The sequence below is a fragment of the Pinus tabuliformis genome, chromosome 3_1, assembly GCF_031772625.1.
Source record: "Pinus tabuliformis cultivar Carrire ecotype Pingquan chromosome 3_1, CPIR1, whole genome shotgun sequence".
Lineage (NCBI taxonomy): Eukaryota > Viridiplantae > Streptophyta > Pinopsida > Pinales > Pinaceae > Pinus > Pinus tabuliformis.
In genome coordinates, this window is record NC_142301.1 from 569,200,685 (window position 1) to 569,272,773 (window position 72,089).

The window sequence follows — 72,089 nt, forward strand, 5'->3', positions numbered from 1 at the left end:
ATTTTGGGAGGAACCTAAAAAATTCCCCAGGAGCCTAGATTTGACCATGATAGAAAGGGGTCATGTTTATACTCAAATTTCATGATTTTTCACTCTGATGGTGCAGAGGGTTTTTTGATCTGAGCAACCCATTTTTAGGCCATCCCAATATTTGGAGGTATAAGGTGTATTTTTTCCATGTATTCATTTGATTTTTCCTCTGATAAATGAAGAGGCCTCCCCACCTTGAGTAAGGACCGGGGACATATTCCACATTAGATAAACTTTGTTATCAAGTTTTGCATGTTCCTTGTCTTTATGGTTGCCTTTGATATTCCTCTTCTTTAAATTGTATGCACATGTTATTTTCATTCTCTTTTTACATGCAAATTTGAATACATCGATGAAGTAAAAGATCCTGGATCGATTTTGGAATCAGAACATGTCTTTTCTTGATGTTAATTGCAAGTGTGAATGATAATGAGAAAGAAGCTCCAAAAGGGTGAAGCTAAACTTAATTCCTTTGATCAAGAAGTGGGGCATGCAACACAAAGAAGGAAAATGGCAGATCGTGATGTTCATATGGAGGAAGAGCATGCTTTTCACAAATATTTTTATACCAAGCTTGACAAAGTGGACAAATTTCTTAGAGAACACAAGAAGACAATAGTAGAGCAGGAGAAGAAGAAAGAACCAGCGTAAGAACATGCTTCAGTAAATCAAGGGAATGGAGAAGAACCTCTCGAATCTCCATCTCCCTCTGCCAGTGATTTCTCCACCTCCTATTCATCTTCCCATAATCCTAACAGTAGAAAAGATAAAAGAAAAGCCTTTTCTCAAGTTGGATGTAAAGTTTTATTTTCTCGTGTTTAACTAAGAGACCAATGCAGAAAAGTCGAATAATTGTATCAAATAGATTGATGTGTACTATCGGATTCAGTAGATTGAAGAAGATATTCTAAGATCTAGTTAGCATCTCTTCAACTAAGAGGCACCACTCTCTCATGGTGGGAGAAAAAACTTTAGAAAGTAAGTAACCATGTGTGTAAACTCATTTCTTCCTACTCTAAATTTGTTTCTACCCTAGAAGGACAATTTTATCTATTAGCATATTGGTAGAAATTCATAATATAATGGAAACATTTAAAACAAGGCAAAGCTCAACATGTTCAAAGCTTCACAGAAGGATTTAGAAAAAAAATATTTAACATTAGGCATTCCTTTAGATTCACCTGATACTTTCATGAAGTATATTGGTTCTTTACATGATTATCTTCAATGTTATTTATTATTGTTTGAACCCACTAGTCTTGACTCGCTAAGTGTGAAAACCTTTCACCTTGAAAGTGGGGGAAAGTATGAACAGGGAAACTATGCAAAGAAGGCATGGACAACAAGGAAAAGGGAGGAAAACCCTTCTTGTACTCATTATGAGAAAGAATGGAATGATGAGGAGAATTCTTGGAAACGACATGATTACCTCCTCTTGGTTCATGATTTATGGGAGGTTTCTGGAGTCTTTCTTTTCATGGAGGTTTTGGCCTAAGTCTCTCACACATTTGATTCCACATTCATAAGTTCTTCAAGTAAATCTATATCATTCTCTTGATTTGTAAGTGCCAAATACTTTTTCCAGTCAAATTTGAGGTTTCTTCCATTTGAGCGGATAGGTTTTTAGGGATTCTCTTTCTAGTTGTAACTTTTTGAAGACCCTCAGAATTAACAAATTGAGTTTCCTTTTTCATTTATTCTAGATAAATCAGGAAAACAATAAATAAAAAGCCATACTAGTAGCATCTTGGGCACCTGAAAGGAACATGTTCATAGTCCAGAAGTTGACAAAAAAACTTCGTCTTTGTAAGAGGTTTCTATAGACTCTGTCAAAGGCTGGGAGATATTTATGTATACACATGTTTTGGGATATGAGGTGTACCTCCTCTTTCTAGCGGCGTCATAGATATTGATAAAAGATCCAATCAATATTCTGATTCCTTCAAGAATCTTTGGCTCCCAAAATTCCTTGAGCAAAGAAAAAAGTTTCACCCACACCAATGCTGCTAAAAAATGTTCTTTTTCAGGGTGATAGGATTCCTCCCAAAATCTCATCAATAGATCTGCATTAATGTAAAAATAAGGACCATTTTTAAATACTTAGGTCGTGTCTCCTAAGATGGTTAAGATTACTTTAAAGAAGCCTTTTGCCCCTAGTTCCAAATAAATTTGGCCTCTTAGCTGTTATTTATTATAGATCCATTTTACCAAGTCCTCTTATGAAGGCCATATCCCAATAAACTTATAGATGAGGGAAAAATCTTTCATATATTGTCTATACACTTCCAGTTTATTGGGCCAAGCCTCGTATTTGGGGCTTTTTGTTGCTTTGGGTAGGCATCTTCTTTTGAATTAGGACTTCCATTTCTCCAATAATCTTAATGTCCTATGTTTCTCCTCCCTGTGAAGCTCTAGATCCTCCCTCACCATGCTAGTTTTCCAACCTCATAGTGTTTTTGTAGGAGTGTTACAAGTCAATTTGGGCACATCAACCCCATCTTCCAAATCCATATTATTAGGGTCTATCAATCCCTAATTCAGTTGTTTTCATTTCCTAATGAGGTAAAACTACATCATGCTTGCCTCCCAAGAGTTTCCATGTCACCATTCATCCAAAAAATTCCCCTAAGGAGATCAACGTAGGTGGCCCCTTATCATGCTGCATTGCAATGCAAGAATTGCACTATCTGGATGCATTGTAGCACAGTTGGCCTTTGTTTCACCTGCGCTGAGCGAGATTCATCAAATTTTTTAAATGAATCCATTGGATTCCTCATCCAATGCATGCTTCTGGAAGTTTCTAGATGGACTGAGCTCTCTTTTGGATGAGGAAGATGATGAATGAACCTTAATCCATTATCCCTTCCTCCATGGAACCATTTCCCAATTTTGGCAGAGCATTCATGAGGGCCATTAATGGAGTAACCTCCTCCATTCAGCTATAAATTGACCAAGCATTCAAGGGCTGGTCTACGTTGGAATTTCTTGAGCTAAGGAAATGTTGTTTGAATGAGATTAGTAAGAGTATTGTAATGATGTCGAATTGTTGCTTCATGAGGAGAGAAGGGTTTGAAACTGGAAGGAAGACAATGAATCGAGCATGACTATTCATGGGTTGTAATCTTTCCTTTTATCAATAAAGAATTCTAATCCTTTTCCATTCATGTGTTTATATGATGTATATCATATTCTGGATTCTATGGTATGTTTAGTTAACAGATCGTTATTGTATGCTCTAATGGGTTTCTACCTCGGCTTGTGTGCAAGTACTTTCCAAGCGAGTTAAGTACAGAAAGGAGGGTGAAATCGGTCAAAGGAGAGAGGGATCGAGCGAAATTCACATGTTGGTTCCTTTTCTTCCTTCTCTTATCTGTTAATTATAGGAAAAGCAACGAATTACTTTGTCTATTGTTTCTAGACTAGCTACTAGGTCTAGAGGGTTAGGCGTTTGAAGAAACACTAAATTTTCCCAAAACAAAATGGCGACTCCACTGGGGAACAATCCTATCCCTTGTAGTAGCTTATCAATCTCTTAAAACACTTTGACATATTGTACCTTCTGTCATTTATTGAATTCAAGTCCAATTCACTGAAAATTGAGTCAATTTTGAGCATAAAATTGTCTTACTGTAATCAGTGCACCTCTATGACTAATACAGTGCACCTTCTACATAGACTCAGTGCGATTCAGTGCACTGTCTCTAACTGTGGCCTGTGCTGATCCCTTTAGGGTCAGTTTTCCCATCTAGGAACTGAAAACTTTTGTCAATTTTCAGCAGTTTGAATTGCTTGTTGGATGTAAATGAGGTCTTGTCTCTGAAAACAGTCTTTGTTTCCTTATTTCGACCCGATTTAGACTGGATTGTTGAATTTTTTTATGTATTTGTTTTATCATTTGCAGTCCATTGTCGAAAAGTAGTTTTGATCGATTGTTTTGTCAAAAACGAAGTGTCGTAAAGTCTTCCTTCATAAATAATCGATTGATCTATTTGTGCATTTGATTCATATTTTCATTTAAAGTGTCGAAAATCTTCATTTCTTTAAAGTTGAAAGTGTCATTTAGTCTTCCTTTCCCTTTAAGAGAAATTGTCATAAATTGACATTTTTTTGTGAAAAGAGTTTCTGAATCATTTGTGCATTAGTTTTTCTTATTGCATCATTCACATTAAGAGAAACTGAAAAGAAAAAGAAATACATGCAATTGCATTTTAGAGTTTGAGTTTGTGTGTTCAAAAGTAATGGTTTAGGGAATTGCATTAGTTGGTGCTCTTTATTGTTTGTTCAAAAAGTACTTGTATGCTTAATCCCTCATAGTTAAGATTTTCATTGTTGAAAACAAATGGACAGAGTGCTTCTCATTCTAGTTGCATTCTTAGGAATTTCGAAAAACATCTCGTGGTGAACCCTAAAAGGAAAATTTTAAGCAAGATCAACCTAAAATTTACATAAATTAACCTAATAATGCATTGGAACTTAACGCAAACATCTAGAGGTCTAGGCTAGAGACGTGTTACAACGTCTTAAAACCTAGTGGCTATCGTTTTCATTGAGGTTGGGTGATTCCTCCTCTCTGATTCGATAAGTGCTAGTACCGACTTGTGCTCCCTGTACCGTCGAGTATATAGTGGGAGAATCCAATAGGTTGAAATCATTTATCCTTAGGAAGCCGAGTCTGCCGCCTTACTAATCACAATGCACCAAACACAGCATTCGGGAAGACTGACTACCATACAGTAAATCCTTGGTATTTTCTCTTTCATTTACCACCAAGGTGTATATTGTAGTTTTGTGATTAGTTTGGTAAACCCTCTTGTCTAGAATCTCCAAAGCAGTCACTTTCGTTCCTTTTCGACTCCTTAAAAGAAAAATTTCATCCGAGCATTTGTCCTTTCAGGCTCATTAAACATCGAAAGAGACTAGAGTCATCTTTTGTTTTTTCTCGACTCTTTAAAAATGAAAAAGAAAAGTTATGTTCTAGTGTCATAAAATTTAATTGACCGTGAATAACATCCTTATTCCTTAGTTGAGTTTAGGTTGATAAGAACAATCAACAATTCTAGAGGAAGATCAACCTCCACTCCGTCGTTCGAGGAGAGTTAGGAGCAAACTGCCCTTGCCATCGGAAGCGACTCCCATCCGTTCAAGGCGGACTCTTCAAACTAAATCTGCTACTTTAAGAGTTTCTGGTACTTCATCTGAATTACCAGAGCCGCCTATCACGGCGAGTACTGAGCCTCTAGTTACTCCAACTATTTCTGGTACATCTATTAGACAAGAAGAAGTTACTCAACTACCTTAGGCCACTGTAACGGAAACAAGTGAAAAAGTAACTGAAGTTGGTCCACAACTTGAAGTTAATCAACCATAAATTACTTCAGAACTTGAACCAGTTCAATTGGAATTTGATCCAGAACCTATAGTAGTTGAAATCGAAGACATTTCTGAACCTGAAGTTGTTCACAAACCTTCCCTTGAAGCTGAAGTTTTTTTACCAGAACATCTGGACTTTGACCTTGAACATTCCGAAGTCGTTACCAAAATACCTCAGTCATCTGTAGTTCCTGAAACTTCATCTTTAACACCAAAAGTATTTTTCGGACCTGACGGTGAAATCCTTCCACCTGGATTAATTGTTGTAGAGGAAGAAGTTGAGGAAGATTCTACCCCCGAGACTCCACATCATTTTGGACTTGGTTTGTATCTTTATTCTCAATCTCTTCCTCATTCTGCTGCTGCCTCTGAGATACCACTTGATTCATTAGGTCAAATTTTGGGTCAATTAACCATGGCAGAACAACCACAAACATCCTAGACTGCTTCATCTGATGCAGCTGCAGCAGAATCCTTTGTTGCTACTTCTTCGATGTTTACTACCACACCTGAGTCACATTTATATGGACAGTCGTTCATCCCAGCTGGTTACCATCCTATGTCTAAAACCCACTCAGGGGTTTCCTCTTTGCCATGGTCATCACCCATGTCGTCATCGGGAATTTTACCTAGTTCTTCTTATCAAGGACAATAGTTTGATCCAGCTTACCAGTATCAAACTGGGCAATTCAGTGAACAAAGACCCGTATATCCTCTTAACATTGGACTGCCACCATATGGTTAGCAATATGCCTATTCACCGCATCCTCCCTATCAAGGAGGACAACCCTATGGTTATGTCCCACCATATTCAGGTCAACCTGAAATGAGAGTCTGTCAGTGGCAGCCAACTATGCCACCACAACCAAGGCTTGTGTATCCAACACAACCTATGCAAACTAAGCTGGTTATATCGACCCAACCTGTCGTAACTGTGGAACCACAGATACAAGCTCAACCTTTTGTATCTCAACCTGTGCAAGTTAGTTCCACTACCTCGCAACTACAAGTTTTAAGTCAGCAAATCCAAACTTCACAAGCTGTTATGCAACAACCACTTGTTTTTGGGGTACAATTACCTCAAGTTAGTGTGCCATTATCTGGAGTGACTCAAGTTGCTACAGGTTTATTTTATCCTCAGCTTGGTCAAATTGGTGTTGGGGGGAAATATCAAACTTCACAACCGATACCCCAACAACCTTGGCATCCACAGTATCCACAACCTCCTTTTTAGAATGTCCAACCTCAGTATGGGCCTGCTTCCGAGCTCAACCTGGGCAAGGACAATATCAAGTGTATCAGGGTCCTGTGTATCAAGCCCAACCCGGTTACGGACAAATGCAAGGTCAACCTGATTTTAATTCATATACCAAATATGTCCCACCGCCTTATCAAGTGTATCCGCCTTATGCGGGTATGCAAAGGCCTATGGCATAGGAAATTCCATCTTATCCTAGATATGCTCAACCTGATTTGAATCGGTAGTTTCCATTTGTGGCAACTTTAGAATTACTAGATTTAAACCGGCTTACCAATGCTCCAATTTTGTATGCACCTTGGTGGCTGGTAATTCTTCATAATTTGCCTTCCGATATTCCAAAGTTTAATGGAAATCCTGGAGAAGACCCATCAAATCATGTTATGACTTATCATTTATGGCATTCTTCAAACTCCTTGAATGATGATTTAGTAAGACTCCATCTTTTCCAAAGAACGCTCACTGGTTTGGCTGCTAAGTGGTATATCGAATTGTCGAGAACTTATTTTAATAATTTCACCCATTTAGCCACTACCTTTTTGACCCACTTCCAGTTACCCATCAGATATGAAACTGGAACGGAAATTTTGACCAACTTTAAACAAACGACTTCTACTCACATATTAGATCATATTCATGAGTGGCATCTTCGTCATCGAATGGTTAAAACCTATGTTCCTGATCAACCTTTAGCTGAGTGGTTCATTAAGTCCTTATTGCCATCTATCACCGAGGATGTGGTTAAAGCTAGAGTTGTTACATAAGAGCAAGTGATTGCTCGTGCCCAATACCTGGATTTAATTTACACACAATCTGGTATGCTCTATGACAAAATTCCACATGCACCACGCCTAAATCAATCCATTCCACCTCCATCATCGAATAGGGACTCTCATGCTAGAGACGGTGTGATTGGTTCCTTGAGCACGCAAATGGCAAGTAAACCATCTGGTCAATCACTTGCCATAAATCAAACTATAAATGCATCTGAGGTTCCTGCTTCTAAGGTTAATGCCGTGTCATGTCACAAAGGTAAGAATCAAAAGCAACCAAGGAGCAAGAAGAAAGGGAAAAATAAGAAGAAAACTGAAAACCCTCCTCAAGAGAAATCATTTGATTCCTCTAATCCGGGAAAGAAACCTCGTTATCCATGTCTGATATGTAATGATGAGCACTTTACAAGAGATTGTCCTCACCGCTCAGAAGTTTCTAAGTTGTTAAAAACTTCTACCACATCCGCAATGTTGACAGATCCGTTTCCAAACCCGGATACCAATATGGTTGCAACTGAAAATGCTTCCACATCCCAGGTATTAATGTTATCCATCGCAAAACCTAAAGATGAGATTTTGGTTCAAACACGTAGTAAATATTATGGTAATCCGCCATCGTCATCAAATAATCAGGCCACTGATCAACCTGGTTCTTCGACTTCGACCACATCGGAAAATATTCCACTACCCATTGCACCAGAGTTAACAATAAAGCCACCTAAGGGAGTTGTGCATAAATCAATGTTTAACCCTCGAGCTCGAGCTGCTCAAAATTATAACATAGTAGAAGATCTCGCTAAGTCTTCTTCTTCTATATCGACTTTTGAGGTATGACAAAATTGCCCCTCTCAGAAGCAGGCTTTACTATCAGCTATAGGTGGAGTGGATCTACTGGATTCTAATCTTGTGGTTTTTAATCACTCAGGATATATACCACAGTTACTAGCACAATTAGCTTTTCTAATTCAAGTTAAAGCTCTCAACAAAAATATTCATCGAACTATCATAGATGAGGGAGCTTCTACCTGTATTATGTCAATGAGTTGCTGGAAAACACTGGGGTCGCCTATGTTTTCAAGATCACCAACCACATTGAAGGCTTTTGATGGAAGAACTTATACTTCATGTGGGATTTTGAATAATTTTCAAGTAGAACTAGGGGGAAAAACAGTAATTGTTGAGATTGAGGTGGTTGACGGACCCCTTGACTACAACATTTTACTTGGACGACCATGGGTTTATGCTATGGCTACTGTTGTTTCCACGTACTTTCATACGATTGCATTTCCTCATAAAGGTGGAATAATAGTTATTGACCAAACCTCATTTTTTGCCTCTAGTTCTCAAGTTATGGGAAGCATTCCATTTGTTAATGGACCCCCACTTTCACTTCAATCTGTTGGTGTAGGTATTTTCAAAGATCCCTCCTTAATGGGTACTTTCACACTTCCTCCACCATCTGGAACTTTGGAAGTTGCGAGAGTCGAGACATGTAATATGTTATCCTATACTTCATCTGATTTAAAGAGGATCACCAATAGTATTGAAGATGAGAGTTTTACTGAGGTTATGCCGCTAAGTCCCATCGAGCTTGCGTAGCAATAAATTTTTATTGCTTGTGCGACATTTCCAGATCCACCTTTGCCAATTGTATGGGTAGATCGTTCACTTGAATATGGTACTTATTCCGATCCTTTTGCTTGTAAATATTCTAAAATGAGGAAATCATCCAATCAATGATGATAGGAGAAGAACCATGGGAATATTATCATCATCTTTCCCATCTTCCAGATTCCAGTGAAGATTATTTAGATGAGCTATGACACCCTTCAATAGTAGATTTCTTTTCAAATTCTGTTGGACTAGATTCAATAGATTCTGAGCGTAATTTGTCTAACATAGAAGAAACCATTTCTATAGACATTTTGACCAAGCCTAACGTTGTAGAAAACATTCACGTCGGCAAATATTGTTCTCCATTGGAACTCGATATTTACTGTGCTCTATTTCGTGAATTTAGAGATATATTTGCATGGTCTTATGAGGAGATGTCAGGCATTGATTCAAGCATTGTTGAACAAGAAATCAAAATGTACCCAGATGTCAAACCAGTACGACAGTGGCTTCGACTTGTACATCCAAAGAAAGCTGTTGCCATTAAAACAGAGGTTGAAAAAAATTTGCATGCTGGCTTCATTTACCTTGTACCTCTTACCGATTGGGTATCAAATATTGTTCCCGTGATGAAAAAACAAGGAACAATCCAAGTGTGTGTTGATTACCGAGATGTAAATAAAGCATGTCCAAAAGACAATTATCCTACACCCTTCATCGACCAGATTATTGACGAATGTGCCGGATGTGAAATCTTTTCATTCATGGATGGATTTTCCAGCTACAATCAAATCAATATCCGCCCAGAGGATCAGTCAAAAACTACATTTATTTGTCCCTGGGGCACATTCGCGTATAGAAAGTTACCTTTTGGTTTGAAGAATGCAGGGGCTACATTTCATAGGGCAATGAACTATGCCTTCCATGACATTAAGAACATTTTACAACCATATCTTGACGATTTGCCTGCTCATTCACGAAAGCGGACTGATCACCCACAACATCTTAGAGCAATATTCTTACGGTGCCGACACTACAAAATAAGACTCAATCCGCACAAGTGTGTGTTTTGTGTTGGCTCTGGTCGATTGCTTGGATTCGTGGTCTCAAAATATGGAATTCGACTCGATCCAACTAAGGTTTAGGCAATACTTGACTTGCCTCCACCTTCGAATTTATTAGAGTTATAGAAACTTCTAGGGAAGGCAAACTTTCTGAGTTGGTTCATTCCAAACTATGCTGAAATGGCCAAAGATTTTACTCATATGTTGAAGAAAGAGGTACCCTTCCATTTCAATCAGGTTGTGCAAGCTTCCTTTAGTGCTCTTAAAGATTCCCTGATTAGAGCATCATTAATGTATGCCCCAAACTATCAACAAGACTATTACCCATATCTTGCTGCTGCAAATACAACCATCGGAATGGTTTTAGTCCAAGAAGAGGATGGAATAGAACATCCTATAAATTATTTGAGCCATAATCTCAATGAAACATAAAGAAAATATTCTTATGTTGAAAATTTAGCTTTGGCAGCCGTTTAAGCTATGCAGAGGTTTCATCACTATATTCTCCTCCGTAAAACAACAATTATCTCTGATTGCAACCTTATGAAATACATTTTGTCACGTCAATTGCTGGGGGGAAAATATTCGAAGTGGATAGTTATATTGTAGGAATTTGATTTGGAATTCATTAAGTCTAAGTCAAAGAAATCTCTTGTATTTGTCGAACTACTTTCCGATCTTCCCTCATCCTCCAATGATTCAACATCAGAAACATCAATCGTGGATGAGTCTCTGTTTCTCATTTTGTCAAGTGATCCATGGTATGGAGATATACTGATCTATCTCCAAACCCAAGCTTTCCGGCCCGATACCTCTCGCTCTCAACAACGATGTATCCGATACCAAGCCAAAAATTATCTAATCATTGGTGACACGCTTTATCGCTGTGGTATCGATACGATTTTACGTAGGTGCCTCACTCATGAGGAGGCCAAGAAAGCTTTGAATGAATGTCATTCAGGTGCTTGTGGTGGACATTTGTCCGGATATGCAACAACACAGAGAATTCTCCATGCTGGTTACTTTTGGCCAACAATATTCAAAGATTGCATAATTGTCGTCAGAAGTTGTCATGCATGTCAAATATTCGATCGGAAAGCTAGACTACCACCTGCACCTTTGCATCCAGTAGTTGTTGTTGGACCATTCGCAAAATGGGGCATTGATTTCATGACATGTAACCCCACCTCGACTAGGGGGCATGGGTATATTATAGTCGTTGTTGACTATTTTACCAAATGGGCTGAGGCAATGCCTACATTAAACAACAATGGCGAAACAGCTGCATTATTTTTCTTCAACCACGTGGTTGCTAGGTTTGGTGTACCACAGACCATAGTTATAGATCATGGGTTGCATTTTCGCAATCACATGACGGCTGAGTTTGCTGCCAAATTAGGATTGTCACATGATAGTTCTACTCCATATTATCCGAAAGCTAATGGACAAGTTGAGGCTATCGACAAGGTCCTTAAGCGCATGTTACAATGAATGATTGGAGTTCACAAAATAAATTGGAATTTAATCTTGTACTCATCTTTGTGGGCATATCAGACCTCGGTGAGAAATGCTACCAGATTCACACCCTTTCAGTGGGTGTATGGTTTGGAAGCAATGTTTTCGATTCAATGTGAAATTTCATCACTCAAACTCGCAATTGACTTGCTACCTGACACTTCTGAGGAAGAAGCACGTTTCTTGGAATTAATCCATCTGGATGAAACCCGTCGTGATGCCGCATTGGCTAACAAAGCACATAGGAAACACGTAAAGGCGCAATATGATCAAAATATCAAGCCTCGTGTCTTCTCATAAGGTGACCTAGCCTTGCTTTACGATCAGGAGTCGGATAAAATTGGTGCAAGAAAATTCAAACCACTTTGGATGGGCCCTGATATTGTTAAGCGTGTTTTGATGAAAGGTGCCTATGAGTTAGTAGATTATGACAAAATTCCATTGTCTAAGCCCAGAAATGGGTTTTATTTAAAACATCACTATGCTTAATTAAGTATGGTAAAACTCAGGTAAATATGCTTGGATTTCATGTGTGAGTGTGTTTCTTTTATGGTTTTTATTTGGTTAAGTAATCCACTTCGCATTTGTTGCAGATGTCGAAATTTTCAGAACCATTTGTTGGTTATGCCAATGGTGCTAGTCATAGTACACATAACCTATCTTCTGAAACATGGGCCATTTTCACTCCAAGCGGCGAGTTAGTAAGTTTTAGAGGGATTTGTATTGGTCGATCGACAAAAAATATCGTTGAGTATAGCGCGTTGATTGAACTTCTCTCTGATGCCATTTCACTTGGCATTTGCCGAATCATCATTAGGCTGGACTCACAGCTCATTGTACTACAAGTTACTAGCGTTTATACTGTCCGAAACCTAGCAATCCATCACATGTTCCTTAGAGTTAGTATTTTGGAAAGGTATTTTCGAGTTTATTCAATATCAACATATTTCTAGAAGTCTAAACACATTAACCGACTCTCTAGCAAATTATGTTTTAAATAGACATTTGCAACATATGTAAAGTAAATATTTTCAATTAGAATCATCAGTTGAATAGGATTGCATCACTCAACCATAATAAAACCTTGAAAGTAAATTGTAAAAAGTTTTTACAAACAGTTTGTGTCCAAGACAAAAATTGGTCATCTGACCCAAAAACTAAAATGTATGTAGAAAAGATCTTAGTAAACTAGTGGTGCTCATGATAGCAGGTCACTGCCTGTGCTATCATGCGCAAAAGTCTCATCCAACAACCCGGCACACCGATGGTGTGGTGCTACAGACGCATAGGAAGCTCCTCGATCCAGATATCCGGAATGCCCAGGGTTAATCCCTCTATGTGATCTTGCAATTCAGCCAGAGTCTCAGCCAAATCCAAGTCTCGGAGAACTGCTCTCCCTACAGGTCTCTGTGCTGGTCCAGCTACATCTCATGGGTCTCCCATAGGTTGAATAGGTCCGATATCTGTATACATAAAAAAATGATTTTGTTTAGTCTTGGAGTTAATCAAAAACACAAAAAATGCAAAAACTTTGAAAAATCTAAAAACACTTGGTCAAACAATTTACCAATAGCACCCCACATTGCTCCAGCTAGTAGTGGTAAATCTGGATCACCACAGAAATCCATTCCTGAATATGGATAATCTACAAAAGTCATATCTTGTTTATCGAACCATTCAAAGAATGTAAGGGTAAATACGATCGAAGAATGGGCACCATGCCTAGCCATAAGATCTGTCCACCTCTGCATCCGTGGGTCCCTTGGTCCGAATACATCGAGTGAGATGAGCTGTGGTTGCAAGAGAGGTATTCTCTCCAAGGCAAAAGAAATCACGATTGATCCATAGCCAAAATTCTTGATCTTTCCTCTTTTCACCTTGGTTAGTTGCTCTTTCACAGATGAAAAGACAGCCCCGCACCAGTTGAACACTTTTGGCTCTAAACATTCTAAGGCATACTGCATGTATGATTTGTTGGCCAAATGAAGCGTAGAACTACCAGCCAATCTGGCAATGGTAAAAAGGATCGTCCTTAGCGGTAAATCACTAACGTCCTTGATAAGTATCCTTTCATCTCTCTTAGGCTGGGAACCTTGCCTACAGAATTGTTGCACATAATCTTTCACTGGTCTACCCCCATGGGCAAGACCTATTAGTGAAATGGGGGCACCCCGCCTTGACAATCTAGTTAGGAAGTATATATCATCGATGGTAAAAGGGACCTCTTTGTCCCGAATGTGAAAAGACTAATCGGTCGGATCCCATGATTGAACAAGGAACCGTAGAAGATCCATCTGCTATCGCATGTTAGATAACTGGAAATACTTGAGTAACCCATAATTTCTTAGGGCCTCAACTATTCCCTGATTACTCAAGGCTATGATATCCTATTCTTCATGCTCTCGTTCTCCCCATATGATTACCATTTCAATTCTTGAATTGGAAAAAGAAACCCTAGGAACCTCAAAACCCTAAAATGCTCTTGACTAAAACAAGAGATAAAAATAATGAAATGAAAGAGAACAGAGTTAGTTCCTACCTGGTCCAAACAGCACAAGGAATGGTCCCTTCAGACCTCCATAATCAATTGGTGAACTTCAGGAAAGAACTGCTCCAGAGATCAGAAGGTAAAAACGAGATGGTGAAAATGAATGGTAAGAACTAGTTTTTATGTTTATTTATTGCAAATTAATCGAGTAAACACTGGTTTCCATTTAATTAATCCATGAACATGTATTGTTTAATCTTTTGATGGAATCTTGAGCAGGATTAACAACTGGCAAGCAGTTATGACGTGCTTACGTGTAAATTGAACATCTTTGACCACAAAGCAAAATTTTATCACTTTTTCGAGCTTTGTTAAAAACGAAAAAGGAACCCCTTGGAGTCCTCTTTAAGCTTTTTTCAGACTCTCTAAACATGAAAAGATTGTCGAAAGTTTGCCGTTTCTAGCTCGTTAATGGATTAGAATCGATATCTACTCAATATAGTTTTACCCCTTCTTCGGGCTGAGATAGATTAACTACGAAAAAGGTACTCATTGGTCAAACATGATCAATAGGTTCTCTCTTGTATTGTTTTATGCTTTTTCGGGCTTGAGAGACAAATGTACGAAAAAGAACTTGTGGAGTTTTCTTTTAGTCCCTTTTCAGACTCTCTAAATGTGAAAAGGACCGAGTTATCTTTGTCGTTAAACTCATTAAAAGCATTAAATAGTGAAAAACTTGTCCATCTAGACAAGACCGAGTTTCACCTTCGCTAGACTTGTTAAAACATCAAATAGCGATGGATTTTCCCAAAGGGTGAAATTATACAACAAGCATATGTTATCCTCCTCAAGCTTGATAAAAAATAAAGAGGTACTAGTCAGAAATGACTGGGGAAAATGGGAAAAAGCTGGGAACACTTTATGGTAGCAGGTCACTCTTGAACATGACACTTTCACCTCATCACTATGACTATGTGGGTTGGGTCATTTAGCTTGATGGTTATCATACCGTTGGTCTATCATGCCATCCATCACTTTGTTTTGGGTCAATGCTACCAATTCACTTCAGTGTCACCAATATGTTCAAGAGAAGTTAGTCAATTCAAAACTTCATCCTTTACAATACTATAAACCTTCATTTTCATGTCCTCCATTCTTGAACCTTGTGTCCTCAATCGATGATTCATCTCCAAAATCATTTACGTCATTTCGTGTCGTTGATGTGGGATACATCAAGGCCCTCCTGCGATGAGTCGCTTCTTGTCGACATCAACACATCATCCAAGAAGTTGACTTAGAAACACCCTCTGAGTACCTTGAGGCTTGCATACATTAATGGCAGGTTTCTCGCTTCCGGCAATAGGTTGACCTCAATGGCCTTCGACCAAAAGACTTCGTATGGTGTTTGACATCAAATCATTTATTCACACCATGTGAAATGTACTGCATTACCTTGAGGGTCATTATCATTATCGGTGATTCCTCTCGCGTCTGTTAACAGCTTACATCATTGGTTGGTAATTATACGATATCTCTCCATGTTCGACCTCAGATCATCTATTCACATGGTTAGACTTGTACTTGAGCGAAAGATTGGACGAGATTGAAGACCCCGGATCTAGTTTCATCCATCCGGGCTACGATATATTTTTCAAGAGTACTATATCAAATGTACAATGGCCTTACATTCATGGTCATCCATTCATGGGTCTACATCTGTAGACAACTATATTTGTACATGTAATGAAAGTTTATAAGCTGAGCATGGGTATGCCTTCCCTTAGCTAGTTCGTGAGAAAAATCAAAGTATCATGATATATGTATTGTAACTGATGCAGGTCTCCTTCCATTTCGAAACCTTCTCTCCAAGTGGTAAAGCATCTCACTCGACATGTTTATTTTCAACTTCATGCTTTAGGGGGCAACTGTTACAGGTCAATTTGGGCACATCAACCCCAACTTCCAGATCCATATTATTAGGGTCCATCAATCCCTAATTTAGTTGTTTTCATTCCCTAATGAGGTCAACCTACATCATGCTTGCCTCCCAAGAGTTTCCATGTCACCATTCATCCAAAAATGCCCCTAAGGAGATTAGCGCAGGTGGCCCTTTATCAAGCTGCATTGCAATGCAAGAATTGTACTATCTAGGTGCACTACAATGCAATTGGCCTTTGCTTCACCTGCGCTGAGCGAGATTCATCAAAATTTTGGAATGAATCCATTGGATTCCTCATCCAATGGATGCTTCTGGAAGTTTCTAGATGGATTGAGCTCGCTTTTGGATGAGGAAGAGGATGAATGAACCTTAATCCATTATCCCTTCCTCCATGGAACCACTTCCCAATTTTGGCAGAGCATTCATGAGGGCCATTAATGGCTTAACCTCCTCCATTCAGCTATAAATTGACCAAGAATTCAAAGGCTAGTGTAGGTTGGAATTTCTTGAGCTAAGGAAATACTGTTTGAATGGGATTAGTAAGAGTATTGTAATGATGTCGAATTGTTGCTTCATGAGGAGAGAAGGGTTTGAAACTGGAAGGAAGACATTGAATCGATCATGACTATTCATGGGTTGTAATCTTTCCTTTTATCAATAGAGAATTCTATGCTTTTTCCATTCATGTGTTTATATGATGTATATCGTATTCTGGATTCTATGGTATGTTTAGTTAACAGATCGTTATTGTATGCTTTGATGGGTTTTTGTCTTAGCTTGTGTGCAGGTACTTTCCAAGCGAGTTAAGTATGGAAAGGAACGGTGAAATCGGTCAAAGGAGAGAGGGATCAAGCGAAAGTCACAGGTTGGTTCCTTTTCTTCCTTCTCTTATCTGTTAATTATAGGAAAAGCAATGAATTACTTTGTCTGTTATTTCTAGACTAGCTACTAGGTCTAGACGGTTAGGCATTTGAAGAAACACAAAATTTGCCCAAAACAAGGAGGCGATCATTCCCCTCCCAATGTGGACACTCATAGAGGAAATGTGGGGTGAAGTGGTAGTATCCAAATCTAAAAAATCTCCTTCCTCAGCAACTTTGGCTAACAACGGTGAATAGAGATTGCAGAACGATTTTTCTAAGCCAAACCTTAACCGTAACAGAGCTCTCTCATTCAAATAGAATATTCATTATAAAAAAATATCATAAGAATTAACTAAACTATGAGTATATTTAAAATAAAAATAATGATTATCAATGATAAAAAGAATCACTTATAAGTGTTATACATAGAAGTAGTCTTTAAGTGTGACATTTTGGAGTTTCCATTGGATTTTTGGCTAGAATTTGACAAAATATCAATAGCCAAATCTTGATTTTTGTTTCTTAAACTAGTTTTTACTGCATGTATGGATTCAACACCCTCAAAAACCCCTAATTCACTTCAATTGTGAAGTTTTCACCTATCAAACTTGTGATTTCAATGAATCCTTGCAGTATTCTAGACAAATTAGATTGTAAAATGAACCAGAAAACTTTCGAAAAATAGTATTTAAAGACTACCAAGTAAACATATATACATTTTTTTAAAATATCCAACAAGATTCTTAACCATGGAGATTCACTTCTACTTTATCATAGAGATTCTTAATCTATAAATTGACTTTGTTGCAATACCACGAGCCAATACCATAGCTTATCAATGCCACATGCCCAAAACAACCATAAATCATTTCAAATGACACTAGTTCATATGAAAAAAAATTTAATTAATGAATTTAATTAAAATGAAAAAAAGCCATAACTACTTTGAAAAGGAGTTGTCTATTGTGTGGCTTTTTGGACTTTCTAGTGTCAGAGTCTGGCGAAAAAATTTGAGGTCAAATCTTGATTTGTGTTATTTAAATTGGGTTTTTTTACTATGTATATGGATTTAGCACCCTAAAAAAGCACTAGGGCACTTGATTGTGCGGGGGTTACCCATCAAGCTTGTGATTTCAATAAATTCCTACTAGATTTTAGAGAAATTAGACTGGAAAAACCCACCAAAAAAATTCCAAAAAGTCTCACTAAACATAACTCTCTTTGCAAATAAGTCTCACCCTTTGATTTGTTTGTACTTCTAAGAATATTATAAAATATTTTCTATGGAGTAAATTTAATATACAGACACAAACATACATCAAGTGCTTCAACAAACTTTCAGCAACTCAAATGTTCTTTAGTGAACTCTATAACAATTTTCCTCGACTATTTTGTGAAGATTGTTTCTTTTGAGTCTCCACTTAGAAATCAAAGCCTTAACTCTTATATCTAAGTCCATATCATCAAAAGAAATTATGATCACTACAATAGACTCATAGCTTGTTTAGACTATCTAGAGCATACCAAGTTCCCTCCTTGAAATTCACTAAGAGTCTTTCACATCCAAAATAACCCCAACCACTAAATTACTAACTCCATCACCACTAACCCATTAACCAACACAACATGTAATCATTGGTTTACTAACTCACAATCCCCTTAAGCATTGATCAACCAAGTAAGTAATGTGTTGTAATCATTCACGTGTTAAATTCCTTACTACAACGGTTACATATAGTCCAACATGGTAAACAATGATGGAATATAGTTATGCATTTTTTTATTGGCACTACTAATCCACTAAGTTATAAATCCTTTAAGCATTGTCCAACTAACCCCTTCAAAAGTAGGTTCCCAACAACTTTGCTATATCACAATCCATTGAATATGTTAAGCATACCAAAACTAGCATAGAGATGCAAAAATTATTTGTTACACATTTCAAACAAGGAGTGAATATGAATGCAAGAAAATGCTCACATTTTTCTAATACAACATACGTGCAATGTCTAAATTTGTTTAAGCTTAAATTTTACCACCATAAGCTCTTCAAATATCACCACTAACTATTAATCTTAAAGTAATTTATATGTTGTAAGAAAGTTTCCTTGGAAATATATAAGCCTTTTTATAACATTTACTTGTAAAAAATAATAACTCATAAATATTTATATTTATATTAAAATATATGAATTTCATAAAATATATAACAAATTTAATAAAAATATACAATACAATAATATTAGCTAAATATTAGTTAAGAAATCATTATTTTCTAAAACCTTAAAATATAAAAAAAAAATTGTATTTATTTATTTATTTGTCTATTTATATATTTTATTTCTTTCATTATTTTATAATTTTCATTTCATAAATTTGGAGTGATAGCACGATTGGAAAAAAATATGTTGGGCGAGCCCTAATGTATCTAAATAACTAGAAGTTCAACCCATCTAACATGTATCACCAACAAAACTTACAAATAATAATAATAATATTAATAATAATAATAAATTATTTGGTAATAAAATCAAATAAATTCTTAACTCAAAATTATTAGTTTTTGAAACTTTCATAAATATTTATTATTAGATTAAAATATAAATAATAATTATAAATAATTATAACCCACTTTACTTCTCATTTTATTTGTTTATTAAGACATATTATAGATTGTTTATTTTATTCTATTATAAACTTATTTATTTTTAAATCTTTGCTTCTGAACACACGAAACTTACCAATAAATAAATAGAACTTTTATTTCATAAATAAAATAAAATAAATTCCTAACTTTAAATTATTATTTTTTTAAACTTTCATAAATATTAATTATTACATTAAAATATAAAAAATAATTATAAACAACTTTACTTCTCATTTTACTTTTATTTTTTTATTATAAACGACTTGACTTCTCATTCTATTGGTTTATTGGCACATTTTCATTTTATTATTATTATTTTCATATTCATTTTATAATGTATTTATTTTATTTTTTTATTATAATAACTTTATTTGTTTTTCTGCCTTTGCTTCTGAACACATGATTTTAATTCCACCTTGGTATTTATCTGAAGTAAGTTCAATCCATGGTGTGTATTTTACGGGGTTAAGGAACACTCCCAAAGATAACGCTGGAAAGTTCAACCTCCTCGGTCTATATTGAAAGTGCTTGAAAGTTCAACCCGCTCATATATACCTCAAGAATATTTGGGATTAGTAAAATTCATGTGAATATTGTAAGTAGCAAAATAAAGTAAATTGGAAGATGAAGAGAAATTGGAAGATGAATCCCAATAGTCTAGCTCTGCTTGTATGTAATATCCATGTTTTCTCTTAATGCAAAACATAATTCATTAATGGAGTTACTCTCTTTACCTAACATGATATCATAGCATATGCCTAAAATTAGTCTCATTCTATTGTAACTCCTGCCATACTATCCATTTGTCCATAGTTTCTACCTGTTTGGAAAAAGTATTGAATTATCCCTGTAAATTTTGGAGCATTGCATTTGATTAAGCATTGGAATAAAAAAAATGGAAGGTGTATTTGTGCTGCAATCGTCCCTGTAATGTTTGTTGATTAATCTATTGTGCGTTCTTTACATGAACTATGTTGTGAATTGTGCTTGGTTTGTTTTAGTCTGACAATTCTTGCAATACATTAGAGACCATGGTAATTCTTATGGTGTGATGGTAGCTCCTGCAATTCGTGAATATGGTGTCAATGCATGATGCATAACAATTTGACTCATGCATTTTGGTGCAACGTTGTTTCATTTACATTTCAATGGTATGTATAGTGCAATTCTTGCTGCATTGATGATGTTATGTGTTGAATAGTCGCCATGTATGGTGAATGTTGAAGTTTTTTTTAGATATGCGTGGTATGTGCATTGTTTGTTGAATGTTTTGAAGATCGTGCTCGGAACTTACAGTTCATTGAATATTTTTTATGGTTATATTATATGTAATAGCAAATTATGTTAGTGTGTACTGTATGGTGAGGTTCTCACATATGTAAAGTGTGTATTCTATGGTGAAGACCATAAGTATATGAAAATGTGTTCTTTCTATAAAGTATGAATATATATATATATATATATATGAATATATATATATATATATATATATATATATATATATATTATGTGAGTAGCGATATATTATATGGTGGTGTGACTATTCATATGCACAATAAAGAGTGAATTTTTTTCTTTCCATTTACATATTAAATCAGTGTTTTACTTAAATATAAGATATCAAGAAAGGTTGTGATCTTTTTATCGAAAGAAAATAATCCTTTTTGATGATGCATTCACTTATCTCTATAATTGGATTGGTTCTCTTTGGAAAAGATAACTACCATGAGTGTTCCGGGAAGATAAATCACACCTTAATTTTTAATGAGTTATGGAAAGGGGTTTGTGAAGGAGAAGGAGGCAATCCTCCTCAGAAGCCTACTTCAGGAAAAGATCTTGATATATGGTAGAAAAAGAACATTAATGCTTATGTCTTGATTGCATTACTCATCAATGAAGATATGAGTCGTCATATTACTCTATTTACAGATGCTTTTGGTGCTTTAAAGAAGCTGGAAGAATTATGTGACTCATGCTCTAAGCTAGAATTTGTTCAATTAATTATCAAACTCTTTAATTTAGAATTGAATGATGATGATCCCCTTTCCTTAGCCTCCGAGATAAGAGCCATTATGTATGACATAGAAGCCACTAGTGTTAAAATGGATGTTCCTCTCAAATCTTTGTCAAGGAATTGTATCTATCCCACTTATTCCTATTATCTTGAGTTGTTACAAGCTAGTGGTAAACTTTCAAAGATTTATTTTGACTACCTTGTGGACAAGTTTGTTGAAAGAGAAAATACTTCTGTGAAGAAGAAGACAGATGGTTAGTATCCTGAAGAAGTTGTGATACTTGCACAAAAAGATAAGAATCAGGGACAAGATTCTTCTAAAGGAAGAGGTGGTCGAAGAGGACAAGGAAGAAATAATTTTAGAGGTAGGGGGTCATAAATTTCCAAGGAGAAAGGTCTATTCTTCATTGCATACGGTGTAAAAAAAATGGTCATGATGCTTCCACATGTAAGCTCTCATGGGATAGTATTAGATAGGAAAGGGATGAATAGAAAGGAAAACCATTAGATAAAGGGAAAGGTAAAGCACATGAGTCCACTCATTATGTTGTGGCACATTGCAACATTGGAGTAACTGAAAACGTATTTAATGCTTCAATTGCTTCATGAAAATAGGCTTATTTTTGAGATTCAAGAGCAACTTGCCACATGAATTTTTGAAGAGATTTCTTTGAAGAATTCACTAACAATGTTGATGGAGCAGTCTAATTTGTACACAAGTCAAAACTCAAGGCATCAAGGCTTGGCACCATCAGGCTCAAATTTCCTAACCTTCCAAACTTTCTTCTACATGATGTTCTTTACCTCTCAGAGTTGAGGAGAAACTTGTTGTCCTTGGTTCACATCCTCTAGCAAAGGCACTCTCACATATTTGATGGCAAGGTTGAGGTTAGAAAGAATCATACAACTCATTTTTCATGATTGGGAGAGAAGAAGAAATACTTTTGAAGTTGCAAGGAACCTCTGCTCATGCGTAGAACTTTTCATACAATTTCATTATGATGAAGGTATACTTCCATCAATTATTTTATGGAAAGCTATATTTGGACATTTGAAGTATGATAATCTTCGTTTGTTGACAAAAAATGTTGTTACTAGTTTTCCTGCATTCCAAGGAAACTTAAGCAAGGTGATGCTTGTCTATTAGGAAAGCACAACAAATAGTTTTTTCATGATTAGCATTCCACATCACATACAAATATTGATCTCATTCATTATGATTTGTGTGGCGCTATGTTTGTTCCTTCTACAAATCATAATAAATACATGATTAGATTTATTGATGACTACACCAGAATTGTTGGGTTTATTTGTTGAAGAACAAATCTGAAGCTTTTGAAGTATTCAAGAACTTTAATACATGGATCAAAACAGATACACAATCTCATATTGGATCCAATCATATTGATAATGGAAAAGAATATACTTCAAATGAATTTGAAAACTACCTTCACTAGCATGGGATCAAACATCAAATAATCATGCCTTATAATCCCCAACATAATGGAGTAGCTGAAAGAATGAACAAGACAATATTAAATATGGTGTGTTCAATGATATTTTCAAGATTGTTAAGCTAATGTTTTGGTCCGATGTAGTTCTATGCATTCTGTATATAAAGAATAGGTGTCCATCTAATGCTATGAAAAATAAGTCTCCCTATGAAATGTGGTATGGCCACATTCCTTCGGTGAGGCATCTCGAGGTTTTTGGTTCCACCTGTTATGCCTTGATACCTAATGAAAAAAGAAATAAATTCAGTGCAAGGATTATCAAATGTATCTTGTTAGGGTACTCAAATACCTCCAAAGCATAGTGTCTATATGATGAAGTAAATAAGAAGTTTATAATATCTAGAGATGTTATCTTTCTTGAATCTCCCAAGACTAACAATGTTGTTGAGCGACAACTTGATCGCTTGGACAGATTCAAGCATGCAAAAAATTTTCAAGAGTTTGATAAGGAGATTCCACATCTTGAAGGGGGGATTCCTTTACTAGATCAATCTGTGGAATATCCTTCTGAAGAAATGATCCTGGTGGCTCTAAAGAGGTTCAAAACTTGAAGTATCTGGATTTCATCAAAATTGGGACCAAAACAAAGAGCTCATGATCCTGATTCTAATGATGCAGACAACACTCAAATCCGACCTTGTATGTGAAATTTATTGGCAGTCAAAGTTCAATTCAAAGGGAGCAATACTTTTGTTGCTAGCTAAATTTGGAGGCTCGCTAAATTTGGTGTTCCTCCTAAATTTGGCAGAATCCACTAAAATTGGTAGCCACTAACCAAGCAACAATTTGGCACTTATCGACAGCCGAAAATGACCAAATGTTCACTTGTTTAATTTTTGGGTGACCCTAGCAAAATACAACAAACAATTGTATATTGTTAATTTAAAAAGAAAAAATGAAAAAAAAAAATTGATTGGAAGGACACCAACCCCACCAATCATTGACTATATATTAAAACATATGTATTTAAAATATGGGTGGGCTGCCATTGACAGACCCACCCAACGAACCATCGTTTAATATGGGGATTGGCGGGGGTCTAACCAGCCCATCCAATAGGCCGGTATGCCCAACGAGTGGCCCCATCACACAAAAAAACTAAAATTAAAATACCATATCATGGGTGGGGGTCGACCCTAGAACCTCCAACAACCCAATGGCCCAAACAACGAGTGCTAGCGAAGATGCCAGTGAGTATTGTGTTGGCATTAACACCTCAAAGTTATATGTAAAACCAACTTTTGCCATGCGATGGGGAGGAGGAATGGGAGCGAAATCAAGAGCACGAAGACCAAGACTAGAGGGGTGCCACCCACAAATGATTTCTGAGGTGAAATATTCAAAAATATTCTTTAGAATATTCTATATTCTAAGGGAATATTTTTGCAGTAAAATCTTGAGGACTCTAAACTATTCCATGGGGGCCAGATTTTAACGGTGCTAGAAATATGACAAGTTTATACTCATCTAAGCTGATTTTTCACTAGGAGTCTAATGGTGCAATTTGTTTCTTTATATGAGTAGCCAATGTATCTCCCTTCAAAAGAGAATTTTGTGAGGAACCTGAAAGATTCCCTGGGAGCCTAGATTGAACCATGATGGAAAGGGGTCATGTTTACACTCAAATTCCATGATTTTTCACCATGAATCTGATGGTGCAGAGGGTTTTTTCATATGAGTAGCCCATTTTTAGGCCATCCGAAGATTTGGAGGTATAAGGTGTATTTTTTCCATGTATTCATTTGATTTTGCCTCTAATAAATGAAGATGCCTCCCCACCTTGAGTAGGGCCCGGGGACAAAGTCCACATTGGACGAACTCTGTTATCAAGTTTTGCATGTTCCTTTCCTTTATGGTTGCCTTTGATTTTCCTCTTCTTTAAATTTTATGCACATGTTGTTTTCAAGCTCTTTTTACATGCAACTTTGAATACATCAATGAAGTAAAAGATCCTGGATCAATTTTGGTATCAAAACAGGTCTTCATCTGATGTTAAATGCAAGTGTGAATGATAATGAAAAAGAAGCTCCAAAAGGGTGAAGGTAAACTTAATTCCTTTGATCCAGAAGTGGGGCATGCAACATGAAGAAGGAAAATGGCAGATCATGATGCTCATATGGAGGAAGAGCAAGCTTTTCACAAATATTTTTACACCATGCTTGACAAAGTGGACAAATTATTTACATAACACGAGAAGACAATGGTAAAGAAGGAGAAGAAAAAAGAACCAACATAAGAACATGCTTCAGTAAATCAAGGGAATGGAGGAGAACCTCCTGAATCTCCATCTCCCTCTACTAGTGAATGGTCCACATCCTATTCATCTTCTCATCATTTTAACAGTAGAAAATATGATAAAAATGTGTTTTTCAAGTTGGATGTAAAGTTTTATTTTCTCTTGTTTAACAGAGAGTCCAATGCAAAAAATTTGAATAATTGGATCAAATAGATTGACATGTATTGCTGGATTCAATGGATTGAAGAAGATATGTTAAGATCTAGTTAGCATCTCTTCAACTGGGAGGTACCACTCTCACATGGTGGGAGAAAAAACTTCAGAAAGTAAGTAACCATGTGGGTAAACTCCTTTCTTCCTGGTCTAAATTTGTTTCTTCTCTAAAAGGACAATTTTATCCATTAGCATATTGGTAGAAAGCCATGATAGAATGGCAACATTTAAAACAAGGCAAAGGTCAATATGTTCAAAGCTTCACAGAAGAATTTAGAAAAAAAACTTTAACATTAGGCATTCCTTTAGATTCACCTGATACTTTGATGAAGTATATTGGTTCTTTACATGATTATCTTCGACATTATTTATTATTGTTTTAACCCACTACTCTTGACTCGTCTAGTGTGAAATCCATTCACCTTGAAAGCAGGGGAAAGTATGAACAAGGAAACTATGCAAAGAAGGCAGGGAAAAAAAGGAAAAAGGAGGAAAACCCCTCTTGTCTTCATTTTGAGAAAGAATGGAATGATGAGAATTGTTGGAAACAACATGATTACCCCCTCTTGGTTCGAGATTTATGGGAGGTTTCTGGAGTCTTCCTTTTCATGCAAGTTTTGGCCTAAGTTGCTTACACATTTGATTCCATATTCATAAGATCTTCAAGGAATTATAAATCATTCTCTTGATTTGTAAGTGCCAAATACTTTTTCCAGTCGAAATTGAGGTTTCTTCTGTTTGAGCAGATACGTTTTTAGGGAATCTCTTTCTAGTTGAAACTTTTTTTAAACCCTCAAAATTAACAATTTGAGTTTCCTTTTGCATTTCTTCTAGATAAATCAAGAAAACACTAAATAAAAAGCCGCACTAGTAGCATCTCGGGCACCTAAAAGGAACATGTTCATAGTCTAGAGGTTGACACCAAACTTCGTCTTTGTAAGAGGTTTCTATAGACTATGTCAAAGGCTAGGAGATATTTATGTATACACATGTTTTGGGAGATATTTATGTATACACATGTTTTGACAAAAGATACAATCAATATTTTGATTCCTTCAAGAATCATTGGCTCCCAAAATTTCTTGAGCAAAGAAAAAAGTTTAACCCATGCCAATGCTACTAAAAAATGTTCTTTCTGAAGGTGATAGGATTCCTCCCAAAATCTCATCAATAGACCCGCATTAATGTAAAAATAAGGACCAGTTTTAAATACTTGCTTTGTGCCTTCTAAGATGGATAAGATTACTGTAAAGAAGCCTTTGGCCCCTAGTTCCAAATCAATTTGGCCTTTTAGCTGTCATTTATTATAGATCCATTTTACCAAGTCCTCTTATGAAGGCCATATCCCAATAAACTTATAGATGAGGGAACAATCTTTCATATATTGCCTATACACTTCCAGTTTATTGGGCAAAACCTCATATTTGGGGCTTTTTGTTTCTTTGGGTAGGCATCTTCTTTTGAATTAGGACTTCCATTTCTCCAAGAATCTTAATGTCCTATGTATCTCCTCCCTGTGAAGCTCTAGATCCTCCCTCACCAAACTAGTTTTCCCAACTCATAGCTTTTTTGTAGGAGGCGATCATTCCCCTCCTAATGTGGACACTCATAGAGGAAATCTAGCTGAAGTGATAGTATACAAATCTAAAACATCTCCTTAGTCGGTAATGTTGGCTAACAATGGTGAATAGAGATTGCAGAAAGATTTTTCTAAGCCAAAGCTTATCCCACAACAGAGCTCTCTCATTCAAATAGAATATTCATTATAAAAAAATATCATAAGAATTAACTAAACTATAAGTATATTTAAAATGAAAATAATGATTATCAATGATAAAAGAATCACTTATAAGCATTAAACATAGAAGTAGTCTTTGAGTGTGACATTTTGGTGTTTCCGGTGGATTTTTGGCTAGAATTTGACAAACGATCAATAGCCAAATCTTGATTTTTATTGTTTAAACTAGTTTTTTTACTTCATGTATGGATTCAACACCCCCAAAAACCCCTAATTTACTTCAATTGCGAAGTTTTCACCTATCAAACTTGTGATTTCAATGAATCCTTGTCGTATTCCAAACAAATTAGATTGGAAAATGAACCAGAAAACTTTCGAAAAAATAGTATTTAAAGGCTACCAGTGAAACATATATACATTTTTTAAAAATATCTAACAATATTCTTAACCATGGAGATTCACTTCTACTTTATCATAGAGATTCTTAATCTATAAATTGATTTTGTTGCAATACCATGAGCCAATACCATAGCTTATCAATGCCACATGCCCAAAACAACCATAAGTCATTTCAAATGACACTTGTTCATATGTCATTTTTCTAATTAATGAATTTAATTAAAACAAAAAAAATGCATAACTATTTTGTAAAGGAGTTGTCTATAGTGTTCCTTTTTGGACTTTCTAGTGTTAGAGTCTTGCGAAAAAATTTGAGGTCAAATCTTTATTTGTGTTTTTTAAATTGGTTTTTCGTCTCTATATATGGATTCAACACCCTGAGAAAACACTAGGGAACTTGATTGTGCAGGGATTACCCATCAAGCTTGTGATTTCATAAATTCCTACCGGATTTTAGGCAAATTAGACAAGAAAAACCCACCAGAAAAGCTTCCAAAAAGTCTCACTAAAGACAACTCTTTTTGCAAATAAGTCGCAACCTTTGATTTGTTTTTACTTCTAAGAATATTATAAAATATTCTCTCTCTCTCTCTCTCTCTCTCTCTCTCTCTCTCTCTCTATATATATATATATATATATATATATATATATATATATATATATATATATATATATATTAACAAGGCCATAATTTTGCCTGGAAAATGGTGCAAATTCCGGCATGATTTTAGCCAAAAATCCGATAGAAATTTTGAGAAATCTGGTTTACAGCTGTAAGTTTTAGGATTTTGGGTGCCCCTGGGGATTTTGATGGTGTTGAGTCGATTTCCACCATCAAAAAAATATTCAAACACTTCTAAAGTGAGATTTTTTGAAGAAGAAAAAAAACTGGTCGGATTTCAACGATTTCCAAGCAAAATTGTGACCTCGATAAACAACACATATATAATTAAAAATAATTATATATATATATATATATATATATAACTTTTATTAAAATAAATCTAAAGACACCATTGAACAAAATATAAACTAGAAAACTAAGTGTGTTTAAGTGACTGTGACCATCAATAAATACATCATCTCATGTAGGTTGTCTCCTTTTAACAACTAATGCTAATACACCACGAAACAAATGGGAAACACTTCATTAGATGATGGAAAATCTCGGTAGGATTGATGGTTTATGGTGGCAATTGTTGGTGTTCCCGAAATTTCACAGTGAATAGCAATATACTTGATCATCAAAATCTTTGTATTTGTCTACCAATTTACCAAACGTCGACAAAGTGTTCATTTACTATTTAATTGCCATTAGTATTTGGGAGAGGAATGACTTTGATAAGGTTTATATTTTTCAATGTATGAGATAGACAAGGGGTTAATAACCATTACACATAGTGTTCGTCTAGTGAGCAGCCTTGTTGGGTGGATTAGAAGACCTTAAAATCTATCTTTTTAAATAATCTATTTCATAAATTATATTTTTATGTTCTGGTTGATTAATAAAGTTATCCCAAAAACCCTCTAGTTCACATTGTCTAAATTGCATTTCTGAGATGATGAGATAACACTTACCAAAGACATAAATTTATAAAAAAATTATTTAAAATGGAAACATTCTAATTAATTTTTAACCTACAACGATTTGGTATCTTATATTAAATAAACTCTGGATTCAAATACAATGTAAATTAATTAGATCAAGTATCATACTCATTTCCACTTATATCAATTTAATACGTAAAACGTGATCTATGTAAAGTGAATATAAACTAACTTCAAGAAGGCTAGCACCTTCTTTCTCACATACATACAAAAGCTTTATAAATATTATATGCTAAAAATTTAACCATTTATTATTATTGTATGTAGTAGTTTTCCTTTCACATCACATACGTGTGCATTCATTAACATTTCAAAGTTTTACATTAATAAATTACATTACTTATTTTCTTGTAATTATGAATTTATTTATCTATTTTATGATTGGGTGGTTAATTAGAGGTTTTATTTCTTTTTTTAGCACTTTCTTTTGCTTTTTCTATTTCCAATTCATATAAAAATGACATTTCTAATACTTCTAAGTGTTCAAAGAAGCTTTGACAAGTCAATTAGGTTCCTAGAATCCTTATGAAGCTACATTAATATTCATGGACTGTAGAAGCACCCAAAATTCCTCCTTTTAAGAGCCATTTACTTAGCCTTATTCCAGGAAGCCAAAGAGCCATTGATCACACTTTGACCCCATTTGATTAAGTTTTTGGACATTCTATTCAAAAAAAGGAAATATTGAAGCTAGTCGATAGTGAGATATCAATATGACCTACATATTCATCCTTTTATCTTGCTTAGTAAAAGGTAACCATAATCACTTAAGGCCACACAAACATACATGAAGTGCTTCTACAAAATTTCAGCAACTCAAATGTTCTTTAGTGAACTCTATAACAATTTTCCTCGGCGATTTTGTGAAGATTGTTTCTTTTCATTCTCCACTTTGCAATTAAAGCTTTAACTCTTATATCAAAGTCCATATCATCAAAAGAAATTATGATCACTACAATAGACTTATAGCTTGTTTAGACTATCTAGAGCATATCAAGTTCCCTCCTTGAAATTCACTAAGAGACTTTCACATCCAAAATAACCCCAACCACTAAATTACTAACTCCATCACCACTAACCCATTAACCAACACAAGCTATAATCATTAGTCCACTAACTCACAATCCCCTTAACCATTGATCAAGCAAGTAACTAATGTGTCGTAATCATTCACGTGTTAAATTCCTAACTACAATGGTTAAATATAGTCCAACGTAGTAAACAATGATGGAATATAGTTATGCATTTTTTTATTGGCACTACTAATCCACAAAGTTATAAATCCTTTAATCATTGTCCAACTAACCCCTTCAAAAGTAGGTTCCCAACAACTTTGCTATATCACAATCCATTGAATATGTTAAGCATACCAAAACTAGAATAGAGATGCAAAAATTATTTGTTACACATTTCAAACAAGGAGTGAATATGAATGCAAGAAAATGCTCACATTTTTCTAATACAACTTATGTGCAATATCGCTAATAACTATTAATCTTAAAGTAATTTATATGTTTTAAGAAAGTTGCCTTGGAACTATGTAAGTTTTTTTATAACATTTACTTGTAAAAAAATAATAACTCATAAATATATATATATATATATATATATATATATATATATATTCCATAAAATATATAATAAATTTAATAAAAATCTGCAATACAAGAATATTAGCTAAAAATTAGTTAAGAAAGCATTATTTTCTAAAACCTTAATAAATATTTACCATTATATTAAAATATTAAAAATTTGTATTTATTTTTTTATATATTTTATTTCTTTCATTATTTTATAATATTTATTTTATAATTTTCATTTCATAAATTTGGAGTGATAACAGAATTGGAAAAAAAATGTGGGGCAAGCCCTAAAGTATGTAAATAACTAGAAGTTCAATCCCTTTAACATGTATCACCAACCAAACTTACAAATACTAATAGAAAAAACAAATTATTTCATAATAAAATCAAATAAATTCTTTAGTTACAATTATTATTTTTTGAAACTTTCATAAATATTTACTATTACATTAAAATATAAATAATAATTATAAAGAACTTTATTTCTCATAAATAATTATAAACCACTCTACTTCTCATTTTATTTGTTTATTAAAACATATTATAGATTTTTTATTTTATTTTCTTATAAATTTATTTATTTTTAAACCTTTGCTTTATGAAAGCAGGAAACTTACCGATAAAAAAAATAAAACTTTTATTTTATAAATAAAATAAAATATAAAAAATAATTATAAACAACTTTACTTTTCATTTTATTTTTATTTTCTTATTATACACGACTTGAGTTCTCACTTTATTTTTATTTTTTTATTATAAACGAATTGACTTCTGATTCTGTTAGTTTATTGGCACATTTTCATTTTATTATTATTATTTTTATATTCATTTTATGATATTTTTTATTTTGATAATTTTTTTCGGATTAATCACATCATGAGTTTTTGGTCGACGTTTTGAACCATGTTCATCATCAATACAAAAATTCGAAACCTGGACCAAAAACTCATAATGTAATTAATCCTAAAAATTTTATCAAAATCAATATAAATCACAAAAGTCTAAAATCAAACCTCTTTTATTTATTTTTTATTATAATAACTTTATCTGTTTTTTTTTTTTGTGTTAGCTTCTCAACACACGATTTTAATTCCTTCTTGATATTTATCTAAACACCCTATTTTAATTCGTCCTTCGTATTTATCTAAAGAAAGTTCAATCCGTGGTGTGTATTTTATGTGGTTAATGAACAATCCCAAGGATAACGCTGGAAAGTTCAACCTCCCCCGTCTATACCGAAAGTGCTTGAAAGTTCAACCTGAAGAATCTTTAATGTGCCGTGTGTATTTAAAGGAACACTGGCAGGGATAAAGCATGAAAGTTCAACTCAAGTCACGTTAAAACCAGACAGATACATGCAGCGTGGCCGGACCGTCCCGTCGGACCGCTATTTGATTGGTTGATAAAGTGTATATCAGGAACATTCTAGCATTCAGGATTTGCTAACATGAGATATGCATCTCTGCGAATTCTGCTTGCCATGTACTACTCTTGGATGAGAGAATAAGGCGAAAATTTGAAAATTAATTCAACCATGGCGAAAGTCGGTTCGGGTAAATCGGCTGGTTGGGTGGCTGTAATACTGCTCTCGCGTTTATTGGCTGTTATTGCTCAACCAGGTTATTGATTCTATCATTATAAATTTTGAGTTTTGCTTAGTTTCGAATCATTCTTTCAATTTCGTTTTTTTATTGTTTATATGCATTGCTTGACAAGATACCCTTGAGGCTGCAGGATTTCTCAGTATCGCTTGTGGAGGCAAAACAAATTACAGTGACGAAAACAATATAGAATGGGTCACTGATGCTAGTTACATAGACGTCGGTGAGACAGCAGACATAGGAAAAGTCATTGATCCAGACTCCGGTTCCTCCGTGCATAGTCTACGGCACTTCCCTAAGCCTCTGACGAAGTCTTGCTATCAATTGCCTGTGCAACCCAATGTGCATTACCTCCTAAGATTATGGTTTGCCGTTGGAAATTACACAGGATTTCAAAATTCGTCAAGCTTCGCTTTCTCTATTGAGACGCTGGGTATGTTGACTACGAAATCCCTAACGATTACGAAAAACACTCTACCAGTGAGAGGTGAAAAAGTCTTTGTTAGTTCTGGCAATATGTTGTACATTTGCTTGATCAGAACCTCTGAGACTTTTGATCCCTTTATCAGTGCTATCGAGTTGAGGACCCTCCAGAGTGGCATGTATCAACATGCTAAGCCAGGAAAATTGTTGAGTTTAGCTTCGAGATATGATGTTGGTGCAAATTCATCGGTCAGGTAATTGTTTAGAAGTTGATATGCTTCACTACCGAAATCTAAGCTTCATACACGAAGAAGTAGATTTTTTTAATACCAACTAGGACAACGCAGAGATGCTTCCTATGTGCACACCAATTTTTGTAGCCTGAATATCTTTGCTTGGTGATTTGATCAGGTATCCACTTGACAAGTTCGACCGTCTCTGGCTGCCAGATGTGAGTTTAAAACAGCTAATGGATGCAGATGATATACAGAATATACACTATGTAAAATCTGAAGAGCCCATTTCAACAAACAATTCCCAGGACCTTCCTCCATCTGTTGTGATGCAAACGGCGTGGGTTATGGCCAGCGGTGCCTCACCATCATTCAATCTAAATGCAGCAGGGGGGACCAATTCAGTACTGCTCTTATATTTTGCAGATATACAGCCGCTTAATATGGGTGAAACGAGATCATTTTCCCTTGAAATAAACGGTCAACCATATGGTAAACCCATTACTCTGGTGCCAAATTCTTCTGTGTCAGAGCTACAAATCCCGTATAACTTGGTACAATACCAACTGAGATTCATCACGGCATCTAACTCGAGTAATGGTATTATAATCAACGCTTTGGAGTATTACGTGATAGTTGACACGGAACCGGAAACAACTTTAGAAGACGGTAAGTGCTCTTTATCTATAACACTCTTCATCATGTTGAAATTGATGAATTGGACGTAACCAGGTAGTGTTTAACCTGCAGTTGAAGCTCTTAACGCTATCAAAACAAGGTTCGACATAAAAAGTTGGATTGCTGATCCTTGTTACATTATCGAGTGGGACGGAATCGGCTGTAGTAATATCTCTTCTGTTAGAAGGATTTCGGAAATGTAAGATCAATTTTCATTTTTACGTTTTATTATTTGTGGCCGAAATTGCAAGAACTTACCAATTCGTCTTGTTTCCAGCAATTTGGCGGGAATGAATCTTACAGGATCGGTACCTCAGAGTATTGGACAGTTGACTGCATTAGTTAACGTGTAAGTAGAATTCTACAATGTAATGCTCGCCTATCTTTGTATCTACGATGTAATCCCCAAATAAATACACAAATGCCCATATCTTGAACAATTATTAAGAATTGTTGGTTAAAATTACCCGTTCATAAGAATCCCACTTAGGATTATGCAAGATCGAAACATGACTTGTCTTATACACTAAACCGATTTATCCATTCATGTTGAAATTGGCAGGTCACTTGACAATAATCAACTGACGGGACCCTTGCCAAACTTTTCTAGTTTAACTATGCTGGAGCGACTGTAAGTGATTTCTTATGAACATTAACGCTCACCTGAGCCAATTATGTGATTTAAACGAACCGGATAGATCTCTATTACAAATAAGATTGCAGTGATTTTGTTGGCTTGTTGTGCAGACATCTGCAAAACAACAACTTGAGCGGCAGTCTTCCTGAGTGGCTATCTGAACTCAAAAACCTTAAAGAATTGTACGTCTCTCTGCTACTTCTTCCGCTAACTTCTGAACAATAATAGTAAAAAGAATTAATTGCTAATAACTTGTAACAATACCCTTTTTATCCTAGCTGATTCAGCACTAAAGTAAAAACAAATTAATTCCGGATGAACCATATTAACTGGTTCGAAACTTCTACCATAATGATGTAATTAATTTGAAAAGCAATTTCATAAACAAATTAATTACTAAGATTCTATAACAATTCTTTTCTGATCATTGCTGACACAGGTTTATAGAGAACAATAATTTTACTGGTGTAATTCCTGTGCAACTTCTCCAAAAGCCTTCACTGAAACTCAAGTAATTCAATATCTTATTTATTGTATTCGCACAAAATTTCTGTACTTGTATATTGATGTTGAGTAGTTTCAATACACACAAATTCACTAAAAATATCATTATCTTTCTTTCTTACTACAGCTACTCTGGGAACCATGACCTCTGCATCCATAAGAAAAGGGGGAAATGCATCGTGTCTGATTCAAGAAAAGACAAAGGTAGTATTGTCCTCGGAACAGCCATATGCGGAGCTGCAATAATGGTTTTACTAGTGATGGTGTGCATTGCTGTACATCGGAAGAAATTTAGGGAAAAGAAGTGTCTCAACAAAGGTGAGGGGGTAATTTAATTTCAGTTGGAATATTCAAATAGGCAAAATCAAGTTAGTCATCCCTATGAAACTACTTATAACTGCATTTAAATTTCAACAATTGCAGACTACTCGATGACTATGCCACCAAATCCATCGATGTCCAGCGCCTTCAGTCTGAAAGAGATGACCAAAGCCACAGAAAACTTTAGTCGCAAGATCGGGCAAGGGGGTTTCGGATCAGTGTTCTTTGGTAAACTGCCGGGAGGGAAAGAGATAGCGGTAAAAGTGCTCTCCCTCTTCTCCAAACAAGGAATTCACGAGTTCCAGAATGAGGTAATTCAGAGATTCTTGAAACTTAGCGACGTGATTTAATTTCTACATTTTTCTAATCACATGGTTTTCAATCAGATGAAAATTGAAAATGATTCGTTTCACTTGAATAACAGGTTGATCTTCTTTCTAGAGTTCATCATAAGAACTTGGTAACCTTACTTGGCTACTGTAACGAGTCTAAAGAACTTATGCTTATTTACGAACACATGTCTGGCGGGTCTCTAAGAGACCATCTTTACGGTAAATAACTGAGCTATGTTGTTTGAATCATTTGCTGCAACTTATATATCAATGGTTAAAAATCTCTAATTAATTTCAAATTTCTTTTCCAGGTCCTAAAGCCGGAATTTCCGAACTAAATTGGAAAACACGGCTCAAAATAGCATTAGATGCAGCGCAAGGTAGCTCTTTAAATAATTTTAATTAAAGTAAAATTGTGTGATGGAGATGTAGGTTCATTTTGATCTATAATTAATCTTTCAAAGGATAAATCGTGCTTAACTATATTTCTCATGCTATTCAATTGCTATTTCTATTTGAAGGATTGGAATACCTGCACTTAGGTTGCACCCCACAGATAATTCACAGGGATGTTAAGACAGCCAACATACTTTTAGACTCCAATTTGAAAGGAAAACTTGCAGATTTCGGTCTTTCAAGGATGGCAATTGATGAGGAAGCGACTCATGTTACCACTACGGTGAAAGGAACGTTGGGTTACCTCGATCCAGAGTAATGACTTACCTTGCGCTCTATATTAAATATGCTTCATACTGAAAAACCACATTAAATGTGATAGGCATACGTGAAACTATAGTGCAATTCCATTTTTGTTTGGAATGTTTTCACAGGTATTTTCGCACTCAAAAGTTGACAGAGAGGAGCGATGTATATAGTTTTGGAGTGGTCCTGTTAGAAATCCTTTGCGGCAGACCACCCATAAATCCAAATCTACCTGAGGATGAAATAAATATCATTCAATGGGTAAGGAATAGGATTATATTTAATCAGGGATTCAGAATATATAATTATTAACGAATTAACAACAGGATTTTTCATTTTCAAGTGCTTTTCTGCCACAGATTCAAGAACATAATTTATGATTTTCAAGTGCATTTTCTACGACAGACTCCCAATAATTATATTTGGGCCTTATTTACAGGTGAAACCGTATGTGGAGAACGAAAGTGCCGAGGAGATAGCAGAGGTCATAGACGGGAGGTTGGGTGGTAACTACGATATGAAATCAATCACTGGTATTGCCAAAGTAGCACTTAGATGTGTGGAGGCTAAACTATCGTCCAGGCCGAGTGTGAGTGAAGTAGTAGCAGATATAAAAGAGGCCATCATACATGAGAATGAGAATAATGCTCCTCTTCCAAATCCTGAGGTGATTGGTATAGAATGTGGAGATTTGCAGTGCATGCCGGGCTGTTCACAGGTGGATGCCATGGCATGGGGAGACAACAGCTCCAACCTCCCCAATGAAGGAAGATGATTGAAACGTCAAACATACATTAAGAATCTGCAGTGGAGAGAAGTCGAAGTTAATCTTAGCTTTATTCGCATCTCCTTCCATAATAATTGTCCGTAAGATAATTTGCTTCTCTCTTGTCCATTTAACATTCGTGACACCAATTGGCTTGCATTTGGGATCTTACCTTGCATGAAAACCACAGGCATGCATTGTGGATCTTATTTTGTATGCAGGAAGCTTTACACTGAAAGCAAAGCTGTCCAATAGTTTTCTTTTTCTTTTAAATTCAATTGCCATGTCGAAAATTAATACAACATCGTTTTTTTTTCTGTCAAGGGTATATAATCTAGTATTTATTTATTGTTCAATAAAACGCCCACCCCTGTCATAAATTATCGAATGTTCAACTGAACTGATCTTGATACCACTAATTATAATTCAGTGTTCCATTAAATGAGGAAGGTCATCATTGATTTATCTGCCTATCCACCGAAACCATGTTACAATGTAATTTATAAAAATCCTAAATTTCCATGAGATGTCTCGTTAGTTTACACGGTATTTCATAAAAACGTAAATTTACATAAATATCATAAATTTCATGACATATCTCCTTAATTTACATCCTATTTCATAAAAACGTAAAATTTCCACTTAGAGGAGATACGTCTTTATTATGTAACTGCTTGCGCAGTGACATGGAGTATCTAAAGAGGCGGAGGAATTGTCTAGCCAAAAGTGACCGGAATTTGGGTAAAAAAAATTTCAAAAAACTTTGTAGAGGCAGTGTTTTAATCGTTTTTTTTATGGTGGAAATGGATTCAGCACCATCAAAAACATCTAGGACACCTAAAATTTTGAAGTTTAACAACTATAAATTGGATTTACAAAAATCCTCGCCGGATTTTCTCTAAATATGACCGAAATTTCCATAACTTTCCGGGCAACTCCTCTGCCTCGGTGGTGAGCTCAACCTCCAATGCCAGGGCTACAGAGCCCGAGGCCGATGTCAGTTCTGTCCGACTGGAGATCGCTGGATAACTGTTGTTAACTGCCTAGTCTAACTAGGCGGAGGAGTTGCCCAGAAAATTATGGAAATTCTGGTCATGTTTAGAGAAAATCCGGCAAGGATTTATGTAAATCCAAATTATAGTTGTTAAACTTTAAAATTTTAGGTGTCTTAGATGTTTTTGATAGTGCTGAATCTATTTCTACCATCAAAAATACGATTCAAACACTCCTTCTACAAGATTTTTTGAAATTTTTTGGCTTGGATTCCAACCACTTTTGGCCATCCGAGCAATTCTTCTACCTTTGTAGAAAACAGCTTTGTTAACTTAGTACTACCTAATTCTTCTACCTTTGTAGAAAACAGCTTTGTTAACTTAGTACTACCTAATTAGACTAATGGATTAAATGCTCAGACGCCGAATTTTTATCATAAATTGTACTTCCAAAAGACACAAGTAAAGATAAACTATGGATTAACTCCAAAACAGAAATCTAAAAAGTTGGTAACGATCTCATCCACCGTTTTGTTTATGATAAATAGTCATAAACACCAAGGACCTGACGCTTCAAAATGGTTGCCTCAGGGTCAAAATAGGATGTTAAAATTGAAAAAAAATTAGGCCATAAAAATACAAAATCACAAAGACAACTCTACTGTAATTGTCAGAAACAAAATTTAGATTACCAGTGTAATTACTCATAACCCAGAGACTGCCTTGATTTCAACTAATATTTTCTTATGGACCAACTTGCTTTACTAGTCACGCCAAAGCCATTTATAGAAATTCTTAAACTCCGTGTAGTCACTATCTGAAACCATGGTTTTGTACTAAGCTTTTCCTGCCGCCTTTTTTCATCGTTGTTTTCGTGAAAGCTAGGAAACTAAATACTCTTATTCAAAAGTATGAAAAAGACCACACAAGTGAATACAAAAAGCTATGAAATATATCATTAATAACAGCAAAATATACCAATAGAGATTTGGGAAGAACATTCTGAAAACTAAATCACTAAATTTAGAAACTATACTATATAAATATTATATAAATATCATTTGAAATAAAAATGAGATATATAAAATGTATGATTGTAGATACATGTGAATGCCGAATTGGTTGTAGCATGTATTGCAATGTGATAAAGTAGATTCAATGAATGATAAATGTTTTTAGTAGACAATGCTAACCTTATTGTAAAGTGGAAACTAAATAAGCAACCAAGTATTGTAGATGTGTAGTAAGATGATGCCTTTCATTTTATATTTAAAGTTGATCCAATGAATGACAAATGTTTCTAGTAGACAATGCTAACCTTATTGCAAAGTGGAAACTAAATAAGAAACCAAGTAGTACATATTTAAAGTCGATTCAATGAATGACAAATGTCTCTAGTAGACAATGCTAACCTTATTGCAAAGTAGAAACTAAATAAGCAACTAAGTGTTGTAGATGTGTAGCAACAACAAATTTAGTAAGATGATCCATTTCATTTTTAGCGATGCCAATGATTTTCTTCAAATAGTATATATTTAATAGTGGAGCGATCTTGGATTCATTATGCTCCACTACTACCATGCCCCATGCAATTTAGGGACAGGACCATTATTCCGAAATCATGTCTTACACCAAACCAAGTAGATTTTTAGACATTTCAGTTTAAACCAAATAGTTAGCCTCAGCCACTAAGGCCATAGTGAAAACCCACACACCCACACACTTATTTTAGATTGTCCAATCATGGTAGAGGTGAGTTAAACTGAACGACTTTAACCTAATTTGCAAATTTAATGCACATCTACCACTAACGAGGAATTTCACATATTTCAATTTTAAAGAATAAAGAATTAGGATTGGGAAAGGATTTGAGTAAGTCTCATCAATAGTACTACATGGTATCCTTTCACATACGTTATTGAAAAATGCCCATTTTTAAGTGTTTGGAAGAGGTCCTTGGCTTTCCTAAAAACCAAGGATTCTGAATATGAAACCTTGATTCAAAAGGGTTTAATCCCACGACCTTTGGTAAGGTTGCGTCCCCTGTCACTTCTGTGTCACCCACGCTTATCTAATCAGCATCGGTAACCCATGTTATATTGTTTTCGCTAGTGTGATGTCTTTCTCCTCCACAATCGATGCTGACAAACCCTGGTGCCCAAAATATAATTACGTAATGAAAGAGTTTTTTTTCAACCAAAGAATATGAACAGAACAAGCTTCAACCAAAGAAAATGAACAAAACAAGCTTCAATGACGATTCTGGACACTTAAAAACCGTGCCGAGCTAGTTTAAAATATTCGAATAATACCTGGTTCAGCAGTAACATTAACAGCTAATAAACATAACAGCGCGTTCATGGCCATCCAAGCGAGGGTACCTCTTCTTTCCATGGTTGGATCAATTTTCAGAAAGTCTCCGGTTTGCACAAGCCTCACGGTTTCCAGCGTCCTTATTGGGGATTTTACGAAGTCTCACGGTTTACACTGTTTCTGGTTTACATCAACCTTATCAGGTGTTTTATGCCGTCAAATTGATTTGTATCTCAGCTATTACCAGCCTCAATGACAGTGGAGGTTTTCAACCCAAATTTCTCTATTAACGCAAACCCGGACTAATCAACCTTCACCAAGGAGCTTTCCAATCCAGATTTCTGTACTCATACAAGCCCGACCACCTTTCATAAAATCAGCATAAATCAGATTTTAGTGAGCACATTTTATTTATAGTTTAATTCATATATGTGGTAATTTATTGCAGAAATCCGTTGACAATCAAGGATGTCAGATTGCATGAAATTGGACGGGATTGGAACAAAAGTCTCATCATTGAAAATTCCAGGAGGTGCACCTTACCTAATATTTGTCTTAACCACACAGGGACTTATCATAAACATTTATATCAATATATTTGAATAATTTTAACTGGTGTTTATATTAAAATTTTATTAGAGAGATTTTTTTTATTATTATTTTGAATTGGTCAGTATATTTTAGTTAGTAGAGTTTTTATTGCTCACTACTTTATCAATCCGGAGGTCAAGAGGTCTGCTAATTTGACTACCCAGCAGATTCTTTCGAATTGATTAACCTAAATTTTCCTCTTATAAATCCCATATATATAATTCCTTATCTTTATTTTAATTTTAATAATAAATAATTAAATTAACATTTATAAATAACTCTATTATGACATACTTAGTAAAACCTCAAGTGTAAAAGGAACGAGAATATTTATAAATGAAGATCTCATTCCAGAAGATCAAGCAGAATTGAGAAAGGAGGTTCAAAATGTAAAGGAAGCTAGGAAGAAAAGAAAATGGGCAACAATCAGAAATAGAAAAGCCATTATTCGAGATAGAAACCAAAAAGATAATAATAAATAGCAATTCAACATGCTCCGGATTCTTTCTTGGAACTGTCAGGGCTTTCCATGGAATAAAGGCCCCAAGCTAAGTTGGATCTCGAATGATGTTGATATTATTTTGCTTGTTGAAACTTGGGAGCATGAAGAATGTAAGATCCCTAACATAGATGGATTTACATTATGGTCTACTTGGAATAAGTGATCCTCTCGTAGAGGCATTGGGGGTATAACTTGTTACATTAAGAAGAACATCTCTCCCCATGCTAGGATTTATGAAACCGACCCTTGCAGCCAATATAGTTGGATAGAAATTACTGACATTTATGATAAAAAGACCTACAGAGCAATCTGTTATTTCCCCCCATCAATTCTAACTTCTATAAGAAAAAGAATCTAGATAAAAATAGTCCTTACAATGGTTTAGAGAATGATATTTCTAGCCTAAGGAATGAAGTCAATAACCTTTTAATGAGTGACTAATGCTCAAACTTCAAGCACCCAAGCTATTCTTCTAAGCAATCATTCCAACCTTAATCCTCTTTGGTTAGATGAAGACCTTCCTCTAGTTAGCTAGTACAAAAGGAGCTCTGAAGACCTCAGGGAGAATTTGTTTGGGTCAGAGCTAGTCAAGCTCTGTAGTGCTCAGGATCTCATAATTTGCAACGGTCTAAAGAAGTGGCCCAATTCTAGTCAGATGACCTGCATCCATGGGCTTGGTAGTAGTGTGGTAGACTATTTTATCTCCGATCTCCCTCTATACAACGAAATAACAAATTTTGACATCTTAAACGACCACGAGCCTTACTCTGATCATAGGCCTTTACTTATAACTCTCAATTTTGTCATGCATAGAGATCCCATAGAAGATGATACTTATAGTCAAAAGAAGTTAAATCTTTGATAGAAATAAAAAAGATCTCTTTCTAAATGAATTAAAAACTAATTTGCTTCCTTTATCTAGTATAGACAACATAGAAGATCTCTATCATAATTTTACTACAACCCTCTCATATTCTGTTAACAAGTTCTCAATTGAAGTTTCAAGTAATAAAAGAAATAGCAAAACCAACCCATGGTATGACAAAGATTGTAAAAGTGCGAGGAGAGAAATTAAGGAAGTTGTTGATGAATCTCTTAAAATTGGTAAGATAAAAATATACAAAGCCCTAACTAAAAGGAAAAAAAGACAGTATATTCGTAAAAGACAAGAGAATCTCTTACACCTCTCTAAGGTAGCTCTTAAGAAATTCTAGAGGTAGATTCTAACTAGGAAAACTAAAGATAATAATAAAATTGTTTTACACAATTGGAATTACTATCTTAAAAAGCTTTATGAATCTCCAAATGTCATGGATAACTTTGAAACCTTGCTCACAACAAAAGAAGTTTTCTCACTAGAAGACATTGATTTTGGGGTTAATCGCTTGGCTAATGGGAAAGCTAAGGACATTGAAGTTTAGCAGGTAGAAATCTTACAAATTGGAGGTTGTGTCCTCATCCCCCACATTCACAAGCTCTTCAATCAAGCGGTCAAGCAAGGGTTCCCTAAACCATGGACTTAAAGCCTCATTATCCCTATTTTTAAAAGTGGGGATACAAATAACCCCTCTAATTATCGGACAGTTATGATCAACCCTCTCTTAGCCAAGTTATATGGTATTATTTGGGAAATGAAGTTGTGCATATGGCTTGAAAATGAAGGTAAGTGGGCTAAAGGCCAAGCGGGTTTTAGAAAGCAACACTCAACAACAGACATCCTCGTTACACTTAGGATCATTATGGAGGAATGTCGCAATGATAAATCCAATCTCTTTTGTTTCTTTGTGGAACAGATTAGAAGAGCTAAAGGTTCCTTTTGAGTTGACAGCTGCTGCTATAAGGTTATACAAGAATGTAATTGCCAAGTTAAAGAGCAATGAGGGGTGGTCGAAAGATATTAAGTGTAATATCGGAGTTAAACAAGGTTGCCCCCTCTCCCCTACCCTATTTGGCATTTACATCGACAAGCTAGAAGGTTGTTTAGAGGAAGTAGGATGTGCTGGCACGATCTTAGCTGGGATAGTCATCATCCTTCTTCTCTACGCTGACGATATTGTTCTTCTCGCAAGGTGCCCATCTGATCTTGATAAGCAACTTATACTTCTTAAGGATTTCTGCTCTACCATGGGTATGATTGTTAACACTGACAAAACAAAAGTTATGATTATCAAATCCAAGAAGGACACTTACGCTAATTTTATGTATGACAATAGTAACTTGGAGGAAGTGTCTTCCTACAAGTACCTAGGAATTGATATTCATCACAAGCTCAATTGGAACTATAGCATTGAGAAAAGGATTAATGGGGGATGGAAAGCTTATTTTGGTCTTGAAAATAATTGTAAAACGACAAACCTCGTAATGTGGGATAGAAAGAAGTTCCTCTTTGAAAACTTTAGTCACTCCTATTATCTTATATGGATATGAGGTTTGGGGTTGTAGTATCTTTAGAGAATCCTAGAGAAAGGTTGAGCAAATCCAGAAGCATTTTATAACGTATAACCTCAAAATTAAAAGTAACACACCCTATCTTATTCTCCTTATAGAAGTGGGGCTTTCCCCTATCGAGAGCCTAGCTATGACTAGGCTTCTGTTGTACAAGCACAAATTCAATAACATAGGAGACCATAGACTTCCTAAGCTAGCTTTAAATTCCAGCCAAAACCACCTAAAGCTCAAACAAGGTTGGTATAAAGACACCAGGGCCTGATTAAACCATTGGGAGATCGACAAGAATGTTGCATTGCAAAACATTAATAACATTAAAAATATTGTTACTTCTAAGTTGAAAGAAAAAATGTGGTGTGAGAAAGATTTAGCACCTAAAAGAAAATTAAGATATTATAAGGAGGTCATCAACCCCACCCTAAAAGATCAAAAGTATCTTTCTATTTTAACTAGCTCAAAGAAGAAAATTAATATAGGCAAGATTAGAACGAACTCTCATGAGCTCCATAGTGAAATGGGTCATTGGGCAGTTCCTAAAACACCATGGATGGAAAGGTTCTGCCATCTCTGTGAGAATACGAACATCGAGGATGGAAATCACTTCCTTTTAGATCTCAGTTTCAAAATCTTTGTTGCAACACTGACCTTCCTAGCCTTTCATGTTGTCAAAATTACAGTGAGCTCGAGATGCTTCTCTCCAAGATTTTTGAGAATAGGAATAAAATCTTAAATCAAACTAAATAATTTGTTTCTTTAGGTATTTGACTATCATCACCATCATCATCATAAAAAAAAATAAAGAAATATTTTTAATTTGTTTTTGCATATATTTAACGTTCTACGATATATTCCACACAGAGTGAAGACTATATGAAATGAAGATGGCTGACCTGACTTTTATTTAAAGACTATATGAAATGAAGATGGCTGACCTGACTTTTATTTAATCTTAATAATTGGATTAAATTTTATTTAGATTTATAATTAAAATCAAATATATTTAAATAATTAAATCAAATTTATATATTGAAATAAATATATAAAAAAAATAAAGAAAGATTTTTAATTTGTTTTGCGTATACTTGACATTCCACGATATATTTGACACGTAATGAAAGACTATATGAAATGAAGACTGCTGACCTGACTTGCTTTACAAGTCCACACGTAAGTTAAATCAAGATTAAGGCACATTATCGAAAGCGCGTGCTTCACGTTTACAGTCATCTACCTGCTTGGGTGGTTGGAGTAAGTGAAACTCGCGTCAACATGCAGGGCCCGCCTGCAAATCACCAAATTTAATGTAGTTGAGAGAAATTAAAATTATCTCGCTGGCGCTTGCATGTAAAAGATGGTTCACCAAACACATGTAATCGCTAGTGACAGATATTATGCCTTGTTTTTCGGTTTCACCATTGATTCTGGATTTTAATCCATTGTCACATTGACCTACCTCGGTTTCACCAATCTTCATTCCTAGCTCTTACCCAACATGTAAGTAGTTAACTAATAACTAATATATCCCAAAGCGGGGAAAGGAAACGCCGAAATGAATGATAATGATATCTTCTTTAAAGATGAAGAAATTTTTTAATTGGTTCTTGAATAAGTAATGGAATAGGGTGTATGGATAATGTAATAATATGATATTTTAGATAGTGAACCATATTTCTATATAATTTAGATAATGGGAAGATAAATGTTTTTTGAGTTGGTTGAATGGTATGAGTAATGATAAGATTGGTGATACAAATGCTTAATATTGCTAAATTTTGGATAATTATATGGGCCTTTCTAGATAGACCATGGTAATGTATGTATGGTCTCCCATTGATTATGCCAATTTGAAAGTTAATGCTTAGAAAAACAAACACCTTTTTGTGTGCTTGAACTCTTTATACTTGATGAAGGAAGGTGATGTTGTAGTGTAGAAGGAACACGTCGTTTACTTGGCCTTTATGGAAGGTTTTGGGTTCATTAGAAGAAAAAATGATGTAAGGTCATTGAAAGTCAAGGAAGGATGTGTTCTTAGTTGTGGGGGGATATATTGCAGTCAACCAAATTTTTGACTTTTCAGGATGCACTTGGCACAAAATTGTATTGACAAGTTGGTATAGAGTAAGTAGAGTCGGGGTTCAAGTTTAGGCTATATACTTGTAACTCACATACTAACAAGATGTATGCATTGGTTTTGTGTTTTGCAAGAAAGAAGATGTAGTTTTTATATCAAATGAAGTTTGGTTTATGGATAGGTCTTATTTGTCTATAAAACCTTGCCACTCTTTTTTTATGCTAGGGATGAGACCATATAAGACACCCAATATGGATAAAACTTCTTGGCCTCCCTATTGAACCCCAAGATTCATGCAAAATTGAAAACAACCTAGGAAAAAATATTCTTGTGGATGATGACTTTGCCTATGAAAGATAAAGGTCAATTGCAAGGATATTAGTTGATCTTGACGTAAGTAGAGGCCTTTTTTAGACAATTGATTGATTATTTTTAAAATTGAAAATATTCTTGACATACACTTTCCCAACTCTCCATTAATTGACATATTTTTTATGCTCTTGGTTATACTTGTTGGTCCTTCATTTTGTCATAGTAAATATGACTTGTAACCTTGTTTAATTAACCAAATAGTATTTATATTATAAAAGTGACTTTAAATTTATTTGATTTATTAAAAATAATTTAACAAGATGAATCCCTATATTAACAACATAATTTACGGAAAATAATGTGATTTTTTAACTTCAATGTAATATGCCAAAAAGGGGAAAAAAATAGACATTGCTTGAGAATTTTTTTTTAAGAGCATAAGTAACATGTCAAAAAGATGCACATCATATGTCAAAATTTTTCTAGGATTTCAATATATTCTTTTTTCACATTTGCATGTTTGCCATCAATTTGTAATTTGAATGGTGAAATGGTTTTCCATCAATTTTATGCTATTTAAGTTGTAAGTCTAGAGTGACCTGGCATAAGAATCTACAATGGTGATGATGAAAAAACTTATTGAAGTAGTGTAGATGCAATGCTCATCCACCAAAGTGTTTGTTAAAAAAATTGTAAAATATTGAATTCCAACATCATTTGCATATTTAAAATTCTCTATCAAAGGATACCACATCTAGAATAACAATATAAAAATATATGATTATTACATGTTCAAAATTTTGGGTCTAAAGGTACTTTATTTGGAAAATTTGAGCTTATCCTAATTGTGGATTTGGGTTATCAAAGAATCCAACCACAAAGTCACCTAAACTCTTATCGATTATATATTTGGATTATCGATTGTATATTTGGATCATTGGTGGGTGAAACAACAAATTCAACAATTGAATTTGTGGGTGAGCCTTCTCATGAAACCTAGAGTTCATTTGGAAATAAACGAATATCCTCTTACCATATATATAATTGCTTATCCGGTTAATTGACCCTTTTATTTAGTTATTCATGAAGCATCCAAAACAAATACTTTCTATATCTTGGAGCAACTCAATGTAACCACACGAATCTCTTTTAATCCTTTTCCCTCCACCCTAATTACTTTTAGCCCCTTTCTATCAACCATAATTACTTTATCATTAAGTAATGTAACATGTTTCACTTAGATCTTTTTAAAATATTTTTTTTTTTTGTAAGTTGGGGTGGGACTCATACATCATACTCGCCTGCCGCGGCAGGATTTGAACCTGGGTGGGGGGTGCTACAGCACACCGCCCTCACCATTACATCGTGCACCGAAGTGCTGATCTTTTTAAAATATTATTATGGATAGAGATTGATATTTTATTTGAAAATGATATTATTTAATTTCTTATTGCTTTGGAATTATGGCATATATTTATGATTTAACATGGTGATAAATTGTGTAACTCTTTTAAAAAAAAAGTTATAACAACATTATATTTAATAAAAATTTATATTACTCACACGGGGAAATATTTGTCCACTAAGTCTAATCATTTTACATTTTACATTTTTATTTTTGTTGAAATTTGGTGATACAAATCGAAGTCATCTTGGTATTTTCCATTATTTAAAATGCACTTTTGAATGCATAAATGCCTTCAAAGCACTAAATCTATATAACTCAAGTCTTTCATTTGAAGAACTTTTGAACGGATTTTGAGAAAAACTCATTGGAAAATATGCCCAAAAAAATGTAAAGCATTTAAATTACACTATATTTGTTTGCATAAATATAACACAACTTTCTACTCTTAAAATAGAAATAAAAATTAGAGTGTTATTACCAATACTAAATGTTTGAGGAGCCACCTTTGGGGGCATTAAACTATCCCAAGGGGCATCCAAAATTGGATTGGCTTCCCACAATCTACCCTTTTATTCTAGTTTGCATTAAATATTTTCATCTTTATATATCATTTTTTGTTTGTTTGTTAGCACGGAACATGTGGTTTGAGTAGTTGCCACCTATGGGAATCTAAGCCATCAAAATCATCAAGGGATTGCACTCAGCCTGTGTTACACCAACACTCAACATGGTTAGATTTTTTCCTGTGGGATTCGAATTGGTTACCTTTCCACCAAGGAGTTCTTTAACAAAATACCCTTTCACAATTTATTTTACACTTGTGGGATTTCATGTTATCTATCTTATTTATTCATTTACAATCCATATAAAATTTGACAAAAAGTTCTAATTAATTTTATTTTAGATTAGAAATAAGAAAATCATGGTATAAAAGAATAAAGTTCTCATACATCTCATTTTCTCATTTAAACCTAAATATAAGTATAAATCCATCTTGACTTGAGATAATATTTTGAGTGGTAAACATCATTTACATCCATGGTTTATATATATATATATATATATATATATATATATATATATATATATATATATATATATATATTCCATTTTACATTAAATATTTTCATCCTATTTATCTATTTTTTATTCAACAATCATTCCATATAAATTTTTAGTTAATTTTATTTTAAATTATAAATAGGAAAATCATAATATAAAAGTGTAAAGTTTTCTTACATCTCATTTTCTCATTCAAACCTAAGTACCAATATAAATCCATCTCAACCTCTAATCTATCAACCCTATGGAAGGATCATCAAATCTAGAGCTGTAAACCTCAATTACATTATATATATATATATATATATATATATATAAACTTCATGTTAAGGAAAGAAGTAATTACTAACCTCATTAAATTATTTTACATAAATATTAAAATATTTTATTTATGAATAATATTACTATAAAAATAAAACCTTTCTCGCTCTATATATAGATATCTACGAAATTGAGTTATCAATGAAATATTTTGAGGTAGTGAAAGAATTACATCTCGCGCTTATATTGGAAAGTAAAAAGTAAAAAGATAAATTAATCTTTTTATTTTGATTATTTTATTCTATAAATGTAAAGTTGATACAAAATTATGTTACTTAATATGAAATTTGAAATATTTTATTTCTCAATGATGTAAAAATTTATTTTCGTTAAAATTTATTTATTTTCTAAATACCACATGTGAACTCTATCATGAGTATGTGAGGAATTGCACATGTCCATATTTAGGTATAATATCAATACGATTTTAAATATCACGTATCACTTCCATATTGAGCAGTGAATGCATTACACATCTACAAGAAAATGACTTTTTTCATGTGATTAATATTTATAAACTTTTCTTAATTATTAATATATTGTTCACTTGGGGTAGCTCAATTGGCAATTGCCCTCTAAATGAAGTCTCACCAAACCAAAAGTCTTGGGTTCAAATATTGTGCTATCCCCTTATCGGTTCTTGGGTTCAAATCTTGTGCTATGATAGCTATGAGAAGTTGGACATGATGAAGATTAAGTCCTAATCTAACATAATTATGCCTCATTCCTGGCAATAAAAATGGGAACAAGACAAATGATAAAAAAAAATATCATAAAATGTATTAAAAGAATGTGAATGTTCCATTTTGAGATTAACTAATTTATTTAATATTCATTTTTTCTTAACAAACATTTAAAATAAATTTATAAAACAAAGGCTAGTCTTGTTAATTGGAAATTAAATTAAATGTGAACCCAATACAATAAGATCCTTTCAAAAAAGTCATTTAAAAGAATTGATGAATTAACTTTTATAGGAATATCAATGTTTTTCTCCATAACATTTGATATCTCAATTTAGGGGTGGAAGGTTTGACTTGGCGATTGCTTCCAACCATACTCTATGATGTAAGTGTAATCAAGGGTGTCTATTTTGGAATAGATTTTTAAAATTTTAAAATATTCTTAATAGTAGTGGTCAATCCTAAAAAAAATTATGTCTTTTTTGTTATTTTAATTAAATGGATTAATTTCAAAACTTGTTATATAAATATGAGTATTGATTTTTTGGGTGTTTGGTATTAGTAAAGCCATGGTGTTGGCTATGGTATTGTAACAAATTATATTTACAGATTAACAATATCCTTGATAAAATTGATAAAATTGATAAAATAGAGGTGAATCTACATGGCTAAAAACATTATTCCCTATTTTTTAAATGTAAATACATTTATTTATTTTTATAAGTAACGTCACATCAATAATTTGATTACTATCAATGTTTATCAACCATTTAATTTGTATGGTTGTGTTGATTATAACAAAGTTATAAGTTAATTAATTTTTATGATTTTTTTTTTAAATGTGAAATGTAGCATCAATTCATTGATATGCTCATTCATTGGGAGTAATTTCTATGTGAAAGATGACTAGCTCACTTAGACACAAGTGGGTTTTCCATTGAAGTAGCTAATATCAATTAATACAATGAACCACACTTTAAAAAATAGATAATAAATATTTAATAATAAGTATATAATGATCTAACTATTTAAATTATGTTATATAATTTAATACACACTGATTAATTTTTTAATTATATTTTAAAATTTTATCCACACTAAAATCTTTTCATATCACTTACATTATTAAGATATTATTAAATGTAACACATCAACCCGCACTTAACACAGTAATTATTATTATTATTATGTAATATCGTGTATTCAATTAATGTGTCATCATTTATTAAAGGTACGTCAGTACCTAACCTTACCTTCTCATCTCACTTAGCGTTAATGATATTTATACACAGATCTTTCCTTGAAATTTGTTACCACTTGGTGGTTTGGTTCCTAAATTCACTGGTTAAACTTTTATTAACCCGCGGATCTAACCCTCGCTCTAGTTTTGAATGGTTCTCGATCCCGAGATACCAACCTCCAACTATCCACGATCTCGGCATTTTGCATGGAAGTCCTGCCACTGTCGATTTGGGAAAGAAACTCTCAACAAATTGGATTTGTTTGCTCTGGATAAGTGTACCTACCCACCGAGTATTCGAGTTTTATTGTCATTTGTTCCATTGCTTTTGTAGAGAGGCTAGCTCCACTCATCCCTCTGTTGCAATTCTTACCAAACCATTGTTACGACCATGCTTAGGTAAAATGGAGTATTTCAGCTATCATATATTACATCGATTCATAGGTGAAGCGTATTCTCTTTGCAGTGTGGCTTCATTCCTCCTTGATAGCCTGGTTTTGCTACTGCAAATGATGATGGCCACAACTTCCTCTCTTTATTTTGCACAGAGGCAGCTCACACCGTCAACCAATTACCTCTTTCGCCTTTTGGATGGTTCTTCGGGTCCAATCATTGTTCCTGTTCTAGGTTCTTCCCCTGGAGAAGTTCTACCCAGAGAAAAGACTCTCCATCGTAGATAGCTGGCCCAGGTAAGTTCTTCCAAATGTATTTTTAGCTTGGCTAATATTTATTTTGTCTGTTATAAATATATATGAACATGACTAAGAATAAATGGTTTTGATGCATGGGAGGAGTCGGGTTCCCATGCGGCTCTCTGGATGACAACCTTTAGGGTATCACCCTTCATTTCTGGGCCACTACACAGCCTGGACGAACCTCTTTTTATTTTTGGGAAGTTTGATAAGTTTACTGTCTAAAAAACCTTAAGGGTTTACTCCTATCCATTCAGATAATTTTCCCTAGACAGGGCTGTTGTATAAATTGTTGTTTTCTACTTGCTTGCTGCTCTTGATGACCCTCGGGGTTGATGCTAGATATATATGTGTATCGACACTATATTGTTTAATTAATCTATCTGTTGCTTCTGGTTCTGGTCACTCAGAGACCATTGTTAAATTAATCTATGTATCTATGTATATATACCTGGGTGACGGTTGTTTACACTCCAAGGTTTGATAATGATGGTATTGCTTCCCAATTACCGTGTTTATGTTTCTCAGTCCTTAATGGCTTGCCGAAGATGGATTTATATGTTTTAATCATCGAATTTATAGTTTTCCCAAATTGGGTAGTAATTTAAAATGTAGCCCTGTACTATGGCTTCCTGTCAATTAGGGATTGCGTTTTGTCTACACTTCTTTTTAAATTCATAGGAATTTTCTTTATTTTCCTCATGAGATCTGGAACAATCTATTTCAATGTCATTTCCTCATATTTATATTTTTAATAGTGAAGCAACACATCCGTAATTCAGTGGAATGGCCCTATGGCTACCCTGTTTCCATTTTATAGACTGATTATTCAATGCATGATAGTGTTAATATTAAGATTTCTCTCTTAAGATTTGCTATGTCTGTTTTATTTGAATCGTTCTACCAAGGATGCATTATCATGTTTTCTAACACAATATCACTACCCGGAATAGCCAATGCCTATTGTTTATCGCTTTTGCTTAGAGTTTTACTGTTACTAAAGTTCTGTTATATTTCCTTCTGTAAGAAATCATTATTACATTCATAATATACTGCTGTATAATATATATGTTGGTACTAGTAACTCCTTATTTATTGGTATAAAGAATGTGTTTCCTAAAACCCATTAGTCTTGTTTAAATAATTTCATAATTACAATGTTTACTAAAAAGAACTGTGAGGGTTTAGTTCACTTGTCTCTAGCACTAGTCACGACTTTAAGGAAATAAATTCAATATTGTCATATAATCAATAAATTATCGTAACAGAGAAATGTTATTACATAATCATTGATCTACACATAAAAGAATCAACATTGTACAAGTAATATAAAGATAGGTTATATTTTATTATGAGGAGTTCTCATACTCTGTTCCCAGACAATTATCTCCCTATAACATAAACTGGTAAATCTAAAAACTACTTAATCCCTTAACTGTTCAGAAATCTGTTTCAATGCTTTCCACAGTAGCGATTTTTCCTTTTCTCTGATTTCATTATTCTAAAAATTATCGATTAACAAAATTGTAATATGTGCTCAGAGTACTTATCTGCATTTTACTAAAGAAAGCTCCCAGGCTACGGCCACACCTCCCTGCCAACAAGAATGGTATGCTCACCATTCTCCTCCTGAAATATCTGAAGTCCAAAAAAAATCAAGAGCTTCCTTTCAAGCTTAATCTAGGAACTTAGAGTCTTCTTGGACTCAGCATGAATAATCTTATAGAGGATGAGCTTTTCCACTGGTCTTCACCAAATCAGGAACTGAGCTCTTGGGTAGCACACAGCCTTAACCCAATTCTCCATTCTTAACTTTCTGCAAAATAAAAACACCAAACCCCTCCTCTTCCTTGGATCCTTTCTTTAAAGAAAGTCCCTTGGAGTATGGGGTAATTGTTTCCTCCAACTGTTTATTGGGACTTAGGCACTCTTGTGGTCCCCCTCAACTTTATTTTCCTTAGATAGCACATATTGTGGTAAATTCTTAATCATTTCTTTTAAATAAGAATTAAAAGTAATTTCTAACTCCTTAGGTTCTTAACTTACAAAATAACCTGTTAACCTCCATAAGAGGTATTTTCTTAACAATTAAAATGTTTGTAAAAGACGGAAATTAAACCTAAAGTAACCGGGGTGTTACAACTCCCCCCTTATGTGCAACACCATCCTCCGTGTTCTCCCAGTACCGAAGCAAAGCCGGATAAGCTTGTCGCATAAAGCCTTCATCTTCCCAAGTAGCTTCATCTGGGCCAAAGTGCTTCCATTTCAATTTAACTTGGATGATAGCTCACTTTCGAGCATTATTTCTCTCCGCTCTAGAATACATAGGGGTTCGACTAGGATTTCTCCGTCTGGTTCTACCTGCATTCATCATACAATTTTTCTCTAAATCAATCATTTAACTGCAATGATTGGAGAAGTGGAAAACAAAAATAAAAAAATAACAATAAGAAAAAAGAGAGGAAAATGAAGAATAAATACTATCATTTCTTCCTTTACCTATATGCCTTTCTAGTTAATGACATGCTTGGGGTCATATATATATATCTTTTAAGTAATGACACGTGGAACACATTATGAATTCGTAGGTGACCTAGCAGAGCGAGCTGATAAGCTACAGGCCCAACTCTTTCCAAAATTTGAAAAGGTCCACAGTAACGGGGAGCTAACTTCGTACATCCCCCCCATTTTAAAGAGATTTTTCTAGGCTTTATTCTTACGTATACATGATCCCCCGCCCCAAAATTCCTATAGGTTCTTTTTTATCAGCATACGCTTTCTGCCTATCCTAGGCAACTTTTAAATTCCGGCACACCTTCTTTACTATCTGTTCCATTTCTGTCAGCATGTCAGGTCCTAAAATTAATTTATCTTCGGGATTACTCGAGTTTGTCGGAGTTTGGCACTTGTTCCCATACAATACTTCAAAGGGAATCATTTTGAGGGATTCATGGTAGTTGTTATTATAGGAAAATTCTACTAAGTGGAGGTATTCCTCCCATTTATCATGTTACTGCATTGCATACATTCAAAGAATGTCTTCTAACACTTGGTTCACTCGTTTAGTCTACCCATCTGTTTGCGAGTGATAAACAGTGTTGAACTGAATCTGAGTTCCCATACCTGTAAATAAAGCTTTCCAAAAATCAGAAGTGAACTTAACATCTCTATCAGATATTACTACTTTGGGTAATCTATGTAATTAAAGATTTTCCTTGATAAATATATCAACAATTTCCATACTTTTATAAGTAGACTTAACAGGAATAAAATGGGTTGTTTTTCTTAATTTTTCCACTACCACCATAATGGAATTGTTTTATCTTCTAGTTCTAGGTAGTCCAGTTATGAAATCCAATGTAATTGTGTCCCATTTCCATTCAGGAATAGGGAGTGGGTGCAGTGGACCAGCCGGGTGTTGGCATTTTGCTTTAACCTGTTGACACTCTAAACATTTATCCAGATAGTCTACAATATCTTTTCACATCCCACGCCAAAAATAATTCTTTTTGATTATTGAAAACAATTTTTGATAGCCTGGATGTGCCATATACAGGCTTCTGTGAAATTCGTCCAGCATGTATTGTTTTATAGATTTTTGATTTGGCACAAAGATTCTCCCTCTAGAATTCAACATCTGATCACAGTTTATACCATAGTCACTTTGCTTACCCCAATTTATTGTTTTCTTAGCTTGTCGCCAAAGAAAATCATAATTAGGATCCTTCATCATTGCTTCTTTAATTTGACTTAAAAGCTTACTTTCCACCTTACTGAATGATATCTCATAGATGTGATGCACCTTCCAGCTTAAAGTACCTGCCACATGGTTCTCCTTCCCCTTCAAATGCTTAATATCAAAATCAAATTCGCTTAGGAAGGCTATCCATCTTGTCTGTCGAGGATTTAAGTTTGGTTGTTTGAAGAAATAGGTAAAACTACTGTGATCTCTAATTAGAAGGAATTTCTTCCCCAATAGGTAGTGCTGCCACATTTTCAAGGCGTGGACCACAACTGTTAATTCTAGGTCGTAAGCCGAATATCTTTGCTCGTGATATTTATGTTTTCGGGATTCATAAGCTATCACTCTGCCTTCCTGAATCAACACACCTCCAACCCCTTCTTGACAATCATCTATACATACCATGAATTACTTCTCTGGGTCCGCTATTCCTAAAACAGGGGCAGTGGTTAATAATTGTCTCAGCAGTTCAAAGCTGCGCTGACATTCCTCTATCCAACGAAAGGCTTTTCCCTTTTTTTATAGATAAGTGATAGGGTATGAAATTTTTGAAAACCCTTTTATAAATCGTCGGTAATAACTGTCCAAGCCCATGAAAGATTTGATATTGGTTACATTTTTTGGAGCTGTCCAATTCATTATGGTTCTGATCTTCTCCAGATTTACTACTATACCCTCTGAGGATATAATGTGGCCTAAATACTGAATTTTATTTTTATAAAAATCGCATTTACTGTATTTATTGTACAATTGATTTTCCCTTAGGACTTGAAGTACTATTCAGAGGTGTTCTTTCAAGTTTTTAGAGTAAATCAGTATATCATCAATGAATATTAGAACAAATTTATCCAAATAAGGATGAAAAATGCCATTCATCATACTCATAAAAGTTTCTAGTGAATTGGTGAGTCTAAAAGGCAATACAATGAATTTGTAATGCCCATAACACGTTCTAAACGTTGTCTTGCAAGCATCTTCTTCTTTTACTCTCATCTAATGATAACCTAACTGTAGGTCTATTTTGGAGAAGATAGTAGCTCCCTTCACTTGGTCAAACAAATAATCTATTCTTGGAAGCAGGTAGTTATTTTTTATAGACAACTTATTAAGTTGTCTATAATTAATACACAGTCGTAGGGTGTCATCCTTTTTTCTTACAAATAACACAAGCGCTCTCGAGGGTGACACACTTGGGCGAATGTACCCTTTATCCAACAGTTCCTGCAATTGCATATTGAGTTCAGTTAACTCAGGTATGCTCATTTGATAAGGATCTTTTGATACCAGAGTAGTTTCTGGTATCAATTCTATGGTAAAGTCGATATCTCTTTTTGGTGGTAATCCTGGTATCTCCTCAGGAAAAATGTCTACAAATTCCTGAATAACAGGTATATATCTGAAGGTGGTTGTTTTTTCTTTGGAATTGGTGTAACCAACTTGTACAACATACCCTTGACAACCTTTTCAAATACATTTACTTAACTGGTGGGCAGTAATAGGACGTAATTTAACAGTTTTTTGAATTCCATGAATTTCTTGTCTAACCCCTCCCTCTGAGAGGTAGTTTATAGACTTATCCTTACACTTAACAACTGACCAATGTTTTTCTAACCAATCCATTCCTATCAGTACATCATAGGACTCTAAGGGTAACATATTTAAATTTATCATTACTGGTTGCCCAGCTATTTCTAACAGATAGTTTTCTACCTTAGAAGAAACCCTATGCTTGACCACAGTGGCTAGCTGGATCAACCAAGGGGTTTTAAACTTGGAAGATTTTAAGTGAAATAATTCAACTATCTTAGGACTAACATAGCTCAAACTTTCTCCTGGGTCAATTAAAATGGATACAAGATGATTAGCAATTTTACCTTCAAACTCCACCATAGAAGGCTGATACTCAGCCTGGTTACCCTCCAAGGCTACATTTATTCAAGGGATGCTTGAGGGAAAATCTCCAACTGTAGAAGCTTCCTAAACATTTTCCACTTGTCCCGCTCTAGTATGACGAGGGCAGTTTTTGTAATAATGGGGTCCCCAACAACCCCAGCATTGTAGCGACAACCTCTGCTATCGGTTGTCCCCAGGTTTGCTGGAGGCTTCTGTAGCTTGAATCTCAACAGACTGTCTTGGTTTCACCTGATTTTTCCTCGGCATTCCATTCTGAGGTTTTCTAAACATATTTATGGGATTTCCAAGTTTTGCATTTTTAGGATTGTATGCATTCTTCTATCCTTTTTTTTTCCATCTAGCCTTTGTTACCTTCTCCTTTTTGTTTCATTTGTTGATAGCAGATTTTAGCCTTTAGTATAGCTTCGTCCATGGTTTTTGGACCGTCAAACTCTATTCTCTCCTTCATAAAAGCTCGTAAACTGCTAACAAATCACTACACTTTAGATTTTTCCTCACGTATATAAGGTACGTATCTTAATAACGATGTAAATTTGGTCACAAACGCATCCATAGTTTGCTGCCCTAATCTAAGATCATGGAATTATTTGGATTTCTCATCATAAAATCGTTCAGTAAGATATTTGTCCTTAAAATACTTTTGAAACTGCTCCCATGTAACTTCTTGTTCATCCACCCCCCATACCATTTTAACTTCCTCCCACCACAAGGTAGCTTTTCCTTGCAGCTGGAAAATAGCAAGTCTGGATTTTAAATTATCTTCGTATTCATAGATCTGAAAGTACTTGTTCATGTTAATTAGTCAGGCTTCAACAATTTCTTCTTTTTCTCCATCATACATCAAGGGTTTGATCTTTTCAAATTCTCCCAGTAATTCAGTCTTCTATGTCTTATTACCTTTACCACTTGATACATTTTTTGACCCTTCTTTATTCTCTAACTCGAAATATTTTGCTCGTTGTTGGTGTTCTTCATTTCTATTCTCATCCTCCCGACTAGGAGTTGGATTCCTTTGGTTTTGTTTGTCAGAAAGACTCTTCAATATTCTTTCTTGTTCGAGTCTTAATATTTCATTATCTTCCCTCAGATTTTCCATTTCATCTCGTAGTTGTTTCACAGTTTCTAGTAGCGTTGCATTTGTATTATTGTGGGTGCCTTCTCCTAACTGCACCCATACCTCAGGATTAGTTTCCATATGTGATGTGAATTCTGTTCCGGTGGCCACTCTTCATGATGGTGTAGATGACGCTCCTCTGTGCATGCTTTGCTCACCTCTGTGAAATAAAAATGTTTTGTTAATGGTATTTTACTTAAGGAAATAGAGTTGAAACTTGAGCTCTGATACCACTTGTAAGACATCAACCCTCACTTAACACAATAATTTTTATTTATTTATTATGTAATATCATTTATTCAATTAATGTGTCATCATTTATTAAAGGTACGTGAGTACCTGAACTTACCTTCTCGTCTCACTTAGCGTTAATGATCATTATACATAGATCTTTCTGGAATTTAGTTACCACTTGGTGGTTTGGTTCATAAATGCATTGCTAAAGTTTTATTAACCTGCGACTCTAACCCTCGCTCTAGTTTTGGATGGTTCTCGATCCTAAGATACCAACCTCCAACTGTCCACGATCTCAACAGTCCGCATGGAATTCCTACCACCATTGATTTGGGAAAGAAACTCTCAATGACTTGGATTTTTTTTCTTTGGATAAGTGTACCTACCCACCAAGTATTCGAGTTTTATTGTCATTTGTTCCATTTCTTCTGTAGAGAGGATAGCTCTGCTCATCCCTCCATTGCAATTCTTACCAGACCACTATTACGATCATGCTTAGGTAAAATGGAGTATTTCATCTATCATAGATTACACCAGTTCATAGGTGAAGGGTATTCTCTTTGTAGCATGGCTTCATTCCTCCTTGATAGCCTAGTTTTGTTACTGCAGATGATGATGACTGCTACTTCCTCTCTTCATTCTACTCAAAGGAAGCTCACACCGTCAACCAGTTACCTCTTCTGCCACTTGGATGGTTCTTCAGGTTCGGGCATTGCTCCTGTTGTAGGTTCTTCCCTTGGAGAAGTTCTACCCAGTGAAAGGATCCTCCATCGTAGGTAGTTGGCCCAGGTAAGTTCTTCATAATGTATTTTTAGCTTGGCTAATATTTATTTTGTCTGTTATAAATATATATGAACATGACTAAGAGTAAATGGTTTTGATGTAGGGGAGGAGTCGGGTTCCCATGTAGCTCTCTGGAGGGCAACCTTTAGGGTATCACCCTTCATCTTTACCCCACTACACAGGTTGGCCGAACCTCTTTTTATTTCTGGGAAGTTTGATAAGTTCTTTGTCTAAAAACCCTTAAGGGTTTACTCCTATCCATTAGGATATTTTTCCCTAGACAGGGTCGTTGCATAAATTATTGTTTTCTACTTGATTTATGGTCTTGATGAACCTCAGGGTTGATGCTAGGTATATATGTGTCTCGGCACTGTATTGTTTAATTACTCTATCTATCGCTTCTCGTTCTGTTCACTTAGAGATCGTTGTTATATACAAGGGTGACAGTTGTTTACACTCCAAGGTTTGATAATGATGGTCTTGTTTACCAATTACTATGTTTATGCTGCTCAACCCTTAATGTCTTGCCGAAGATGGATTTAGATGATTTAATCATCGAATTTATAGTTTTCCCAAATTGGGTAGTAATTTAAATTGTAGCTCTGTACTATGGATTCCTATTAATTAGGGATTGCATTCTGTCTACACTTCTTTTTAAATTCGTAGGCATTTGCTTTATTTTCCTCATGAGATATGGAACAATTTGTTTCAATGTAATTTCCTTGTTTCTGTATTTTTAATAGTGAAGCAGCACATCCATAATTCAGCGAAATGACCCTATGGCGACCTTGTTTCCATTTTATAGACTGATTATTCAATGTATGACAGCATTAATATTAAGATTCCTCTCTTAATGTTTTCTATGTCTGTTTTATTTGAATCGTTCCACTGAGGATGCATTCTCATGTTTTCTAACACAATATCGCTACCCTGAGTAGCCAATGCCTATTGTTTATCACTTTTGCTTAGCATTTTACCGTTACTAAAGTTCTGTTATATTTACTTTTGTAAGAAATAATTATTACATTCATAATATACTGTTGTATAATATCTGTGTTGGTACCATTAACTCTTTATTCATTGGTACAAAGAATGTGTTTCCTAAAACCCATTAGTCTTGTTTAAAGAATTTTAGAATTACAATGTTTACTAAAAAGAACTGTTAGGGTTTAGTTCACTTGTCTCTAGCACTGGTCACGACTTTAAGGAAATAAATTCAATCTTATCATATAATCAATAAATTATCACAACAGAGAAACGTTATTGCATAATCATTGATCTACACAAAAAATAATCAACACTGTACAAGTAATAGAAAGATAGGTTCTATTTTATTATGAGGAGTTCTCATACTTTGTTCCCACACAGTTATCTCCCTATACCATAAACTGGTAAATCTAAAAACTACTTAATCTCTTAACTCTCCAGAACTCTGCTTCAATTCTTTCTACTGTAGCAATTTTTCCTTTTCTCTGATTTCATTATTCTAAAAATTATCGATTAAAAAAATTGAAATATGTTCTCAGAGTACTTATCTGCATTTTACTGAAGAAAGCTCCTAGGCTATGGCCACACCTCCCTACCAACAAGAATGATCTGCTCACCGTTCTCCCCCCGAGCTCTCCTTACTCCCAAAAAAATCAAGAGCTTCCTTTCAATCTTAATCTAGGCACTCAGAGTCTTCCTGGACTCGGCTTGAATAATCTTATAGAGGATGAGCTTTTCCACTGGTCTTTACCAGATCAGGAATTGATCTCTTGGGCAGCACACGGCCTCAACCTAATTTTCCATTCTTAACTTTCTACAAAAGAAAAACATCAACCCCCTCCTCTTCCTTGGATCCTTTCTTTAAAGAAAGTCCCTTGGAGTATAGGATAAGTGTTTCCTCCAATTGTTTATTGGGGATTAGGCACTCTTGTGGTCCCCCTCAACTTTCTTTTCCTCAAATAGCACATATTCTCGTAAATTATTAATCATTTCTTTTAAATAAGAATTAAAAGTAATTTCTAATTCCTTAGATTCTTAACTAACAAAATACCCTGTTAACTTCAATGAGATGTATTTTCTTAACAATTAAAATGTTTGTAAAAGAAAGAAATTAAAACTAAAGTAACCTGAGGTGTTACATTAGCTAGATTACAATGAAATGACTTTGATGAAGTGGCTCTCATCATTTATAATGAAATAGATTTGATTAGGTGGCTCTCATCATCATTGTGCATAAAGACATTGTAATATTTTTGTATATGCCACTTATGGAAATATATCAACCACACTATGCTAGTTATATAAAATCAACATATTTATTTACTAGAAATTGTCCCAAAAGGTACAAAGGGAGGCCGATAGAATTATGAAGTTGGAATTGTTGAATTTCTGTAGAAGATTAAAAAGTACAAGTGGTTAGTGCACATCTCTCAAGGCACGGTTATAAGAGTGGAAGATGAAGGGTCGAAAAATTTGGCTTCACTTCAATGTTGAATGAAGGTCACAAGGCATAACACCAAATAATCAGCAATGTTAGTTTTAGGGTGAGGAAGGAGGGAGTAAGGATACTATTAGGAACTTACCATGAAGCCAACACTTTTAATTCAAAAATCTCTTCAGTTTTAAAAAGACAATGTACAGTAAGAGATTAAAAATTCATACACAGTGTGATTCTAGATAAAGTCAACAACTTTCTAATAAATATAAAAACTCAAAGTCACAGTACTTGCATAGAATTATTTAAGGAAACCATTAAACATAAAAGAGGTTCAGTTTATGGCCTCCACATGACACTAAAGCATAGCAACATTTACAGTGAAATGAAATTTTCCATAATGTAAGAAACTACAACAACTAAATGAAAAGATATTTTTTCTCACTTTCTTTTGTAACAAAGAGAATATATGGGAGAAGATGAATCTGTGATTGCAGCTGCTACACGTTCTAGTTAGAGGCTTTCTAATAAATATAAAAACTCAAAGTCACAGTACTTGCATAGAATTATTTAAGGAAACCATTAAACATAAATAGGTTCAGTTTATGGCCTCCACATGACACTAAAGCATAGAAACATTTACAGTAAAATGCAATTTGTCATAATGTAAGAAACTACAACAACCAAATGAAAAGATATTTTTTCTCACTTTCTTTTGTAACAAAGAGAATATATGGGAGAAGATGAATCTGTGATTGCAGCTGCTACACATTCTGAACATGATGCAAGATATGCTTTTGTGGTTGTGGATATTGTTGATGCTAGAAATGTTGCCTTTTTAGTCTGTTGCACATTGAATTTGTTGAAACCAAACAAATTGTAGTCATTGAAAATGCAAAGGCTATTTTGAAGGATCAACTCTATTGATTTCTTGCAATGGCATCGTCACCATTGCTTTGTATCTAAACTGCATGAAATGAAAAAACATGTACTAGTTTTGGAAATGGAACCACCAACAAATGCGACTGCCCTCCCTCCCCCTTCCATGGATTAAGTTTTTTGCCCCTCATGGTTAGTTGGGGGTTTCCAATAAGTTTTCAAGGCATTTCCAAATTTCTACAAGTTTCTGGTAGTGGTACATTGGAAGTTTGGTACATTGATTGGATTGCTATCACAAAATATTCAAATCTCTATTGTATCTGTATCCAGATTCCAAGGATCCATGCCTATTGAAAGTTTAAACCCTAACTTGCCTGTTTCATTATCTTTTCTACCCACCTAAAAGTTTTATTTATGTTTCCCTTATCATCCTTAATAACAAAAACTTCTAAGAATATTTGCTGGCGTCCTTCCTCCATCAGAACATACATGGTTTCTTGGTATGGTTAACATGTAAGCAACCACAAAATGGATAGAATCAATATTCATTCCTCTTGCAGCCAATGTACTGATAACAGGGGTTATTAGTGAAGTGATATCCAAAATTTAGATTTCGGCTTATACCCAAGATAATTTACCGCAGTCCTAACTTTCCCAAAGATTTTTTCGCTAACCAAATTATGACTGTTTCTGTAAGCTTTGAAAGTAATTTCTTTACCATCTTGTCTCTTACAACCAACATAATTGCAGCAAGTTGTGCAAGCTAGTTCAATTTCATGAATACATAAAGAAGGCATGTGATTTTTTGTTTTTCTATTTGTTGTTCCAAAACTTTGAGACAGTAAGTGGCATAAGTTCCTGCCCATCTCAAATTGGAGTCACCCCTTAAAGTCATGCTACAACTGTGTATGATCTATTGACAATTTTTTCTTTCGTGTCCATTAGCTATTGACAGATCTTTCTTTCATCATATATAGCAGGAGACCGATTTTTGCAGTAGAATAAGGTATCTTTTGTTATTGAACCTCATAATACCATGGTTTTGACTACTAGAATGTATTTGATCAGATTATATATAATTTGTATGTGGTTATAGTGATGGGAGTCAAGCCATAAAAACTTCAATAAATGATCCCGTGTATAAATGATGTGATATGTTTGTATGGATTCCTAATGTGGAGCTCAAGGGCAAGGCTTGATTAATGATTGGCTAAGTATGTAGATGATGTAAATATATATCTACAAACTGTGTGGTAGGCTTGCCATGGTGGACTCAAGTTATGTCAATATTGATGTTGAAATATAATATATTATGATCCAATATGGCAAGGAGAGCACAAGAGGGGATATGATTCTACTAGAGGGGAAGAGAGAAGGGGCTCTATGGGAAAGTATCCTACTATTTCCAAGTTTAAGCCTATGAACTCGTCTTTTTCCCATCATATGTTTTAAAGTGAACCCAACTGCCTCCTTGTCTTCTAAAGCTAATCGTTGAATGCATGCATAGGTTGGTGGGGAAGTTTGCTTATGTATTTATTTAACCATGGGTTGAGTATAGTCATCATACGGAAGTGCAATAGTACTTCATTCCACCATCAGAAGCAAAGTCAAGACTCAACTGTCATAACCTCAACTCTTTCATTGTAGTTCATTCTGTTATTTTCTCTCATGCTGACATTAAACATTTCTCATGTTGTATTTTCCTTGGATAACCAATCAACCAATTTGGAAATTGTCCAACTTAACTCTGTAAAGGGGATTTTGCAGACCTTAGATGAGAAATGGTTGTCAGGTAAGTCATGAAGCCTTCACCCTTTGGTTATTGCTACTCATTGGTGCTTGATAGCCAAGTAATATTCTTCTAGGTTATTCCTATAAGGCATTTAGTAGATTGGATTTCCCCCCCTATGTTGAAAATCACTGGAAGGGAAGAATATCCCTAAGCGATAGTTGAGCAGAGAAAAGGAAGATCTTCCTTGTGTAAGATAGTGAAGAGAGTGCCATGGCTGCTTAATGGTTAACGAGATGCCTGCAGTGCTTTGGAGTGAGTAGATTAACTAAGCCATGAGAGAAATTTCTTTGGGATGAGTGAAAGAGAAGCTCATAGCTTGGTTCCCTCACCTTGGTGTTTTCATAGTATGGCCTAGGGGTGGCATCTAGCCAAGATGCATATAATTGGGTTCAAAATTTCTTGTATACAGTCAGTTTGTTGGATTATTTTTCGTTAAAGAAAAGTGTTTTGTCTCTCTATTTATGAATTTGCAATTGAATGTTGTTTATGGATATGGAAATATGTGTGTGTGAGAGAGAGATTATGTTTAAATCTAGTCATGGGCATTTAGTTGCCATGAATTTATGTTAATCCATGCGTGTATATTCTATTGGATGCATTTTATTATTTTGCATAGTGTGTGTAGGTATATAATTATGTGCCTTTGTGGGAGACCTTCTTTGTTGGGGTTATGGTAAAATGGTCTCTCGAGGGATGGGAATTAATAGCTTGTTTAGTGGCTATCTATCCTGTGGCTGGGAGTTTGTGGTAAGGGATATGATCTTATAGTTGGGTCCCCTTAGCTCTCTGATCACTTCCCTGAGGATATCATTCATGATTGCATTGACCCTTTCAAAATCATTGATGATTTTGATAGTGATACTGCATATCAGTCCCCTGTCTTGCCCATGGCTGTTAGAGTTAGGGGGTTTGGACATCCTCTCATATGTTATTATTGAGCTGGGAGAATGGAGACATTTTGAAGAGATTGGAAGCACATTTATGAAAAATAACTAAAACCAACAAGAAAACAAATGCTTAGGATGAATACCCAGCTGGACAAGCCTAAAAAGCAATAATCTTTGTGGAAGTAGGGGAAGAGTGCATTAGGTAGAAACTGCAAGATCAAGAAGACTTGAATCGAGATTTGAACTGCAGCCTGGAAAATATGGATATTATGTACCCATGTCAAATATTTATGTTGCAGATGGCAGGTGGGATAATGTTTCAAAGGTGAGGACACTGATGAAAGACCGAGGCATTAAAAAGATGCCAGGCTGCAACCTGGTTGAGGTAAAAAACAAAGTGCATGCATTCATTGTGGGAGACAAGTCACACCCTCAATCTGAGAAAATATATGCAGTGTTGAACAGCTTGGCTAAGCAGATGGAGGAAGGAGGGTATGTCCTGAACACAAATTTTGTATTGGATGGTGTGGAGGAAGAGGAAAAGGAAGACATGCTGCATAGTCATAGTGAAAAGCTAGCCATAGATTATGGCCTTATAAATGCAAGCCCTGCTCAGTGCTACGCCTATCAGGATCATGAAAAACCTTGAGTCTGTGGTGACTGCCACAATGCCACTAAATTCATCTTCAAGATTTTCGAGAGAGAACTAATTTTAAGGGATGTTAACCATTTCCAGCATTTAAAGGGTGGATCATGTTCATGTGGGAATTACTGGTGACACTGATAGCAAGTATAGCATGCATGAGTGTGCATAGAAATCTAATGAAGCTAGAAAGCCTCAGTTTGGCTCCTAAATTTTTTCAAATGAGCAAAGAAGGGAAAGGATATTAATGTGCTGAAACAAACTAGAACTACGAGATTTTTAGCATTATCTGTTTCAGAAAATTAATAATATATTATTATCTAAAAAAAGAGGCATAATTGAGCATTTTGGTTGATGAAGCCGTACCAGAAATGTATTTAAGTGATATATTTAAAAGTAAAAACATTACCAAGTCATTGTATACAATGATGAGAAAACAAAATTTGAATCATATAAAATGTTGACAAGTATTATCATAAAAGTGGAAACAATATTGTACATGCTATGCAATTTCTTTCTTGAAATTTTACATATGGTCTGTACATAGAGACGTGTTTGGTAGTTAATAACTAAACATATATACAATAAAAGTATTCTACGACATCTATACATATATACAATAAAAGAATTCTATGACATATAGATATAAGTGACAACGAGTAGCGAACCATATGCATGATGGGGCATGGCATCGACAACACCAATTAATGTTTATTGTGGTGCCAAACTGTGAGAGTTGTTCCTACAATTGATTCTGCATTTTCCTGTGTTCGTCCCTTTCATGGAAGTGAATTGTTTTTTAGTATTTTTCTAATCTTCCGTAACAATTCAATATTTGAACACAAACGGTAAAAAGGCAATGATTGTCAGGGCAAGATCCTTACTTGCATATCTTGTAAGGTAAGTTCCTGTTGCTAAATTTCTTGGAAATACTCATATAGCATGCGTAAGTAGCTTGTATCCATACCTGTTGGCCATCAAAAAACAAAAATAGTAAGTGACAATGGATGTGTTTGTTGAAAACATATTTTTTTTTAAAATGAAGTAAAATAAACAATTTTTTAATTAAGTATAAAACAAAATGAGGTTAAATGGAATAGAAAGCAAATGTATGTGAAATTTGGTTAAGTAGCAAGTGGTGTTTACCATGTGGGTAAATATGGAAGACAAGGTGTACAATTGGCTAGAGTGCATTCTCTTGTACATATTTTGATGCGAGTAGTGATTCCTCTTGCTACTTAACCACCCTTGAAATTGCAATGAATGTTAGACCTTGCATTTCTTTGTTGAAAACATCTTGTTTGAAAATTTGAAATAAAATAAACGATTTTTTAAACTAATATAAAATAATATGAGGTTAAATGTAATAGCAAGCAAATGTATGTGAAATTTGGTTAAGTAGTAAGTGGTGTTTACCATGTGGGTAAATTTGGAAGACAGGGTGTAATATTGGCTAGAGTGTATTCTCTTGCACAGATTTTGATGCGAGCAATGATTCCTCTTGTTGCCTACACTTTAGATATGGATTCTCATGCATGTGTGCGATGCGTGAGAATGGAAATGCTGGATTGATTTGAATGTCTGCCAATGACCACAATATTGAAATTGCAGTGAATGTTAGCCTTTGTCGTTCTTTGGTGCCGATGTCTATTGTTGCTTTGTCTAATGTCATTCCTTGTGACTTGTGTACCGTTAAAGCCCGTGTCATTCAAAGTGGTATCTGACAACGTGTACCCCTTGTGATGGGAGAAATGGGTACATATGTTGGGTGTGAAATGTACCATGGTGTTCATTTGTATTGGCTGAAGTCGACGACCACAAAGGATGGTAATTTTGGGGGTTTTGAGTCAATTGAATAAAAAATGACTTTCCTAAGTGCGCCATTGACAAGGGATGCATTTACCCACAAGTTGCTGGTGAGCATAACTTTTTGTTCGTTGCATAAGAGCACTTTTTTGGGTAAATTCTCATCTTCTGTTGTAGTAGAAGTTTGCTACCTTTGTTTTTCTGCAGAGCAAAGCGCAACCGGAATGCTCAAAATTTTAAGCATTTTTTTATTATGCAAGACAACTGAGTTGTTCGTTGCATATAGATGCATGGATTCTTCAAATGTGCATTTTTATTCATGCGTAAGAGAGGAATTTGTCCTTGACATTAGCAGTTGCCAATATTCAAGAGTAGATATTCCATTTCTGAGACTTGTGAGTATTTGTCGGAAGGCAACTTGGGAAGGGTTAGCTCCTTGTTGGCGAAAAACAGTCGAAAGTGTTATGAATGTGTCAAAGTTGCGCCAAAGTGCAATGCCACATGATGTCCCCGCATATAGAGGAACATCTTTTACAGGTGGTAGGTAGCCTAAATCTTCGACAAGGATAATCGAGTGATTACCAAATGGTGCATTTTGATGAAGAGGAAATGCCTCTCTTAGACAATCGTGAATGCGAGAAAGCATTTTTTTACCGATGAATCTCATTTCATCAATGAGGATGTATTCTACATGATGGAGTTGCTCTTGCAGTTGTAGGAGTGGCTGGCCTTCAAGAGGATGCATTGATTGGATAGGGATACAAATGGCATAGTGGATTGTGAGGGCATTTATGTTGAAAGTTGCAACGCTGGTTGGTGCAAGTAACAACAAAGGGTTTTTGTTTGTTGGTGAGTTTTCCACAAATGCATGGTGCAAATAATTAATCAAATGAGATTTTCCTATCCCAGTTGTTCCTTGTATGATGATTCTGCGTGGGGGTTTTGGTGAATGGGTTTTGACGTGAGAAAAAACAATGGTAAAAGCTATGTTTTGGGTAGGAGATTATGTGTGATCTTGGGGAAGGTTGGAGAAAGAATGATGTTGGTTTTGAATATTTGAGAGGGATAGAAGTATGTGACCAATTGTGGTTGGCATCGAAGTTGTGGTAGCTAATCATGTTGAGGTCATCAACTTCAATATTGTAACCTGGGTGGAGTTGAGAGAGGATTTTCCATTCATTCATCTGCATGGAATCAAGAGGGGTGCCAGAGGTAGATTGATCTTCAGTATGTGGGGTTTGTGGGTTTTCAATTTCTCGGTGGACACGTCATGGTGTATATGTACCTTTTTTTGTTCCTAGTGTGCAATTATTTTTGCATCAGTTGAACCAATATCATTGGGGAGTGTGAAAAAGTGGAAATACAATAGTAATTAACTCCAAGAATAATGGCATTAGAAGGATCATTAGAGGAAGGAACGACATTGTATCGTGGCAAGACATGTACAATAATTGGAGGGAATATGTGTTTCCATTGGTTTTTTTTTTTTTTTTTTCGACGGGCAGAAAATGACCAAGAGCGTGCAGCTTCAAGGAGGGGTAGTGATTCCAATGAAATAGGTTTGTTCATGTATGCAAGGATAAAGTTTGGTGTCGAAAGGGGATTCTTAGTATCTTGAGAAACACGTTTGAAAACAATCTTGTTAGCATTCAAAGAAACAAATGTATGACTGCAGAGAGAGAGAGGGGTAGATTTTGTAACATATGGCATATTTCTTGCGCTCCAATATCTCTATCTGCAATGGTTTCCGTAAGGATTTTCCAGATAATAGCAACAGTAGGTGCTTCTGGAGTGGCACTTTATGAAATTCATGATAGCATTTGTCGGTAGCTCTCATATCTTGTTTATGCTTTTTCTGCATACTTTGAAATATAGTTTAACACAACACGACGAGATAGAACTGGTTAACAATAAACATTTTCTCTCTAGATAGAAAGTAGATCGGCATTGTGAATATTCAGTCTTTCATCATTGCAAGCAGGGACGTAGGTTTTATGACCTTTATCATCAATGAAAAGTGAAGATGTGGAGTTTAACTCCCACGGTACTCCATACCGACAGCTAAGAACATTGTCTTTCTTGTGAAGACAAGAAGATTCATGACACTTTGTATGACGTTGAACACAATTGACGAGCTCTGCATAGTCTTCAGACTGGGTTGACCTGAAGATTGATGTTGTGTCAAGAAGACATGGGTTATGAATTGTTGATTGGTGAAGCGCAAGATTTCGATGTTCTGGCTAGCATGGATTCCAGGCATTTACATAGTGATCAAAATACTTATGTGCATCAACAACTTCTAATGCATTGTTCCAGTCAATAGTGTCCATATTTGGTGCATTTTGCAACCAGAGGAAGCCATGAATGTGTGCAGATCCTCTATGTTTCCATTCGTATCTGAATATAATATGAAGGTAAAAATTGGTTAAAACATATATGCAATGTAGAAAATTAATGTAGAGAGAAATGGATAGTAAAAATACCTACACCAATAATCTATTGCGTGGAGGCCTTTTTGTAGGACTTCTTCAAGGAAAATTGTAAATCTGCAATGCATATATTGGGATCTTAGATGTGCGTTTTTAATTATGTTTTGAATTCTCCATTGGAAGTGATTGTCTGAACTGGAAGGAACATTAGTAGGCATGATCATGTGCAATTCATGCCATGTAGAATCAGCTACACTAAGAGTGAAAAAGAATGTCATGCTTCCTATTTGTGTGATCATGTCATTCATCTCAGATCGTCGTTTGTTCCAGAAAAACTGTGTTCCTCGTAGGCGTGAACCGAACCACATTATTTGCTCAGGTAATTTTGAATCTAGAGAGTCATGAAGACACTGTTGTAGGTATGAAACCGTTGTTGGCAAGTTGTTCTCAATGTACTTCTTCACAAAAATAGTAGCAGTTATTTGGCTATGGTGGTGCATTAGAATGTTATAAAGGTAGTAGCAGAATCTTGGATGTTGGCCAAATCGGTTGTCATGGTAGTGAAACAAGTGAAAAGCGTATTCATGCATCTCAACTTTTGTAATTCTTGGTTGCATGATCATGGCAATGCCTGTAGGAAAGAGTGTGGGGAATGCATGGAAAAGAGACCTACGGTGTTGTATTCATTCATAGCTGTTAAAGATATTGGAGGCTAGTCAACTGAGCTTGTTGAATTTGAATGGGTCAAGTGCAAATAATCACATATGTGCTCAAGTTCAGTACATGAATTTGGGAGTATTGGAACGAAAGAAGAAGGTTGGATTTCTAATGGAGGTAGCATGACATTAGTATCATAAGTAGAATCAATATTGGTTTGATGGGGTTCAAAAGAGGAGGTGGTTACATTATGGAGAAGAGAAGAAATATCTGTAGGGTGATCTGGTAGAGCAGAAATTGCAGATGAGCTGAATTGGACATCATTGTAGTAAGGGTCATTTTTTATTTTGTATTCAAGTGCTGCAAGGACACGTGATTTGCAAACAAAGAATTCATAAGCCTTTTCAGATGGATTGTGCCTTTTCAGAATGAGGATGTCTAAGTCAGAAATAATTTGGGGTAAGTATTTGGCAATAGTAGTGATGTCTTGAGGGAAGCTAATTGTATGGCCACTATATTTGTATTGACCACCACGTAGTGAGTGACTTGTAGAATGGGGTTTACACGTGCAATGAGAACTTCTTCAACTTGTGTTAAATGTTGAAGGACATATGATTGTTCATCAAGGTCCATGTTGTTCATTTGAGAAAAATGATTGGTAGATTTAGATGATGCACAACGAAAACAAGAAAGGCTACAGTGTAAAATTATTGTTTTCATTCCTGGGTATGATTCTTTGCATATTGTGAAAACATGCATGGTAGAAAGTTTATCGATCCTTTGTCGAAAGCGATGATGTTCATCATTAAGGGGAGGGTTATATTGGATTTGATGAAGGTGAGGTGGGTTGGTTTGCATAGTTGGGAGAGCACTTGAGGTGGGAAGGGATGTAGAGGAAGTAGTAGGGTTGTTGCGATTTTTATAAAGAAGTTACCAATGTGCATTTATTGTATCCTTGTGTTGTGCATAAAGAAGATGATGCCGTTCGTTTTTATCTGCATTTTGATTGTTGTTTGGCATATCTAAACAAGTACAAATAATTATTGTTAGTTTGGATACATAACCAACTTAGAGTGAATCATAAACGAG

The 72,089-nt window shown here is 34.9% G+C and overlaps 1 protein-coding gene across 2 annotated transcripts; it reads left to right on the forward strand.

Moving 5' to 3' along the window:
• The first annotated feature begins 32,279 nt into the window (after positions 1-32,279).
• LOC149188266 (putative LRR receptor-like serine/threonine-protein kinase At5g48740) lies at positions 32,280-37,359 on the forward strand. 2 transcript variants are annotated; one of them, XM_089411626.1, is made up of 15 exons: positions 32,280-32,485; positions 32,601-33,144; positions 33,302-33,792; positions 33,874-34,000; positions 34,079-34,150; positions 34,364-34,432; positions 34,549-34,620; positions 34,878-34,949; positions 35,070-35,260; positions 35,366-35,574; positions 35,688-35,814; positions 35,907-35,975; positions 36,219-36,306; positions 36,426-36,558; positions 36,737-37,359. In XM_089411626.1, exons 1-15 carry the CDS (start codon positions 32,401-32,403, stop codon positions 37,070-37,072), a joined length of 2,685 nt encoding a protein of 894 aa, XP_089267752.1. In that variant the 5' UTR covers positions 32,280-32,400; the 3' UTR covers positions 37,073-37,359. The 2 variants fall into 2 exon arrangements, with proteins under 2 accessions (XP_089267752.1, XP_089267751.1); XM_089411625.1 differs by having other exon boundaries at positions 32,284-32,485; positions 36,117-36,306; positions 36,737-37,357.
• The last annotated feature ends 34,730 nt before the right edge of the window (positions 37,360-72,089 follow it).

Coding starts and splice junctions, on each gene's coding strand:
- LOC149188266 (XM_089411625.1), top strand. CDS start 32,401: ATGGCGAAAGTCGGTTCGGGTAAATCGGCTGGTTGGGTGGCTGTAATA. Junction 32,486..32,600: donor GGCTGTTATTGCTCAACCAG/GTTATTGATTCT, acceptor TTGAGGCTGCAG/GATTTCTCAGTATCGCTTGT. Junction 34,001..34,078: donor GTTAGAAGGATTTCGGAAAT/GTAAGATCAATT, acceptor TCTTGTTTCCAG/CAATTTGGCGGGAATGAATC.